The sequence below is a fragment of the Mustelus asterias genome, chromosome 26 (genome assembly GCF_964213995.1).
Source record: "Mustelus asterias chromosome 26, sMusAst1.hap1.1, whole genome shotgun sequence".
In the NCBI taxonomy this organism is placed as follows: domain Eukaryota; kingdom Metazoa; phylum Chordata; class Chondrichthyes; order Carcharhiniformes; family Triakidae; genus Mustelus; species Mustelus asterias.
Genome location: NC_135826.1, coordinates 4610369 through 4682457, shown reverse-complemented (window position 1 = coordinate 4682457; position 72089 = coordinate 4610369). Strand labels below are relative to the sequence as shown.

Sequence of the window (72089 nt, the reverse complement as noted above, 5' to 3'; positions counted from 1 at the left end):
ATAATATTCTTACAAATGCAATATTTTTTTCTCCTGTACAGCATACAGGCTATTCCAGCCATGAAAATTACAGCTTTGGTTCTAATGTTATAAAGGGGATGTTGATTCCCTCTCTAAGAACTAACTAACCACTCAAAAAGGAGTACCTCGCCTCATAATCTGTTAAAAGTGTGTGAAAAGTATTATGATCTGCTTTTCAGCAACTTTTAGTCATTAAATCAAAAATAACTACCTGAGTTTTCAAATCAAGAAGTAACACTTTATCTAACTAACAGTGAACAGGTTAACTAAACTATTAACAAACCGAATATAAAAGTTAAAGTCTATTTGTTAGTGTCACAAGTCGGCTTACATTTACACTGCAATGAAGTTACTGTGAAAATCCCTTAGCCGCCACACTCAGGCGCCTGTTCGGGTACACTGAGGGAGAATTTAGCATGGCCAATGTACCTAACCTGCACATCTTTGGACTGTGGGAGGAAACCGGAGCACCCAGCGGAAACCCACGCAGACACAGGGAGAACATGCAACCTCCACACAGACAGTGACCCAAGCTAAGAATTGAACCCGGGTTCCTGGCGCTGAGGGGCAGCAGTGCTAACCACTTTGCCACTGTGAATAAAACACTATTCTAATGGAATGCTGTTTAGATAAATACAATTCCCACTTATTAACAACAAAGTAGAATTTTTAATCACTCTCTAAATTACAACCAGGTTTTATCTTCCGGAATATTCTGTCTTCTTTGCTGATTTCTTCCGTCTGGAATCTCTGTCTTCTTTTCCTATCTTCACTGTTGAGATGAGGCTTTCTTTTAAGATATAAATGAGCTTTGGCAGAGAGCAGTTGCTGGCTGTCTCTCTCGCTCTCTTTAAAGCTGTGAGCTGTGGCAGGTGCTCTTCTCCAGTTTGTGCCACTGGCCCCCATCTCTTATACCCCTGATGATATACCAACATCCCCACAATAGAATTGGTTTCCAGGTTACCAAAAGATCAAATTTAAATCTAATAGGCTGCTGTTATCCAAGTGCCTAATTTAAATTGATTGGGCAAAATTCAAAAACAGACTGTTGTCTTGGCAACACTACTGTTTGGCCTTTGATACAATGTTTCAGTCTGTGTACTGCATGTGCACCTGCATCTTTTAAAAACTTTTAAAAAAAACTCTAAGCACAGAAAAAACACCTTTTAAAGGAAATCATAGAAATCATAGAAACCCTACAGTGCAGAAGGAGGCCATTCGGCCCATCGAGTCTGCACCGACCACAATCCCACCCAGGCCCTACCCCCACATATTTACCCGCTAATCCCTCTAACCTACGCATCTCAGGGGCAATTTTAACCTGGCCAATCAACCTAACCCGCACATCTTTGGACTGTGGGAGGAAACCGGAGCACCCGGAGGAAACCCACGCAAACACGAGGAGAATGTGCAAACTCCACACAGACAGTGACCCGAGCCCGGAATCGAACCCGGGACCCTGGAGCTGTGAAGCAGCAGTGCTAACCACTGTGCTACCGTGCTGCCCATGCAGTATTTTCACCTCTTAGCATATTACAAATTTAAAATAATTTTACAGATACCAAATTCCAACATTCTACTCAACTTCGTAACATTAAGCTGTTGCAGGGTATGAGAGACTAATATTAATATTTTATGTGCTGAAAGATTTCTCTGTTACACTGTCAGTCATGATGCATTTTGCAGATTTATTTAAACATAAAAAGTTGTTAGGACTATTTAAGCATCTCCAGTGATGTTGGTCCAGGAGCAGGAGTTAACCATTGTGTTATTATGTAAATTTGATATTTTGTCCACACTGTCAGAGAAGAAATGGTTGCTGAGGGACTTCAAGCAATCAGTTAATTCTGCTCATCCAAGGAACTGGCTTTTTTAACTGTTGACCCAATAATTTTAGTTCATTTATTTTGCCAAAGTGGGAGGAGAAAAACAGTGGCTGGAAACCTCCGACCTCATCCACTACTGGGATTCTCCAGTGCCGCTGCAGTGAATGAAAGAGTTTTGGCTCAGTGCCAAATTCTCCATTCTCACTGGCAATAGGGCAGGAACGGACAGGATCAGATAATCTGCCCAGTATCTGTACTGAAATGAACTGATTACCCAGAAGAAAACCTTTTCATATTGGTTCTCCCCATTAATATTATCTTACTGCTCTGTTACACGTACAATATGAAATTCATCGTGTTGATAAACAGTACCAAAGTTGCAGTGGGGATGATAATGAGGGCAATTAGTCAATCATTTAATGACTATTGGCTGTATAGTTGTTAGTGTGGGAGCAATTTGCCCTGGCAGCTGCACAAAATGGCTCAGTTTAGGGGAAAAATCAATTAACATGCAGCCTCAGAAGCTTTTTCTATATTACTGATATAACAATTTTCCACATGAATGAAGCACGGACCCTGTTATAAATTTCAGATTTACCTTAGGTATTCAATTTTCACATCTCAGCTTATTTGCTGCTGAAACTCCCATCCGTGCCTTCCTTTTATCTTGACCATTTCAACAGATTCCTCAGTGATAACCACAATTCTACCTTCCATAAATCTGAGGCCATCGAAATTTCTGCTGCCCATGTCACAGCACACAGCAGGTCCTGCCCCCTTATTACCTCCCTGCTTGCTAATCTAAACTGGCTTCCAATCAAGCAACGTCTTGATTTTGAAATTCTCATCCCTGTATTCAAATTCCTCATTTTATCCCTCCCTATCTCCGTAATCTCTTCTAATCCCAAAACCCTCTTGAGATATCTGTGCTCCTTTAATTATGTCCTCTGTGCCCTCCCAATCATAATGACTCCACCATTGGTGGCTGTGCCTTCAGTTGCTATGGGATTCCCTCTCTACACTCCACCACCTCTCTACCTTATTTTCTCCATTTCTTAAAATCTACCTCTTTGACCAAGATCTTAGTCATCAGATACAATGGCACGGGAATCGGAGTGGGCGAGGGGCAGACAATGGAAAGGTCCGTTGACAACGGGCGGGATTTTATGGTTTCGAGACAAGCAAGGTCGTAAAATCCCACCCAACGTATACTTATGTGGCTCGTGCCACACGTCAATTTTATAATGTTCCTGTGAAGTGCTTTGGGATGTTTCATTATCTTTAAAGCGTTATATAAATTCTTGTTGGTCCCATAAGTGATCATGCCTCCCTCAATGTCAGAAGTTTACTGCCACTACCTAATATCTGCAATTTCAAGAACATTACACATGCTGTATCAATGAGACCCTCTTGATGCAAGAACAGAAGATCATGATCCTCATACAGGTCCTTGTGTGTGTCTCTCCAATCACTGAAAAACCAAATGTGTCAGTTTTAGTGAGATAAGGCCATTATAAATTATTTTTATACTTATCCTTTCATAGGATGTAGGTGTCAATGATAAGGCTAGAATTTGTTGCCCATCCCTGATTGCCCTTGAACTGTGTGGCTTCCTAGGCAATTTCAGAGAGCAGTTAAGAGTCAACCACATTACTGTGGAGTCACATGTAAGTCAGACTGGATAAGGATAACAGATTTCCTTCCCTTAAGGCCATTAGTGAACCAGCTGAATGTTATGACTATTTTATGACAATCAATGATAGTAGCCAGTAACCACTCAACCTCCAATTCCTACCCTTCCAAGAATTTGTTGGTAGAATTTCTAATGAAACTAGTTTGCCACCCCTTTGGGTCGAGGCTCACCAACCACTTCATGTGTATCCATGACTTCAGATCCTCACAAACTCTTATCTAAATGCAAACTGGGAGCTATGCGTAACAATGAAGCTTGTATTTTTAAAAAACTTACACTATAACTGAGGTTTATCGATGAAACACAGGTTACTTCATGAAGTTCAGGACATTGTGGGAGATACAGAATTGAGTTTATGCAGAAGCATCGCACAAGTCCTATTGTAGATGATCATGATATGAGTGAACTCACTGAGTGAACTCACTGAGTGAACCCACTTTAGTTGCACTATCTTAGAGTAATTTTAAGTTTATTTTTTTAAATTGTGTTTTTATTCCGTGAAAGTAGTGGCAAACATGCCATTTATGAAACCCTAAAATTGAAGAACACAATAGAAGAATCACAGGATGAAATACAAAGTTAATTTTTGTAAATGACAGCAATTGTGGTAGAAATTATCAAGTGGCACATCAAAATGCATGCATGTGCATTATAAAACTGCAATAAAAATGTTAACTCATAGCCATATCCTAATAATAACTCAATTATAGCTTTCACCAGTGTTGTCTTTTTCAGTTTTTGAAAATGGAAAACACATAAGGGCCATATTTGCTGGATCTCTCACATTAAGTTCCTATTATGGAATTGCAAACGACAGGTAATTTGAGTATTGACTCATAACTCTGTCAAATATTATGCAGCTTCCATTAAAGCAACTTTCCTGCCTGCTTCTGCTTCAGCTGTAATTAGGAGCTGCTGAAATTAGTGCATCCATTTAAAGTAATTAATAGAACAGTGGTGTCCATTATCATATACCTTTCCAAAGGATACAAGACTGTTTGGGCTAGAGCTCCATGATTCTACAGTGCAGTGGGAATTCCTAGGGCACATGGAGTTTTAAATTATATCCATAGAGCCCATTAGGCAGCTATTTGAGATTTGAGGAAGTGCCCCCTTGCTGAACAAGAAAGGCTTTATTCCATTAACACCGAGCTGGTTTGATCATTGGTAAACTGCTTTGCTTGGGATTTCATCTCTTTTTTTTAGATGAGAAACAGGTTCGCAGAAATTGAAAAGCACCCCCATGTTACTTCCTTTTCCTGTCCTCTCAACTCAGACAATTTACTAGAGGATGAAGGATAACTGTTTGTCCTTCATTTGTGGGCCAACATAGTGAGCAGACTGTTGAATCACAGAAGGAATCACCACCGAATCTAATCCTGTCCTTGCCCAACTTTCTCCTCTTTAATATGGATATGTGCTGCAAGTGGATTTCAGATTGCCTGACAATCGGCATTCTTCGCTTGAAGCTTGTCTGAGTGCTGCTCCTACAACTGTTTTATCCCTATCAGCTCAAATTTTAGGTCTCGGTAATCATAGCCTTCAGCCAATCTGTACAGCTTGTTACTGAAGGAATTGACAGCTTCTCCAGGGCATGTTTATTAAATTTAGCCCTTTCAAGGATTTTGTTACCTCTGAAGTTAAAATAAGCATTAAATGATTTTAAAATCTCATCAAATCTTGCAGGTAATTTGTTGATTCCTTGTCTAGCTCTTGGTATTATTGTTTACCAGGATCCAAATAAAGCAGTGTGTTAACTTGTTCAGCTTCTGCTTCAGGTCTGAATAAAAAAACAATCATATATCGAAGCAATCTCTCTCTTCAAAGTCTTCAATTTTGTGATAGATATGGGCCTGCGTAAGTTGAAATTGATCTAGAAGGGTGATTTCTGATCCATAGTTAAATTTTTTAAATTGTAGATTCGGCTTTGCGTTTTCCAAAACTCCAAAATGCCACTGTTGTACGCTTCTACATAAAGAGTTTTCCCAAACTTGCTGGTTTTAGCAAACTCTTTGCAATCATGGCATTTTTGATCTCTGCATTTAAATTTTAATAATCGCTGCTTGGACCAACTGGTTAGTCTTCCCTGCTTTAATGTAATGTTGATGATGTGGAGATGCCGGCGTTGGACTGGGGTAAACACAGTAAGAGTTTTAACAACACCAGGTTAAAGTCCAACAGGTTTATTTGGTAGCAAATGCCATTAGCTTTCGGAGCGCTGCTCCTTCGTCAGATGGAGTGGAAATCTGCTCTCAAACAGGGCACACAGAGACACTCAAGTCTTGGAAGCATCAAACTCAGCTTTTGACTGGTTTTTTAAGCTGCCTACTCAGTTGCGATTAATTTTTAATTTTTCTTTCTTTGGAGTGAGCTTAGGCGCCATGTGATATGGCACTCACTCTGAATCCGGCTGGCCTCAGTGCTTTCAGAAATGCTTTGCATTTTAAAGGAGTAAAAAAAACATTTTAAAACTAGTTCTGGCCAAGAACTTAATTTTTTAACTCACCCCTTCTAGGCCTTTGAGTCTGCAATCAGTGGTTATTCAAACTGGACTTCCACATGATCGTGGGAGTCCTCAGTTGCACATTGGAGTTTGTTACTTCTGCCCTCTGATTCCAAATCTGCTATGGAGTTTTCCTCAGATGATCTCTCTGTCTTCACTTCAGATGCTTTTATTCAGGTCAGAATACTGTTTCTTTAATTATCAATGCCTTTACTTTCTCAGGAGGCTAAGGAAATCTGGCATGTCCGCTAAGACTCTCACCAACTTTTGCAGATGCACCATAGAAAGCATCCTTTCTAGATGTATCACAGCTTGGTATGGCGCCTGCTCTGACCAGGGCCTCAAGAAACTACAAAGGGTTCAGAACGAAGTCCAGTGCAGCATGCAAACCAGCCCCCCATCCATTGACTCTGTCTACATTTCCCACTGCTGAGGAAAAGCAGCCAGTATAATCAAGGACCCCACGCACCTCAGACATACTCTCTTCCACCTTCTTCCATCGGGAAAAAGATACAAACATTTGAGGTCACTTACTAACTGACTCAAGAACAGCTTTTTCCCTGTTGCCGTCAGACTTTTGAATGGACCTACCTTATATTAATTTGATCTTTTGCTACATCCTAGCTATGACTTAACGCTACATTCTGCACCCTTTCCTTTCCTTCTCTATGAACAGTATGCTTGTCTGGATAGCGTATAAGAAAATACTTTTCACTGTATACCAATAAATGTGACAATAATAAATCAAATCAAAAGCTTTTGAATTTCTGCTCCAGCTTCTGAGGTTTTGGGTTTTTCCAAGGGCTGCCACCATGTTGTAAGATGTTGGCGTAGTTTAGTAGGCCTTATTAAAGTATTCATAACCTTGGGTAGTTCAATAGTGAGTATTTACTAAACATTATGGCTGGATTCTCTGATTTCATTCACCCTGCTCCTGCTGCCAGCTAGAATGGAGAATTTGGCGCTCAGCTAAAATTCCATTCACTGCAGTGGCATCGGAGAATCTCAGAAGATTGAGGGGGAAGTCTCATAGAAACCTAGAAAATCCTAACAGGACTAGACAGAGTAGATGCAGAAAGGATGTTCTGATGGTGTGGGTGTCCAGAACCAAGGCTCACAGTCTGAGGATACGGGATAGATTGTTTAGGACGGAGATGAGGAGAAATTTCTTCACCCGGAGAGTGAATGTGTGGAATTCACTACCATAGAAAGCAGTTGAGGCCAAAATATTGAATGTTTTCAAGAAGCAGTTAGATATAGCTCTTGAGGTAAAGTGATCAAGGGATATGGGGGGAGATGGTGGGATCAAATTACTGAGTTGGATGATCAACCATAATCATAATGAATGGTGATGCAGGCTCAAGGGCCATATAGCCTCCTCCTGCTCCTATTTTCTATGTTTCGGCCAAGGATAAGGTGGCATATATACATACAACTTAAAAGATCCAACTTAGGAACTGTGTCCACATTTGTTTTTACACAGAGCTCTGTCAAACGCTACACTTACCTCTAAATGTAGGTCATGTGTTCTCTTACATTACTGTGGTTGGTACTGTACTCAGTCCCACATAACCTTTATGTGCCAGACCCTTGTACTACAATGTCAATGCCCATTTAAATTTTGTACTACATTTCCATTTACATCAGGTCATGAGATCAGACACGAATATACTTCACACTTAATGATATTGTCCATTTAAAACCCTCAGGAAAGACAAAACAACATTAAAGGGGTGCTTACTTTGAAGTTTATTTGCTGAGAATATTTCCCTTTGTTGATACATCTGAAGGTCAGCATCTGAAGCATTCACCAAGACACGATCAATAGCAGCACCACAAATAGAAAATTCCCCTCAATGTAAAGCAATTCTATTTCCAATCAAGTCACTACAGAAAATTAACAATTCAAGTGGGAGAAATAGTCAACTGGAATTAGCACATTCTGGAAATTATTTCATTAATTTTGCTGCTGTAAAACTGTTTATTATAATGCTCACTGGAGTAAAACTACACAGAAATGTACATTGCAGAGTGTCTGCACTTTGCTGCCATTTTGTCATCATGAATGTGAAAGACCCAGAAATACTCAGTAAACATCACAAGACTGAAAACAACACCGTTTCTGTTTGTGAAACAGTCCCATTTCCTCTCCTGCATCCTCACTGCCCTGATGTCATGTCCTCCTGACATGTTGTGATCCTCATTGTTTATTTAAATTTTTCCAGCAGATTTATTCTGTACTTTGTCAAATGCCTTTTGAAAGTCCGTCTACACATCAATCACACTACTCATCTGCTCCCTCCATAAATTTCAACATCTACACATCAGTCACACTACTCCTCATCTGCTCCTTCAGAATCTATTGCGCTGGAAATATGCAGTTTGCATTTTCCATCTGAAATGAGCTTACCTCTGATAGAATTAAATCATAAAAACCAGCATGCAATGAGGGACCAGCTAACTTTAATATGGATAAGGCATAACACAGCATTTCACTGAATTTACCCAACAGGCTATTGCAAGAACGCATTTAAACCTTTTTTATTCAAACCATCTGTTTTATTAGCTATTTGAAGGCAGAAAATACAATATCTGTGTACTTTCAGTTTTAAAATTAAAACATGTTGATAATTTATAATTAAAATAAAGTCTGTATGTTTTGTCTGTACAGTGCACAAGAATCAATACTTTTCATTGTATCCGAATACATTTTAAAATTTATTTATTAGCATCACAAGTAGGCTTACATTAACACTGCAATGAAGTTACTGTGAAAATCCCCTAATTGCCACACCTGTTCGGGTACACTGAGGGAGAATTTAGCATGGCCAATGCACCAACCAGCACGTCTTTCGGATAGTGGGAGGAAACCGAAGCACCTGGAGGAAACCCACGCAGACACGGGGAAAATGTGCAGACTCCGCACAGACAGTGACCCAAACTGGGAATCAAACCCAGGTCCCTGTCACTGTGAGACAGCAATGCTAAACACTGCCACCATGCCGCCCCATGTGACAATAATAAATCAAATTAAAAGGCACAAGATACTATCTAAGAAATGGCTTTTTACTTTCCACACTAAACAGTAGATATTTAAATAGTAATCTACAGAATATCTATGGCTCCAATTTCTTTGTAATTTTATTTTCATTTATACAGTGTCTCTATGAAACATTCAATTAGCATGCTCTGTCATTTGTGTACTCTGTTTAAAACAACTGAAGTTTTTAAAATTAGAAAACATGATTAGTCTCTCTCCCAAAAATTTAAGCCTCTATTTTCCACCATAAAGATATCTGAAAACTCGATATTCTCTTGCAATTATTTCTGAAATAGAGGCCATCTACACTGAGAAAGAAAACCTGTGATTTTTTAAAAATTCAGTAATCTTCTGCCATCTTTCTAAATTTGCAGACACTTGGTGGATATGGTTCCCTGAGCTCTGATGGCCCTCTGGCATTGCTACCATAGCAACTCTAATCACATTTACTTAGAAAGGAAATGGTATTTAATTTTTCTTACATAAGTTACCACCCCATCGGTCTACTCCCAATCATCAGTAAAGTGATGGAAGGAGTCATCAGCAATGCTAATCAAGCAACACTTGCTTAGCAATAATCTGCTCACTTACGTGCAGTTTGTGTTCCGCCAGGATCATTCAGCCCCTGGCCTCATTATAGCCTTAGTTCAAACATAGACAAAATATCTGAACTCCAGAGGTGAGGAACTACCCTTGACATCAAGGCAGCATTTAGCAGAGCAGGCTTGAGGAGGCGAACGGCCTACTCCTGTTCCTATACACCATATAACCAGTGAATTGTTACTGTTTACCTGTAAAGATGTCTTACCTGTAAAGAGCTCTTGATTTGCAGGACATGGGCCATGAGTATCTTTTTAAGTGAACAGTGAGCAGATGGCAGACAACATGATCATATTTCTTACCCTATGTCCTCAGCAACAAATTCAAACATTTTAATGTCTGGGCTACATGTACATTTCACAGCAGGTGCTTACCAAGCATTAACAAGTAACTTGCTAATTGCACAAGGGGAGTAATCGGGCAGTTCCAAAGCCAAGTGTTCGGCGTTAATGGTGTGGAGTTGGGGCAGGGGTTAGGGCCAAAAGGTGGGAGTGTTTTGTCGGCTGGATATGTTCCTGCCCCCATAATAATCAATTAAACAAGATATTTTGGATGAAAGGGCAGCTGGCAAGACAGCTCTACAGCTAGTACCAATGGACAGAGTAATGGGAAAACCTACTGGTGCCTCAAAATACATCAGAGGAACCTGACTGGCAGATCAATTAGATTCTTGCCTGAAACAGCTATGTTCCTGGGCTACTGAAAGAAGAACCCAACGAAAATGTCCACAGGCAGATCAATATCTGAAATGCAGTAGTATTTCAGCTGTATGATTTTGGGAACACTGCCACCCCGTTCAGCTCATAAAGACCACGAAAATCAGCCATTATAAATTCAAAACTCACTTAGAGATTTAACATGTTCTGTCTGGCCCTCCAGTGCAATACTGAGAGAGGATTTTCCCTGTCAATAGTGTAGTTGATGAATGTTAAGAGTTTGTTCCCATGTAATATGGTACTGCCTGGCCATGCCCCTGACCATCCGGCGGCTTCAATGGCCACTGATTTCCCCCCAGCATGACCATGGCGCCTGGTCTACACTACTCAGAGCAGTCGTGATTCTCACTGGTGTGACATCTCGCAGATGAGGGGGGAAGCAGCCCTGTGGGCAGAAGCAGCCATCCCGAACATGCTAATTACATTTAAATAAAGTAATTGTATTCTCACTGGCAAAACAGGACCAGGAAGATGGCAAACTGGTTCGCGCCTGATGCGACTTGGACATTTGGCCTCACCCGATCGATCGGCATGGCGAGCTGAAAACATTGGGCACACTAGGGGCGATTTTCCCCCAAAAATTCAATGTGTCAAATTTGTGTGGAAACTGGAGTTTTTCAGTGGGAGTTTAGAGAAGAATCTCCCACACTCTGGTGCCTCAGTGTAAGTGGTATTAAAAATCAGGGGGTAGGACCTATCCCTGCTGGAGAGGCCGGCAGCATAATGCTGAGTGGGCCACTGTGCATGCGGCGATCTGTCAGCACCGAGATCGGCGCCTGCACAGTGGCCCGTCTGCCGGCCTCCTGATTGCTGGCCAGCTCGACGGCTATCCAGCCCCGCGACCCCACATCACTGGCCCTCTGAGCCCTCCACTGCCCAATTGCTGGCCTCCCAAGCATGCCTGAGCCCAGCCTCGCATCTCCCCCCTCCCAGCAGCCCTGATCTACCCCCCCCCCCCGACAACCAGCAGTCGCAACCACCCATGCGCAGTGCCAAACCTCCCTCCTGCAGCCCTGACCTCATCCCCCTCCGATGGCCAGCACCGATCGTGGCCTTCCTCCCTCGTCAGAGCTGGTGAAGGGTCATCTAGACTCAAAATGTTGGCTCTATTATCTCCCTACAGATGCTGTCAGACCAGCTGAGACTTTCCAGCATTTTCTGTTTTTGTTTTGGACGACACAAAGGCTGGTGGATTTGCGGATAGCGTTGAGGACCATCAGAGGATACAGCAGGATATAGATCAGTTGGAGACTTGGGCGGAGAGATGCCAGATGGAGTTTAATCTGGACAAATGTGAGGTAATGCATTTTGGAAGGTCTAATGCAGATCGGAAATATACAGAAAATGGCTGAACCCTTAAGAGTATTGATAGGCAAAGGGATCTGGGTGTAGAGGTACACAGATCACTGGAAGTGGCAATGCAGGTGGAGAAGGTAGTCAAGAAGGCATACGGCATGCTTGCCTTCATCGGCATTGAGTTTAAAAATTGGCAAGTCATGTTGCAGCTTTATAGAACCTTAGTTAGGCCGCACTTGGAATATAATGTTCAATTCTGGTCACCACACTACCAGAAGGATGTGGAGGCTTTGGAGAGGGTATAGAAAAGATTTACCAGGATGTTGCCTGGTATGGAGGGTATTAGCTATGAGGAGAGGTTGGAGAAACTTGGTTTGTTCTACTGGAACGACGGAGGTTGAGGGGCGACCTGATAGAAGTCTACAAGATTATGAGAGGCATGGACAGAGTGGATAGTCAGAAGCTTTTTCCCAGGGTAGAAGAGTCAATTACTAAGGGGCATAGGTTTAAGGTGCTAGGGGCAAGGTTTAAAGGAGATGTACGAGGGGTGGGGGGGGTTTGGGGGGGGTGGGTGTGTCTGGGGGGGGGTGACTGGGAGGGGTTCTGGGTGGGGGGGGTCTGGGGGGGGGTTTGGGGAGGGGGGTTTGGGGGGGCTTTGGGGGGGTGTCTCTGGGGGGGTGGGTGTGTCTGGGGGGGGTGGGTGTGTCTGGGGGGGGAGGGGTCTGGGGGTGGGGTGGGGTGTTTGGGGGGGGTGTTTGTGGGGGGGGGTTTGGGGGGGGGGGGGTTGGGGGGGGGGGGGGGGTGGGCGCGCTCGCGCTCTTGGTCTCACGGAACCAGACATGTGATGTGCGCTTGCCCTTCGAGTGCCTGCACTTTGGATGTGAGGGAGCGAGGCGCGCCTGCGCTCTGGGTGAGGAGAAACCAGGCGCGCCTGCGCTCTGAGTGTGAGGAGAAACCAGGCGCGCCTGCGCTCTGAGTGTGAGGAGAAACCAGGCGCGCCTGCGCTCTGAGTGCGAGGGATTGGGCATTCTGGGTATGAGCGGGCCCGGGTGCGCATGCGCTCTGGGTGCGTGTGAAGGGGGGCCGGGCGGACAGTGGCCGGGAGCAGTAAACATGGACGTTGCGTACGTCTGTGAGTGGGAGAAGCGGCCGAAGAGTAACTACTGCCCGTCTGTACCGCTGGTGTGCGCTTGGTCTTGCAGAAACCTTGTTGCCTTCAGCACGGACCTGAAGAACGAGGAGGAGCAAGGTGGGGTTTTGGGTCTGGTCTGTCTCGCCTTTCCATTGTACTGGCTCAGTGATGGGAAAGTTCTGGAAGTCTAAAATTAACCGCAGTCTGTTGTAAGAGTCCCACATTTCTCTAATAGGTGGAATTATTTCGAAGAGCTTCACGTGCAGTGTGTGACTGTTATCTGGAATGAAATGCCAACCTATTTACACAGAACAAGATCTCATAACAACGAATCAAAATGACAAACTTATTTTTAGTGATTTTGGTTAAGTAATAAGTTGAATACATGTTATGTTATACAATGGACAGTGCTCTTCTCAGTCAGATGGTGTGTCTTCAGTCCTCATTTAAGGACTCGAATACAAATCTAGGCTGACGTTTCAGTGAGTGTAATGCTGAGGGAATGCAACACTAAAGGTGCTACCTTTGGGTGAGTTGTTAAATTGAGGCCCTCTGAAGTGGATGTTAAAGATGCCAATGCACTATTAAAGGAGAGCATGGAAATTCTTGCTGATGTCCTGATTAATATTTATCTCTCAACTAATGTATTGTTGTTTGTGGGACTTTGCTCCACACAAATTGGCTTCAGCTGTGCTTCAGTACAGTGGTGGCTGTACTGAAAAAAGTACATTGACTGTAAAGTGTTTTGAGATATCCCACAATTATGAAAGGTGCTACATTGATATTTAACCTGGTGCCATGAAGTCTTATGGCATCAGGTCAAACATGGACAGGGAAACTGCTCATTGTCATGTACCATGGGCCTTACCTCCTCAGCTGATGAATCAGTACTCCTCCATGTTCAACACCACTTGGAGGAAGCACGGAGGGTGGCAAGGGCACAGAATGTACCAAATGTAGCAAAATCTGGACTATATCCAGGCTTGGGCTGACAAGTGACAAGTAACATTTGTGGCACACAAATGCCAAACAATAACCATCTCCAAAAGAAGAGGATCAACCATCACCCCTTAACATTTAGTGGCATTGCCATCACTGAATTCCCCAATATCAACATGCTGTGAGAACAGAAACTCAACTGGACTAGCCATATAAATATTGTGGCTACCAGAGCAGGTCAAAGGCTCAGTCAGAATCCTGTGGTGAGTAACTCTCCACCTGACTCGCCAAAGCCTGTTCACCATCTAAAGGCACAATAATGTAATGGAACACTCCACTTGTCTGGATGAGTGCAACTCCTGATGTGGAGATGCCGGCGTTGGACTGGGGTAAACACAGTAAGAAGTTTAACAACACCAGGTTAAAGTCCAACAGGTTTATTTGGTAGCAAAAGCCACACAAGCTTTCGAGGCTCTGAGCCCCTTCTTCAGGTGACTCACCTGAAGAAGGGGCTCAGAGCCTCGAAAGCTTGTGTGGCTTTTGCTACCAAATAAACCTGTTGGACTTTAACCTGGTGTTGTTAAACTTCTTACTGAGTGCAACTCCAACAACACTAAAACTTGACACTGAAGACAAACAGCTTGATTGCTGCCCCTTCCACAAACATTCAATCCCTTCACCACTGATGAACAGTGGCAGCAGTGTGTACCATCTGAAAGATACACTGCAGGAACTCACCAAGGTTCCTTAGGCAGCACCTTCGGAACCCAGAATCACTACCATCTAGAAGGGCAAGAGCAGTAGATACCTGGGAATAACGACCACCTGGAGGTTCCCTTCCATGTCACTCACGATCCTGACTTTGAAATATATTGCTATTCCTTTACTGTTGATGGGTCAGAATCCCTAACAGCACTATGAGTGTATCTTCACCTCAGGGACTGCAGCGGTTCAAGAAGGCAGCTCACCACCACCTTCTCAATGGCAACTGGGATAGGTAATAAATGCTGATCTAGCCAGTGAAACTCCCTTCCCATAAATGAATAACAAAAAAATGTAATTTTTTCCTTGCACTTATGTGTTTTGGGCTTGACAGTATGAATCAATTCGCTTTTAATGCAAAGTCCAGTTTTACGGAGTTTTAGGAAGATATTTTCTTTTGTTGGATTTACAGTACGTATCAAATGGGACAGGATGTGTTCAGTGCCATCAGCAGGAAGAGGAGTAACTGGCTGAGTTATTTACAAAATTAAAATTTATTAAATTAAATCCCAACCCTAAGTAAATTCTTTATACTGTATCTGGGAATAAAGAAGATTCTTTCAAATATATTTAAGTAACACAAAATACAGGCATAGTGATTAGCACAGGACCAGAGATCCGGGTTTGACTCTGGCCCTGGGTGACTGGAGTTACACGTTCTCCCAGTGTCTGTGTGGATTTCCTCCGGGTGCCCCAGTTTCCTCCCATGGTTGTATGATGTGCAGGTTAGGGGGATTAGCCATGGTAAGGGATTACAGGGATAGGGTAGGGACATTCCTGGGTAAGGTGAGTGGCACGGTGGCACAGTGGGTTCAATTCCAGCCTCGGGTCACTGTCTGTGTGGAATTTGCACTTTCTCTCTGTATCTGCGTGGGTTTCCTCCGGGTGCTCCGGTTGCCTCCCACAGTCCAAAGGTGTGCAGGTTAGGTTGATTGGCCAGACTAAATTGACCCTAGTGTCAGGGGGATTAGCAGGGTAAATGAGGATTACGGGAATAGGGCCTGGATGGGGTTGTGGTCATTACAGACTTGATGGGCCGAATGGCCTCCTACTGTACTGTAGGGATTCTGTGATTCTAAGATGCTCTTTCGGAGAGTTGGTGCAGACTCAATGAGCCGAATGGTGGCCTCCTACACTAAGGATTCCATGGGTACATGTTATTATGAAATCAGTGGTGCCACATCTACAATGGTAGCACCTAAATGAGGAGTTGGTAAAGAGATTGCAGTCAGAAAATCCTTAACATGTGAGAGTACTGCAGTAAAATAAAAATATCCGCGGTACCAATTGTGTGTTGTGGCCACACAATAGTTGGCATAATTTGCTATGATATGGATTTTAAAGATATTTCCCCAAACTCTGCCTCTGGCTGAATTTGAACTTGTCACAAGCTGTCAACGAGAGGTGAATGTCACCAATTGAACCATGCCAATGTAGTGCATTTAACACAAGGAAAGGAATTTTCGCTGTATTGGGTTTTACTGGGCTATCATTGCTTTGTACTGATGAATTCTGTCAGGCTGAAAACTTTATCATTTCATAACTTTTGTATTCTTGTTCAATTTAAGTGGGGTCAGATTTTTATTGAATGCTGATGAATCCACCTAAAACAGACATTTGTTTCTTTTTCATATGCTCCCTGACCCTCTATGTTCTAAGCATTAACTGTCTTTTGTTTTAAACCTAACCACCCTATTCCCAGTATTGTTTTACATTAGATTATTGTTGATTAAGTTGAAAATCTTTTAAGACAGTGAGACTGAACAGTGTTCCTAAACAGTCCTTCTCTTTCTTACAGAACTTACTTATATGATTCACATTTTGGACACTGAGCATCCCTGGGATGTTTATTCCATCAACTCAGGACACCATGAAGTGATTACATCTCTGGAATGGGATCAATCTGGTAAGTCTTTTGTTTTGGTTAACCTATAAATGTGATACAGTGCTGCCCCAGTATTACCAGATTCGAACATAAAATGATAAGGCCAGTATAGGTATACTAGAGCACTAGAAATATGATTAACAAATAACTCTGCATAATACATTACACAAATAATTAAATTATAATATATGCAGATCATTTAACCCCTCTGTACTTGGCAGTGCCCAATGACACTGAAGGCCTCAAGCTGAAGATCTGAACTGTTAAATGTTTCTCCCTATTATCCATCCATTCACTAAAAGGTGTGCTGGGAGATAACACTTTTTAAGCACCTGAGAATCTTAAGGGAATTATGCTTAATGATGTATGTCGTAAAGCTATAAAACTCTATGAAGCATGTTCTTGATTTTACTACATGATGCAGATGAACTCTTCCCAGTGTGGCGGCACAGTGGTTAGCACAGCTGCCTCACAGCGCCAGGGACCCAAGTTCGATTCCCAACTTTATCACTGTGCGGAATCTTCGCATTCTCCCATGTCTCTGTGCTCCAAGTGCTCTGGTTTCCCTCTCAGTCCGAAAGATGTGCTGGTTAGGTGTATTGGTCATGCTGAATTCTCCCTCAGTTACCTGAACAGGCGCCGGAGTGTGGTGACTAGGGGATTTTCACAGTAAGTTTATCGCAGTGTTGATGTAAGCCTATTTGTGACACTAATAAATAAACTTTAAACTTAAAACAATGAGTTTGCACAATGTGATGGTTTTTCTTCTTATTTCTTTCATATATTTCTTCTTTTGGATAGCCACAATTATGTTGACTGATTGATTTATCTTCTGGTTTTACATTTAATGTAATCACGTAAGGAAACATTAGTTCGGAACTGAATCTTTCCGTAAGCACTGAAATGTATCTTTATGAATTGAGATGTTGTTTCAAACTGTAATTTTCTTCCACATCTGTCTCCTTGAAAGGTTCCCGCCTATTATCTGCTGATGCTGATGGTCGAGTGAAATGCTGGAGTATGACTGATCACCTCGTAAACGGTTGGGATAACATCGTTGGGAGTTCAGTGGATGGGGACCCTATTGTAGCCTTGTCATGGTTACACAATGGTGTCAAGTTGGCCTTGCATGTAGAAAAGGTTTGTGCTATAGTCAAAATCTTGAGTATTGTTTTAATTATCTGACAACATCCAAAGTTTTTGTTAGTTAAATCTGATACCTCTATTCTACTGATGGGACCACAACAATAGTCAAATAATCATCTCTTGCTGAATAGGAAATAGTGCTTAATTGGACAAGGGCCAATTACATCCAAATTAGACAGGAACTGAGGAATGTGGATTAGGAGCAGCTATTTGAGGTCAAATCCACGTCCGGCATATGGGAGGCTTTTAAAGGTCAGTTGATTGAAGTGCAGCACAGGCATGTCCCCGCAAAAATGAAGGATAGAAATGGCAGGATTCGGGAACCATAGATGGAAAGGGAAATTGTAAGCTGAGTCAAAAGGAAAAAAGCATACACTAGGTCTAGTTATCTAAAAACTGACGAAGCCTTTGAGGAATATAATGAAAATAGGAAGGAACTTAAATGTGGAATTAGGAGGGCTAAAAGGGGCAAACAGGGTCAAGGAGAATCCCAAGGCTTTTTGCGCATATGTTAGGAGCAAGAGGGCAGCAAGAGAAAGAATAGCCCCACTCAAGGAAAAAGGAGGGAAGTTATGTGTGGAGCCACAGGAAGTGGGTGAGATACTTAATGAGTAGTCTGTATCGTTATTCACCAAGGAGAAGGACATGATGGATGTTGAGGTCAGGGATAGGTTTGTGAACGCTCTAGAGAATGTCAATGTATCGAAGGAGGAAGTGTTGAGTATCTTAAATTGCATTTAAGGTAGACAAGTCCCCGGGGCCGGATGGGATTTATCCCAGGTTACAGTGGGAGGTAAGGGAAGAAATAGCTGGGGCCTTAATAGATATCTTCACACCCTCTTTGACCACAGGCGAGGTTCCAGAGGACTGGAGAATAGCCAATGTTGTTCCTTTGTTTAGGAAAGGAAGCAGGGATAATCCAGGAAATTATAGACTGGCGAGCCTGGCGTCAGTGGTGGGGAAGCTTTTGGAGAAGATACTGAGGGACAGGAATTATGCACATTTGGAAGAAAGTGGACTAGTTCGTGACAGGCAGCATGGTTTTGTACAGAGAAGTTCATGTCTCACCAACTTGATTGAGTTTTTTGAAGCAGTGACAAAGATAATTGAGGGAAGGGTTGTGGATGTAGTTTTATATGGACTTTAGTAAGGCATTTGGCAAGGTCCTACATGGCAGACTGGTACAAAAACTAAAATCACATGGGATTCAGGGTGGACTGGCTAGATGGATACAGAACTGACTGAGTTTTAGAAGATAGAGACTGGTGGTGCAAGTGTGTTTTTTGGAGATCTGTAGCTAGTGGTGTACCACAGGGATCAGTGCTGGGACCTCTGTTGTTTGCAGTGTATATAAATGATCTGGAGGAAAATGTAGGGGGCCTGATTAGTAAATTTGCCAATGACACGAAGATTGGTGGAGTTGCTGATAGTGCCGGGGATTGTCAGAGGATACAACAGGATATAGATTGGGGATTTGGCACAGAAATGGCAGATGGCTTTTAATCCAGACAAATTATGCATTTTTGTAGTATCAAATTTAGGTGCGAATTATACTGCAAATGTCAGAACCCTTAAGAACCTTAACATACAGAGGGATCTGGGTGTGCAGGCCCACAGTTCCCTAAAAGTGGCAATACAGGTGGCCAAGGTGATTAAGAAGGCATATGGCATGCTTGCCTTCATCAGCCAGGGCATTGAGTACAACAGGTGGGAAATCATGTTGCAGCTATATAAAACCTTGATTAGGATGCATTTGGAGTATTGCATGCAATTCTGGTCACCACACAGAAGGACGAGGAAGCTTTGGAGAGAGTGCAAAGAAGGTTCTCCAGGATGCTGCCTGGTCTCGAGGGTGTTGACTATGAGGAGAGGTTGAATAAACTAGCATTGTTTTCGCTGGAAAAACGGAGGCTGAGGAGAGAGCTGATAGAGGTCTCCAAAATTACCGTTCGACAGGGTGGATAATCGGAGGCCTTTTCCTAGGTGGAAGTGTTAATTACAATTGAGGTGAGAGGGTGACGGTTTAAGGGAGATGTGTGGGGAAAGTTTTTCACTTCAGAGAGTGGTGGGTGCCTGGAATGAGCTGCCAGAGGAGTTGGTAGAAGTAGGCATGTTAACAACATTTAAGAGGCACCTGGATGGGTAAATGAATAAGGAGGGAATCGAGGGATACGGACCAAGTAAGAGCAGAAGATTATTTTTAGTTTAGTTAGGGCATCATGATTGGCACAGGCTTGGAGGGCCAAAGGGCCTGTCCCTGTACTGCACTTTTCTTTCTTTGAAATGCATTTACCTGTGACATATATGGTCTGTGGACTCAATTATTTTGGCCCTTAAGTTAGTTTTAGGTCACAAATTAAAGTCATGCTTGCTTACTTCATATAATAATGGACCAGAAAGCTGATCAGCAACAAATTAGCACATTGTAGTTTTGTTTATGCTGTTGCCAAATGGTTATACTTCATTTCTGGGACAGGCATGGCATTACTGTTTAAAAACCTGGGAAGGATTCTAATGCCATTGTAGAATGTGTCAGATTTGGAATAACTGTTAACAAGAGGAGTACAAATCTGATGTTTATTTCTGACGTCACCCATTTGCCTAAATATTAATAATCCGTTATTGTGCAAAACATGTGACCAGCCAACGTTATTGACAATATTTACCAACATTATGAAGCAGGTGAAATGTCAGATGTTGTGCTAAGGTTTAAGGCAAGTTCATTTGATGTACCCAAGCTGTTCTACAGTATTTTTACTGCTCTTGTGTCTGAAACAAAATCCATTGCCTGATTGATCTTGCCACGTGGCTGAATGCAGCAGAGAACTGTTTTTTTATGTTGAATCTGTGAGCTATGACAAATCTGCATTATTCTACAGAATTTTCTTAAGTTATTTATTTTTAAAGTAGTTTTAAGATGACTTTTTTTCTTTTTCATCTCTCTGCCCATCAGTCTGGTGCATCAAATTTTGGTGAGAAGTTTTCCCGTGTGAAATTCAGCCCTTCCTTGACTCTGTTTGGCGGGAAGCCGATGGAAGGTTGGATTGCTGTAACAATCAGTGGTCTAGTGACTGTGTCGTTACTGAAACCCAGCGGACAGGTCCTCACTGCTACAGAGAGTTTATCACGGTTGCGAAGCAGAGTTGCCCTGGCAGACATTGCATTCACTGGAGGTGGGAACATTGTGGTGACAACGTCAGATGGCAGCAGCTCCTCTCCTGTCCAATTTTATAAAGTCTGCGTCAGTGTTGTAAACGAGAAATGCAAAATTGACACTGAGCTGCTTCCATCACTATTCATGCGTTGTACAACGGACACTGCTCGAAAGGAGAAGTATCCAGCTGTCACTCACCTGAAGTTTTTAACAAGAGAGACATCTGAACAGGTAACACGATTCTTTCCTTATCCCCACTTCATAGCTCTGCTGTTACCCCCGCCATGCAAAGATGGGTTTAGACTGGATTCCGCTATCTTCTGAGGTCAACATGTAATAAGTCTGTTATCATAATGTTGTTACTTTTAATGTAAATGTATAAAAACACAACCAATTTCATTTTAAGACCAACATTTTGGATGGTGGCTTGGTTGCCCTTAAAACTATATCTTGTGTTCCTTTTTTGGCCTTAAAGCGAGGATTGGTATTATTTCCCCCGTTACATAAATGCTGTCATGATTGGGTGGCACGGTCACACAGTGGTCAGCACTGCTGCCTCACAGCTCCAGGGACCTGGGTTCAATTCCAGTCTCCGGTTGCTGTCTGTGTGGAGTTTGCACATTCTCCCCATGTCTGCGTGGGTTTTCTCTGGGCGCTCCGGTTTCCTCCCACCGTCGAAAGATGTGGAGGTTAGGTTGATTGGCCATGCTAAATTGCCCCTTAGTGTCATGGGAATTTGCAGAATAAATACGTGGGGTTAAGAGGATAAGGCCTGGGTGGGATTGTTGCTGGAATAGGTTCGATGGGCCGAATGACAGCCTCCTCCACTGTAGGGATTCTATGATGATTGATGGGGTAGAATCTAAGATATGACTGTTTATGTTGATTTATCGAAAAAAAAGTTCAGTGAGGTGATAATGCAAAAATGCCATTTCTGAAGCCAATCTGATTAGCAGCTGCTCTGCTATAACCATGGAAATAAATATGATGACCTATTTAATACTGTAAGCCAGTAGGGACTGGAAATGCTCAGCAGTTCACACAGCATCTATGGAGAGAAAAACAGAGTTAATGTTCCAGGACTGAGCTGAATTGCTGAACTATTTCTCCACGTTGTCAAACCACCTGAGCATATTCAGAGTTTCCTGTCTTTATTTCAGATTTGTAGCATCCACAATATTTTGATTCTGTATCAAAAGAGACAGCCAGGTTACCAGTCGTGTTATATTGTCGCATTGTTTCACCTTCTGCTTAGTCAGTTAGTTTCCTGTTAAATATAGTGACATCTCTCATGGAATCATAGAATGATTCAACGCAGAATGAGGCTATTCAACTCATCGTGTCCATGCTGGCCCTCTGCAAGATAAATTCACCTAGTTCCGCTCTCCTGCATTTTTCCCTTAGTCTGCATGTTTTTCCTTTTCAGATAATGATCCAGTTCCCTTTTGAATGCCATGAATGAATGTGAATTCACCACACACTTGGCAGTGCATTCCAGATCCTAACCACTTGTAAAAAAGCTTTTCTTCATGCCTCCATTGCTGCTTTTGTCAATTACCTTGGATCTGTGCCCCTTTGTTCTCAATCCTTCCGCCAATGGGAACAGTTTCTCCCTATCTACTCCGTCCAATCCCTTCATGACTTTGATTGCCTCTATCAAATCTCCTCAACTTTCTATTTTGTAAGGAAAATGATCCTAGCTCCTCCAATCTATTCACTCACTACCTGAAGTTCCACATCCCTGGGACTATTCTTGTGAATCTTTTCTGCACCCTGTCTAATGCCTTCACATCCTTTCTAAATAGTGGTGCCCAGAATTGGACATTTTGGCCCATAATCTTCTGATTCCCCAGTGTCACATTTAGTAGGTATCCCAATGATGTGCTGGGGAATCCCTCTAGGAACTCGGCAACTGTCCAGAAATGCTCATTTACCCTGGACAATTGCGCTGGGCTAGGAGACATCGGACAGAAGTGATTTAAATCACTAACTTTGGATTGTTCTGCCAGTTTTATCCTGATAGAAGGAAAGTTCAAAGGAAAAAAAATCACTTCTAGCTCCAGAGTAACAATTTAAACACCCAGACCAAGCCTCCCATAGTACACCAGAGATTGCCACTCTGAGGAAGTTATGGACCAATACTTCAGTTGAAGCCGAATGAGTATATGGTAATGATTTTCAGTGCAAGGAATAGAAAACTCCAGGGAATCATGCACGCAGGAAAATCCAAATAAGACTAGACTATTGCAACTGCTTGACCATAATTTAGTCTTACTTTGTAACCGCTTATATATGGTTTCTATAGGGGCCTGCTTTTAACTTTGTTAGTGAATAGGTTTGGAGGGAGTTAAAATGGGCCCATATATATGCCTAAATAGCTGCTTGTGATAGTTTTCAATTAGTTTGAGCTACAGCAGCTTATGGTAGGCTTTTGGATTTTCACTCTTAATTATTCATTAGGGAGACAGTTATAAAGCCATGGGCAGGATTTTCCATGCGTGCTTCTGAGTCCTATTGTCCGGCTCAAATGTGGGTCAGAAGTCCGCAATCTATGGGAAACAGTCAGTCAGTGTGATTTTTCCTGGGGCGGTCAGTTAATGGCCAGAGGTTGGGCTTGCCATCTACTTAAGGATGGTGGACAGGATTTCAAAGTTGGAGGAACAAGCCGAGATCTGTCAGCTTGAAAGTTGTGTCGATGGTAGTCATGGTGTGGAGATGCTGGCGTTGGACTGGGGTAAACACGGTAAGAAGTTTAACAACACCAGGTTAAAGTCCAACAGGTTTATTTGGTAGCAAACGCCACACAAGCTTTCGGAGCCTTAAGCCCCTTCTTCAGGTGAGTGGGAATTCTGTTCACAAACAGGTCATATAAAGACACAAACTCAATTTACATGAATAATGGTTGGAATGCGAATACTTACAGCTAATCAAGTCTTTAAGATACAAACAATGTGAGTGGAGAGAGCATCAAGACAGGCTAAAGAGATGTGTGTTGTCTCCAGACAGGACAGCCAGTGAGACTCTGCAGGTCCAGGCAAGCTGTGGAGATTATAAATAGTGTGACATGAACCCAACATCCCGGTTGCGGCCATCCTCATGTGTGCGGAACTTGGCTATCAGTTTCTGCTCAGCGACTCTGCGCCGTCGTGTGTCATGAAGGCCGCCTCGGAGAACGCTTACCCAAATATCAGAGGCCGAATGCCCGTGACCGCTGAAGTGCTCCCCCACAGGAAGAGAACAGTCTTGCCTGGTGATTGTCGAGCGGTGTTCATTCATCCGTTGTCGCAGCATCTGCATAGTTTCCCCAATGTACTATGCCTCGGGACATCCTTTTCTGCAGCGTATCAGGTAGACAACGTTGGCCGAGTTGCAAGAGTATGTACTGTGTACCTGGTGGATGGTGTTCTCACGTGAGATGATGGCATCTGTGTCGATGATCCGGCACGTCTTGCAGAGGTTGCTGTGGCAGGGTTGTGTGGTGTCGTGGTCACTGTTCTCTTGAAGGCTGGGTAGTTTGCTGCGGACAATGGTCTGTTTGAGGTTGTGTGGTTGTTTGAAGGCAAGAAGTGGGGGTGTGGGGATGGCCTCGGCAAGATGTTAGTCTTCATCAATGACATGTTGAAGGCTCCGGAGGAGATGCCGTAGCTCCTCCGCTCCGGGGAAGTACTGGACAACGAAGGGTACTCTGTCCACCGTGTCCCAGGTTTGTCTTCTGAGGCGGTCGGTGCGGTTTTTCGCTGTTGTGCGTCGGAACTGTCGATCGATGAGTCGAGCGCCATATCCTGTTCTTATGAGGGCATCTTTCAGCGTCTGGAGGTGTCTGTTGCGATCCTCCTCATCCGAGCAGATCCTGTGTATTCGGAGGGCTTGTCTGTAGGGGATGACTTCTTTAACGTGTTTAGGGTGGAAGCTGGAGAAGTGGAGCATCGTGAGGTTATCCGTGGGCATGAGGTGCTGAGGTGACCGTGTGCGTGTGTCCAAGAATGCAACCGATTCCGGAGAGTAGTCCATGGTGAGTCTGATGGTGGGATGGAACTTGTTGATGTCATCATAGAGCTGTTTCAGTGATTGTCCACCATGAGTCCAAAGGAAGAAAATGTCATCGATATATCTAGTGTATAGCATCGGTTGAAGGTCCTGTGTGGTGAAGAAGTCTTGTTCGAAACTGTGCATAAAGATGTTGGCATATTGAGGTGCGAATTTGGTCCCCATGGCTGTTCCGTGTGTCTGGATGAAGAGCTGGTTGTTGAAGGTGAAGATATTGTGGTCCAGGATGAAGCGGATGAGTTGTAAAATTGCATCTGGAGCACTTCAGCGGTCACAGGCATTCGGCCTCTGTTATTCGGGTAAGCGTTCTCCAAGGCAGCCTTCACGACACACAACGGCGCAGAGTCGCTGAGCGGAAACTGATAGCCAAGTTCCGCGCACATGAGGACGGCCTCAACCGGGATGTTGGGTTCATGTCACACTATTTATAATCTCCACAGCCTGCCTGGACCTGCAGAGTCTCACTGGCTGTCCTGTCTGGAGACAATACACATCTCTTTAGCCTGTCTTGATGCTCTCTCCACTCACATTGTTTGTATCTTAAAGACTTGATTAGCTGTAAGTATTCGCATTCCAACCATTATTCATGTAAATTGAGCTTGTGTCTTTATATGCTCTGTTTGTGAACAGAATTCCCACTCACCTGAAGAAGGGGCTTAAGGCTTCGAAAGCTTGTGTGGCTTTTGCTACCAAATAAACCTGTTGGACTTTAACCTGGTGTTGTTAAACTTCTTACTGAGCTTGAAAGCTGTGCAGACTGTGAGCGAGAAGGCATTTCAAATGGAGGCATCCTTTATCCAGCATTTTTAAACTTTAAATTTAAAAAGAGTTTTGTAGCCAGGCCGCAGTAAGGAGCACAGAGTTAGAAGTATTTATCCTACGTGGGGCATGGCACATGAGATGGGAACCGTTAAATAGAGTATTGGGAAGAAATTGGGATAAGTATTATGGCTGTGAACCATTTCAGGAGAGAAGAATATATATTTAGATTCAGGTTTGTGGATATTAACATAAAAACTAAGGTGTCAAGATAACGTGACAGTTTTTGTCTCCTGCAGGTGTTGCTGTGTGCTTCCAGTCTGACTGGAAGCATTGTAGAATGTTGGTCATTACGGAAGGAAGGGTTACCTGTGAATAATATTTTTCAGCCAATTTCTCCTGTGGGTGAGTATGGAAATTACTACTCTGAACAGGGTTCTTGGGACTTAACCTTGCTATTTCAGAAAGGCTGCATGCAAGCAGTAAATTACAGAAATTATAGAAACCCTACAGTACAGAAAGAGGCCATTCGGCCCATCGAGTCTGCACCGACCACAATCCCACCCAGGCCCTACCCCCATATCCCTACATATTTAACCCGCTAATCCCTCTAATCTACGGATCCCAGGACACTAAGGGGCAATTTTAGCATGGCCAATCAACCTAACCCACACATCTTTGGACTGTGGGAGGAAACCGGAGCACCCGGAGGAAACCCATGCAGACACGATGTATATTTTTTAGTAATCTGGTTGCCTTCAGTGATTCAGGTTGGGTCTGCTTCCACTGTTTGATGCATCCCCAATTAACTAAATTTGCTGTGCTCTTCACGAGCAGGTTCTGAATGGAAACCTGAGGTCAGCTCCTTTGTTGATAAATCAGCTTCACAGCAGCTGTACTACTCCTCTGCATGTTTCTAATTTGTTGTCTAAATGTGTGTTAACTAAACATTTTGTGCTACTCCTATTGGACAGACACAGATAAGTGTGTTATTCTTCACCCCGTTAAAATAGCTTCTTAAAGTTTCATCAGAATTGAGTGAAATCTTGGCCTTGGAAAGGAGTTAGACAGTGGAGTAAGGAGGGAAGTTTCAATATCTTAAAGTTTCAGAGAACCGGAGAAGGCAAAAGATTAATGAAGGATTGTAGACGAAGGGTTTAAAGCAGTTGGTAAATTGCATTATCTTTTGCTTGGCAGCTCTGGTAAAATTAGTTGTTAAAGAATAGAATCATCCAGCACAGAAATAGACCGCTTGCCCTATTGTGTCTGTGCTGATTTTTTGAAGGAGCTAGATTCCTTGTGCAGGCATTGTTGATAAGTGAAGTTTTCTAGCCCTTTGTGTTGTGCTACAGGACAGAGATGGGAGGAGTGCGCAGTTAATTCTAGCCACCCTACTCCCCAGGTCGCATCGTAAATATAAAAGTTTAATTTACTCACCAAAATGGCCAGTTGGTGTATGTGATTTTTCTTTGAAAAGACCTGAATTATTAAAATTGATATGCCTCTTTGTATGAGGAAAATGATCAGGTTTGTTACACCAATAAGGCAGGGTTTTAAGAACCATTTGTATCATATATTTAATTCCTAATGAGTCATTTAAAAATTTTGTGGTAATTTTTAATTGTGTTGTACTGGGTGGGAATAGAACTTTCATTTGGTGCTGAGAGTTTACCCAAACTCCATCTCTCACCTGCACTGACCTAAAGTTGGCAACAAATAAAAAGTGTTTTAAGTGCTGAGCTAATGTTCCTAATGTTATTACCCAGGAAGGCATTCAGGGTCGCATTAACTGAACTGTTTTTCTCTAGCCCTGTACATCCCTATGTAAGATGGTCTGTGAACTCGATGTATCTGATCCATTCTGCTGCCTATATCCTGTTGAAATGTAATGGGCCTTTCATTAATGGTGGTTAACTACTATGATTCCTGATCTGATTTTTGCCAGGTGATAAACAGCCAAGCATCCTGAAGTGGAGGATTCTATCTGCAACCAATGATATGGATCGTGTAACAGCTGTGGGTTTACCCAAGCTTCCAATTTCACTGACCAGTACTGACCTAAAGGTGGCCACAGACACCAAATTCTTCCCAGGGCTTGGTTAGTATTAGCCTTCAAGTCCAAAATTAAAACTTTGTTAATGTTTTCCCCATTGTCTAGTGACATGTGGCTTTATAAATCATTAAGTCTGAACTCCTTGAGGACTTAGTTTTCTGTTTGAAGATCTTTGGTTATGTCATGCTGAAATTTAGAAATTGGTTAAATAAATTGCCTCCTGTAGAATACCCGCATAAGGGGACCATGTAAATTATAGTTTTTTGTAGAAAGCTACTATGGTAACTGAACAGGATGGCTTTCAGCTCATCAAATCCAACTGTGGGGAGCTCAAGAAGAGCATTTGAGTTGCTGTGTTTGGAATGGATTAGCGAGAGAAACAGCTGAAGTCTTGTCTATATGTCTTCTGTTTGCTGAAATCATACTGGCATTGTTTTCAGGCCTGTTTGACTGTACTTACCTTCACTTGATATTCTGATCTAGAAAATTCTCCTGAAACCCTTTCTTCTTTGTCCTTTACACTATTACTATGCCAGTCTATAAATGGGCAAAATTATGTTCGACAGTGTCACTACTCTATGCACCTTTCTGTAATTTCCTTGCAGAGTTGCCCTCCTATATCTAGCCAGTTGGTGGCCTACAGAATACATTCTATGGTGTAATGGTATCTCTATGATTTCACTAACCAAACATATCCCTTCTCTCCTGCACTAATATTCTCCTTAATCATTATATCTACATCATCGCTTCTTTTTCCTTCCCTATCTTTCTTGAACACCCTGTATCCAGGCATATTTGATACTCAGTCCTGCCCTTTTTTGAGCCAAGTCTCCCTTGTGCCTATTTGCACCTGCAGCTCACAATCATATTTGCTGTGTTTTGTGTGTTTACATATGTGCACTGTTAACATAATTTAGACCATATTGCATCAACTGTTAGTTTGACCCCACTTAATTCCTATTTCTCAAGGTCCTCCAACTGATGACACTCCTTGTATGGTTCACCAGCACTTAAGTCTGTCCTGGAATTCCCATATGGAACAGGACGTGTTGCACTCCATGGGACTTGGGTGCCCTGCTATATTTCTTTTTGATACTAACTAAACTAGGCAAACTTGACAGAAATTAAAGACATATTTAAAATGGGTTTACCTTTCATTATATTTTCATAACTATGGCATTTTGATCAGGTAATTCTTTGTTGAACTAGTGACATGATGGCTTTTTGGTCCAAACATTGATTTAAATATTCTATGTGAACGAATAGGAGCTGCATTGATAATCCCTGGGCTTCAGGTCTGAATTTGCATCTGATGTTCTTCAACTAAATTCTAATCTTTCTTCCTCTGTCTAGGCCTTGCATTAGCATTCCATGATGGAACTATTCACATTGTTCACAGGCTTTCACTGCAAACTATGGGAGTTTTCTACAGCACTCCTTCTCAGCGACCAACAGATGACCAAGCCATTAAACGGCAGCGTACAACTGCATCTTCTGTACATTTCAAAGCATTGCAGTTGTCCTGGACTTCATTGGCGCTGGTTGGAATAGACAACCATGGAAAGGTAAGAACAAAGTTAAACTAATTAGAAACATAGAAACCCTACAGTGCAGAAGGAGGTCATTCGGCCCATCGAGTCTGCACTGACAGCAATTCCACCCAGGCCCTATCCCCTCTTGGTTACCCTGCTAATCCCTCTAACCTATCACATCCCAGGACACTAAGAGTTAATTTAGCATGTCTAATCAACCTAACCCGCACATCTTTGGACAGAGAGGAAACCGGAGCACCCGGGAGAAACCCACGCAAACACGGGGAGAATGTGCAAACTCTGCACAGACAGTGACCCAAGTCAAGAATTAAATCCAGGTCCCTGGAGCTGTGAGGCAGCAGTGCTAACCACTGCCACCGTGCCACCCCTACTTAGTGCGTACATGCAATAATGTAAAACATATTAACAAAATTAAGCAGTCATTTCAAATTTTGAACTTCACCATTGCAGAAAATTGCAATATATTGCAGAAATATTTACCCCCCCACTCTCTGCACCCTTGCTATTTGTGGACTACTTAAATGAGTTTGAAGTTTATTTCACTACTGTGGTTGATCTACCAACACACCAACCAACTCAAGAACAACTTCTTCCCTGCTGACGCTAGACCTTTGACTAGACCTACCTTATATTAAGTTGATCTTTCTCTACACCCTAGCTATGACTACCACTACATTCTGCACCCTCTCCTTCTCTACGAACTGTAAAACCCAAGAAGCAGTACTTTTCAGTCTATGAACACATCACTGCGCCACTGTGACAAATTAAATCAAAAAAACTGTTTTAATCACAAAGGCTGAATATGTCTTGGGATCCTCTTCATAGAGCTGGAAAAATGAGGTAAATCTTGATTCCCTTGCAGTGTCTGTGTGCAACTTTGTGATCCTCTGCCCTTTATCTTCCCTGATAATAGTATAAGCAAACTACAAGGAACATTTATAGCAGTTGATTTTGGAGCATTTGTTGTGGTTTGAAAATTGATTTTTGTTCATAAAATGGTAGAAACGAACATCAAGGGTATTCAGCTCTTATGTCCCATGTCCAGGCTTTTTTTTTAAGAATTAGTAATTATTCGTGGTGCAATTTTACATTGTCGTCTTTCATGAAATTTTGAAGGCTACTTTGTTATCTTGTTCCCTCACAGTTGAGTATGCTGAGGATCTCCCCTTCGATGGGTCACACATTAGATATGAACACATCACTGCGCCACCTGCTTTTCCTACTGGAGTACTGCATGGTGACGGGTTACGATTGGTGGGACATCCTCTTGCATGTGCAGCCTAACATGGTGCAAAACCTAGTGGAGAAATTGCACGAGGAATATACACGCCAGAATCAGGCTTTGCAGCAGGTAAGGGATTAATGGAGTGTCAGTGTGTTCATGTTATAAACTTGTCCTTGTAATACTCATTCGTTTCTGGATTGATTATAGTTATTAAATCTGTAAGTACAAAATAAAGACTCTATGTATAGAATTCTCCCAACGTGCTTGTGGCGAGTTTAGTGGCAGGCTGGCACAGAGAATCTGACAGAGCCAAATGTCAGAAACATGCTGGCTTAAAATTACATTGCAGTTGTCCCAATGACAGGTCAGTCTTCCTGCTAACAGGTGGTATAAATGCCATATGCATCTCATGAATGCTCATTAAAACATTCCATCAGACCTTTCAATCTTGCATCACGGCAGCGGGATATGATGTCAGCATCAGACCCAATTGTTAATGAGTGACGTGCGCAAGGCAATCCTCGGTTCACCAGAGACTTGGGGTGAGTGCAATGCCAGAACAACTTATGTAAGGCTAAGGAGGTGGGTGAGGATGATGAACAACAGCAGGCAGAGGAAAGACCTAGGGGAGGGAAGCTGGTCCCTAACATGGCTGCATGAAAATCTCACCAAAGGGACATCATGTCATCTACTGGATTGGGGTGCACAAAGATTCCAGGTGCATTGGGCAGAGGTCCAATTAGGGCATGAACGCCTTGCAGATGATGGGCTCAGAGCGGGTGGGGGTGTTGGTTGAATCAAGGAACATACTTAAAGATGCTGGCCTTTTACTTTGGGGTTGCTGACATCCTACACAATCTGGTGTAGGCAGAAGGGCTGGAGCGAGTGATATGAGTGTGCTGGACTGGTATTTAAATATAGTGCTGGGAGCTTCAAACCTGCCAGTTGATAGAGGGTAGATGAATAAGCTGCCGGTCAACCAGGTGATTAAAAAAAGGGAATGCGCTTGTGCATGATCAATGAAGTTCCAAGCACGGGATCCCACTAGTCTGATTGGTGAAACGGGAGCTACCCACGACCGCACTTAGTCTCAAAATGGGAGTATTCCTCCCTACTTTGCTGACAGTGTGAGATCATGGAGAACATTGCTCAATCTGGCATGCGGCTAAAGGATAGAATTAAGGATGAGTTTAGCAGTTCTGCAACTTCCTGTAGCAATGATAAATCAGTTGATTTTTGCCTGTTTTGAATCTTATATGGAATCATTGAATCCCTACAGTGCAGAAGGAGTCCATTCAGCCCATTTAGTCTGTACCAACTCTCCTAAAGAGCATCTTGCCCAAGCCTACCCGTCTCGCCGTATCACTAAGCCTGCACATTTACCATGTCTTATCCACCTAACCTACAGATCTTTGGACATTAAGGGGCAATTTAGCTTGGCCAATCCCCCTAACCTGCATATCTTTGGACTGTGGGAGGAAACCGGAGCATCTGGAGGAAAGCGAGACAGACATGGGGAGTACATGCAAACTCCACATAGACCCAAAGCTGGAATCAAACCTGGGTGCCTGGCGCTGTGAAGCAGCAGTGGTAACAACAGTGCCACCATGCTGCCCTTGCGTTTGTGTGCCCTTGTGTTTGCTAATCTTCTCAGAGGTGCTGATTAATATTTAATTGTCTTATTTAGAAGGGGAACATTGGGAGGGATTTAATCGAGAAAATGCTATATATTGTCACGGTTAAGGTCAGAACCTCCAATGTGTCGTATGGAGCCTGCCTGAATCCATAAGTTTTGCTCTTGAATTTGGCCAGGATAAGCATGATAGGTTTCACCTCAGGTATGATTCAAATGATCCACTAGGGAGCTTTTGTCAAACAAAGTTTATTTAAGAATATAGTTAACATGTATAGTAAGAAAATTAGCCAGAACTTTTATTAGTTCCAAACAAGAAACCAAAACGACCACAATAGTGTAATAACCCTTAACAAATATATCTAGTGTGTTCCAACAAAACCAAAACCTTCCATAGACAAACCCTTTAAATAAGTTCAACCCAGCAAAGACTTATGCTCACGTGATACTGGAAATTGAGTCCTTTGGTTGAAATCTACAGTTTTCTGGATTCACTCAGAACAGTTTGAAGTCAAAACAGCTTCTCAGAACCCCAGGGAGAGACTCTGGCCAAGTCGCCAACTGCAGAATCTTTGCTGCAGGAAGAGAAGACATTTCTTTCTGATAACCAGCAGAATTTCCAGAACAACAGGGAGAGAGGGAAAACACTTCCTTTTAGCTTGCTAAAACAAAACTGTAGCTCAGAACTGGAAATGAAAGAACTTCTGTCACCTGGCCTGCCAAGCATTTTTTTCCCTCTTAACAATGCAGAGCTATAAAAATCCCAAAGTAAAAACACACAACTCCCATCCAACCCACTTGAGGAGCAATAAAAGGACATCTGTTAGCCCACCCAGCAACAATAATGACATCAGCTGAGGCTGTGAGCTGCAGAATTTTAAAAAAAACCTTTCTTAAAGATACACTAAGGTCACACCTCCGCCCTTAAGAAAAAATGAACCATCAATATTCAAAGATGGTTTCATTTTTCAAAGCCTTTCAGTTTCACATTACTAGTACTCTACAATAAATATACATACATTTTACAAAATCAAAACATGCAAACATAACAGTAATGTAATCCACTCCAGTCCTTGTCCAATCGAACATTCCTCCTTTTATCACATTCATGACAAAGCATCATCAATCACATTCTCCTTTCCAGCCACGTGCATAATTTTTAAATTAAATGGCTGCAATAATAGACTCCATCGAAACAGTCTGGCATTTTTAGTCTTAAATTTCTCCAAAAATGTCAATGGATTATGATCAATATACACAATTGTCTCAGAGGAATTATTGGCAACATAAATATTAAAATGTTGCAACGCCAGCACCAAACTCAGTGTTTTTTTTCCAATCGTTGAATATTTTTTCTGGTGATCATTCAATTTTTTGGAAAAATACCCAATAGGCCAGTCTATTCCTTTGTCGTCGTCTTGTAAGAGCACAGCACCTACGCCCACATCACTCACATCGATAGCCACTTTGAATGGTTTTATATAATTTGGTGTGGCCAACACAGGAGCAGTGGTTAACAAGCCTTTAGGCTGTCAAATGCCTGTTGACACTCCACCGTCCACTGAAATTTGCTACGCTTCTTTAGCAAAACAGTCAGTGGAGTAACCACGCTGCTAAAATTCAGCACAAATTTACGGTAAAAACCACCCAGAAATCTCATTATTTCCCTTCTTGTCGACAGCATTGGGAACTCCCCAATAACTTTTGTTTTCATATCCTGTGGGGCCATCTGCCCATGTCCAATTGTATAGCTCAGGAATGTGACTTGGTTTTTTGCAAACTCACTCTTTAGCCGGCTTACCACCAAACCTGCCTCCTGAAGTTGATCAAATAATTCTGCCACGTGCTTCAAATGTTCTTTCCATGTCTGACTAAAAAAATCACTAGATCGTCTATGTACACCGCACAGTAGGATAAATCTGTTGGTTAATCAATGAAATGTGGCTGGGGTGTTTTTCATTCCAAATGGCATAACTTTAAACTTGTATAAACCATTTGGTGTCGCGAAAGCTGAAATCTCCTTTGCCCTTTCGGCTAAAACTTTTTTTCCAATCGTTTGTAACTTGTTTGCCAGTAACTTTTGAGTAAATCCAGTTTGGAGATAGAAATTGATTGTTCCACCTTCTCAATGCAGTTCTCCAACTGTGGAATTGGATAAGAGTCTGATTTTGTAACTGCATTAACTTTTCTATAGTCCCCACACATTTGTTGGGTACCGTCCGGTTTTGGTACCATCACTATGGGTGAGCTCCGCTCGCTGCGGCTCACTTCAATTATGTCATTCTTAAGCATACTTTCGATTTCCTTTTGAACCTGTGCCAATTTTCGAATGTTAAGTCTATAAGGATGTTGTTTATTTGGAACAGCATTTCCCACATCTACATCATTTATAACCATTCTAGTACTTCCCAACTTATTCCCACATACTTGTCCATTTGATATTAACAACTCTTTCAGGTCAATTCAATTATCCTCTGGAAGGTAACTCAACAATTTATCCCAATTTTTAATAATGTCCTCGTTATCCAATTTAATTTGAGCCATGTCAAATTCAGAGTCATCTGGATTTGGTTCTTCACTCTGAGTTATAACCGCTAAAACATCCTCCTTTTGCTTTTCTTCCCGATCAAAATACCTTTTAAGCATATCCACATGACACTGAGTTTCTCTTCTATCTAGCGTTCTTATCAAATAATTCACCTCACTCAATTTCCTTTCATTTTGATAAGGCCCACTAAACCTTGCTTTCAATGGTTCACCTACCAATGGTAGCAATACTAAGACCTTATCCTCACTAGCAAAACTACAAATTTTTGATTTCTTATCTGCTTCCTGTTTCATCACATGCTGTGCCACTTATAAATGTTGTCTAGCTAATTCACCTGCTTTATTCAACCTTTCCCTAAAATTTGATACAGTCCAATAATGTAGTCTCAAAACACCAACTCACCAATTTCTCCTTAATCAATTTAAATGGTTCCGTTATCTCCTGACCAAAAACCAATTCAAATGGACTGAATTTGGTTGACTCGTTGGGTGCAACCCTAATTGCAAAGAGTACAAATGGGATTCCTTTATCCCAATCCTTTGGATAATCTTAACAATAAGTCTTGTCCTTGCCTTCCACCTCACCAGCCTCAAAATTTAACAGATCATCCTCTTTTCTTTTTCATTACAAATGTTGCATCCTCCCATCCCTCTGCTTTCAGTATTGCGAAGGGATCATCCCTCCCTCTGTGACACCATGGTGCACTCCTCATGCCCCTAACCACCTCTCCATGCAAGTGCAGGAAACGCAACACTGCCCTTTTACCTCCTTACTGAAAATGATTTGCTTGTACTTTGCATATACCTCTGCTCAGCCTGCAAGTGTAACTTAAACTTCTGGTCACCTGACATTTTAATTCGCCACCTTGCCTCCCACTCTGATGTTTCTACCCATGGGCTCCAGCAATTTTCTAGTGAAACACAACATCAGCTTAGAACAGCACTTCATTTTTCAAATAGATACTCTACAGCCTTCTGGACTCAGCATGAGTTCAGCAATTTTGGATCATAACTTCTGCTGTCATGTTGTCTTTCTCCTTGCTGCTTTTGTATTTTTTTTACATAGGAACATAGTAATTAGGAGCAGAAGTAGGCAAATTCAGCCCTTCAAGCCTGCTCTGCCATTCAATCAGATCATGGCTGATCTCTCCCTGGTCTCAAATCCACCTCCCCACCTGTTCCCCATATCATAAGTTCATAAGATAGAGGAGCAGAATTAGACCATTCGGTCCTTCAAGTGCGCTCCGCCATTCTATCATGGCTGATATGCTGCTCATCCTCATTTTCCTGCCTTCTCCTCATAACCCTTCAACCCATTACCAATTAAAAATCAGTCTAACTCAAATTTACTCTCAGTCCCAGCATCTACCGCACTTTGGGGTAGCGAATTCCACAGATTCATAACCCTTTGGGAGAAGTAGTTTCTCCTCAACTCTGCTTTAAATTTGCTATTCACTTATCCCTTTTTTTTATTAGAAATACATCCATCTCTTTCTTGAAACCATTCAATGATTCAGATTCCACCACTCTCTATGCGGCAGCATGTTCCACAAATTCATCACCCTCTGCGAGAAGTAATTCCTCCTCACCTCAGTTTTAAATCAACCGCCTCTCAACCTATACCTGTGACCTCTTGTTCAAGATTGCCCCATAACAGGAAACATTTGGTCTGTATGTACTTTATCATCCCTTTTAAAATTTTATGTACCTCGATCAGATCCCCTCTCATCCTTCTAAACTGCAGTGAGTATAAATCCAAACTGTTTAATCTCACCTCATACGTCAACCCTTTCATCCCCGGAATCAATCTGATGAACCTCTTCTGAACTGCCTCCAATGCCACCACATCCTTCCTCAAATAGGGAGACCAAAACTGGACACAATACTCCAGATGTGGTCTCACCAACACCCAATGCAATTGCAACAACACTTCCCTACTTTTATACTTCAGAACTTTTGCAATAAATGCCAACATCCCATTTGCCTTTTTTATTACATGCTGACTTTCTGCGAATCATGAACATAGACGCCTAGATCCCTCTGCTCGATGCATTTTGAATCTGCTTTCCATTTGGATAATAATTTGCCCATTTTCTGCCAAAATGGATAGCCCCTCACTTATCCACATTAAACTCCATCTGCCAAGTTTTGGCCCAATCTCTTAGCCTATCTACATCCATCTGTAAAATCTTTATACCCTCTTCACTGCCTGCTTTCCTACCTATTTTAGTATCATCCACAAATTTTACTATGTTACACTCTGTCCCTGCTTGCAGCTCATTTATATAGATTGTAAACGGTTGAGGTCTGAGGACTGATCCCTGCGGCAGCCTGCAAGTTACATTTTGCCAGCCAGAGAGAGATTCATTTATCCCGACCCTCTGCTGTCTGTCAGTCAGCCAATCCTCAATCCAATCTAGTACTCTACTCCCAATCCCCTGTGATCTCACTTTCTGGATCAGTCTTTTATGCGGCACCTTGTCAAACGCCTTCTGGAAGTTTAGATGTACCACATTCACAGGTTCCCCACTATTCATCTTGTTAGTTGTGTCCTCGAAGAACAGGTTTGTCAAGCATGACTTACTTTTCATAAAACCATGCTGAGAATGGTGGACTGAGCTTTGTCTTTCCAATTGCTCAGTCATCTCCTCAATGATTGATTCCAGCAACTTCCCCACCGCAGAGGTCAAGCTAACCGGCCTATAGTTTCCTACTTTTTGCCCCTCTCCCTTTTTTGATTAGGAGGGTCACATTAGCGTATTTCCAATCCACCAGGACCTTACCAGAATCCAAGGAATTTTGAAATATCACAACCAATACATCCACTAGCTCTGCTGCCACCTCCTTTAATACCCTAAGGTGCAGTTCATCAGGTCCTGGAGACTTACCTGCTTTTAATCCCATTAGTTTATTCAATGTCTTCTCCCTAGTGATGGTTATTGCACCGAGTTCCTCTGCATTAACTACTGTTTTTGGAAAGTCTTCATTGTTTTCTACTGTGAAGACAGAGGCAAAATATTGGTTTAGTGCCTCCGCCACCTCTGTGTTCCCCATTAATACCTCATCAGTATCATCCTCTAAAGGGTCAACATTCACTTTAGCTATTCTCTTCCTCTTCATATGCTTATAGAAGGTTTTGGTATCTGTGTTTATGTTTTCTGCTAGTTTCCTTTCGTAGTTCTTCATAGCTCTTTTGATTCTATTTTTAGTAGCCTTTTGCTGAACCCTAAAGTTCTCCCAATCCTCCAGCTTATCACTAACTTTTGCAGTTTGGTATGCCCTAGTTTTTGCCTTTATGTCCTCTTTGACATCCTTGTCTAGCCATGGACATTTTCCCTCCTTTTTACGATTCCTCTTCCTCTCAGAAAGATACTTTATTTCTTGAACCTTTTTGTCATTTAATAGTTTTTGCCCTCCACCATCTCACAAACCTTCCCTTTTGTTTTTTTCTCCCACTCTTATCACTTGCTCAAAATCAATAGCATCTCTCACTCTTCCCATTCCTGATGAATTCTTGTCCTGAAATGTTAACTATTTCTTGCTCTACAGATGCTGGCAAACATTTCCAGCATTTTCCATGCATTTGCCATGCATATGCTCACTCACTCACTCAGTCAGTCCAAATCATACTGAAGGAGGATGCAGAGATGCTTCAGTGTGATTTGAACGGGCTGAGTGAGTGTGCATATGCATGGCAGATGCAGTATAATGTGGATAAATGTGAGGTTATCCACTTCGGTAGCAATAATAGGGAGGCAGATTATTACTTATTATTTGAATGGGTGTAAATTGAGACAGATGAATACTCAGCTAGTCCTGATGTGCATCAGTTGCTGAAAGTAAGCACACAGGTACAGCAGGCAGTAAAAAAGACAAATGGTATGTTGGCCTTCATAACAATAGGACTTGAGTATAGGAATAAGGATGTTTCACTGCAGTTATACAAGGCGTTGTTGAGGCCTCACCTGAGTATTATGTGCAGTTTTGGTGTTCTTATCTGAGGAAAGATGTTCTTGCTATAAGAGGGAATGCAGCAAAGGTTTACCAGACTGGTTCCTGGGAGGCAGATCTGTCCTATGAGGAGATGACTAAGTCGGTTAGGATTCTATTCACTGGAGTTTAGAAGAGTGAGAGGAGATCTCATAGGAACTTATAAAATTCTAACAGGGTTAGACAAAGTAGATTCAGAATGTTCCCTATGGTGGAAGAGTCCAGTGCTAAGGGGGTCATCGTTTGAGGATAAAGGGTAAGTAAACCTTTTAGGACTGATGTGAGGAGAAATTTCTTCACCCAGAGTGGTGAATCTGTGAAATTCACTATCACAAAGTATTTGCGGTCAAAACATTGTGTGATTTCAAGAAGAAATTAGACATGGCTCTTGAGGCTAAAGGGATCAAGAGATATGGGGGGAAAGCAGGATCAGGATATTGCATTTGATGTTCAGCCATGATGAAAAATGGCAGAACAGGCTCGAATGGCCTACTCGTACTTCTACTTTCTGTGTTTCTATATTTTCCAGTTTTATACCCAAACTGATTTCCTGGTCATTTGTCTCATTGCAATTTGAGAGTTTTATTTATTCTTTCATGGGATATGAGCATTACTGCCAAGGTCTAAATTTGTTGCCCACCCCTAATTGCTCTTGAACTGAGTGGCTTCCTAGGCCATTTCAGAGGGCAGTTAAGAGTCAATCACATTGCTGTGGGTCTGGAGTCACATGTAGGCCAGACCAGGTAAGGCTGGCAGATTTCTTTCTCTAACAGACATCAATGAATCAGATAGGTTTGCACCATTATTAGCTTTCAGTTTCAGATTTTAGTAATGGAATTTAAAATCTGCCAGCTGCCATGGCGTGATTTGGACATATGTCCCCTTACCATCTAGATTTAGTCCAACGACATTACCACTATGTCACCGTCTTTCCTTACAAATTGACTGTCATGTTTCCTCCATTACAGCAATGACTATATTTCAAAAATACTTAATTGGCTATAAAGTATTTTGGGATTAGGTTGTGAAAGGCACTTTTGGGTTTTGCAGCTTATTAAAAAGTTGCTTCAATTTTTCAGATTGATCTGAGAAATTAATATCTGAAATCCTTTTGATTTGATTTATTATTGTCACATGTATTAGTATACATTGAAAAGTATTGTTGCTTGCATGCTATACAGACAAAGCATACTTTACATAGAGAAGGAAAGGAGAGACTGCAGAATGTAGTGTTACAGTCATAGCTAGGGTAAAGAGAAAGATCAGCTTAGTGCAAGGTAGGTCCATTCAAAACTCTGATGGCAGCAGGAAAGGAGCTGTTCTTAGGTCGAGTGACCTCAGACTTTTGTATCTTTTTCCTGACGGAAGAAGGTGGAAGAGCGTATGTCCGGGGTGCGTGGGGTCTATAATTATGCTAGCTGCTTTTCCGAGGGTGGGGGCGTTGTTGGGTTTTCTTAACTGTAGTGTCGGCATGGGGGGACTAGGACAGGTTGTTGGTGATCTGGACACCTAAAATCTTGAAGCTCTCGACCATTTCTACTTCATCCCCATTGATTTAGTCAGGGGCTTCCTGAAGTCGATGACTATCTCCTTCGTTTTGTTGACATTGAGGGAGAGATTATTGTCGTTGCACCCAGTTCACCAGATTCTCTATCCCATTCCTGTACTCCATCTTGTCATTGTTTGAGATCTGACCCACCACAGTGGTCTCATCAGTAAACTTGAAAATCGAGTTGGAGGGGAATTTGGCCACACGGTTGTAGGTGCATAAGGAGTATAGTAGGGTGCTGAGGACACAGCCATGTGGTGCACCCGTGTTGAGGATGATCGTGGAGGAGATGTTGTTGCCTATCCTTACTGATTGCAGTCTGTGGATTAGGAAGTTTAGGATCCAGTCGCAAAGGGAGGAGCCAAGCTCCAGGCCATTTATATGCCAAATACCTTTCTGCACATCATTTGCTGAGAATGAGAATTGAGAATGCAGCTGCACCCTAGTAGCTGACTATCATTTTTTCATGATTTTCTATAGCATTCTGTCTATATGCTCTTGTCATCCAGCTTTCCTTAAATGATGTTTTGGGAGAGCAGTTAGTTTTGCTCAATTTATTGTGTTTCCTCCCTTGGTGACTTTCTTTCTGTGCATACATTTAAATTGCTTTATTTGCTTTGATAAGGTTCTGTCTACTCGAATTGTTGCCATGAAAGCATCTTTGTGCAAGCTGTCAACAAATACATTGGCAAGAGCCTGTGATTTCCATGCAAAACTGCTGTTGATTGCAATTGGTTCCACACTTAAATCACTCCTTCGACCACACCTACTCAACACACCAGACAAGAGCCCAGGAGAGCGACTAACTGAGATCTGCTGTAAAAACACCGACAGTGGTATGTGACTGACTTGCGTATGTGGTGTAAGTAATGCAAACACAACAAATGACTGGTATTAAAGCTTCCGATTCTTCAATTTAGGCACTACTGCAAATGTTTTCAAGTTTGAACTTTCGACTGCAAATGTTTGTAAATGCAAGAATAGTTGTCAAATTCTGACCTTTATTGTTCCAGCTATTTTTAAAGTGCAAATGCCACCTTTAATTTCCCAAATCCAGGTAAGGGCAGAGCTGGGATCATTGCTTAAATCTGTTTATGCTTCATTACTGGTGAATATCTTAACACTAATTTCCTCTTCATAAGATAGTGCTGCATAGTTTGTAGACAAATTAGAAAAGTATCACTGTAACCCAGCACATTGCTGCAGGAGTTCATCAGGGTAGTATTCTAGGTCTAGTCATCTTCACCAGCTTCATCAGTGGACTTCGCTCCATCATATGGGCAGAAGTGGGGATGTTCAATATCATTCGCAACTCAGATACAGAAGCAGTTCATGTAACAAGACCTAGGCATTGTTCAGGCTTGGGGTGATAAGTGGCAAGTGACATTCATGCCACCCATCTTCAACAAGAGAGGATCTAACCATCTGTCTATGACATTCATTGTTATTACCATTGCTGAATCCCCAGTCTCAACATCCTGGGAGGGGGAGGGGGGGGGGGGGGGGGAGTGGTGGTAACCATTGACCAGAAACTGAACTGGATCAACCATATAAATGCTGTGGCTACAACCACAGGTCAGAGGCTGGGAATTCTGAGTAACTCACCTCCTGCCACCTTCCTAAAGCCTATCTATTATCTACAAGGCAGTCAGGACTGATGGAATACTCTGCACTTGCCTGAATGAATGCAGCTTCAACAACACTTGAGAAGCTCAATGCATTCAAGACAAAACAGACTGCTTGATTGGCACCCCATCTACCAACCTAAAGATTCATTCCTTTCACCACCAACATATAGTGGCAGCGATGCGTGCAAGATAGACTGCAGCAACTCCCCAAGATTCCTTTAACAGCACCTACCAAATCTTTAACCTTTACGATCCAAAAGGACAGATGCATGGGAACACCACCAGCTGCAGTTTCACTCCAAGCCACAGAACATGTTAACTTGCTGTTTCCTCATCGTTGCTGGATCTAAATCCTGGAGCCCCCTTCCTAACAGCACTACTGGTGTTCCTACACCAAATGGATTCTAGCGGTTCAAGAAGGTGGGTCATCACCATCTTGAGAGGAGTCAGGGATGGGCACCAAATGCTGGCCTTGACAGTGAAGCCAACATCCAATGAAAGATTTTTTTAAATGCTAGGATGTTACTAAGTGATGAAGAGATTGCAGAAGCTGTAATTGTTGGTACAAAAAATAATGGGCAAGTGATTCCAACCAAATCAGTGTGTATGAATAATGTTTCACTATTTTGTACTCTGTCTTGTTACATATTGAATCCTATCAACTCATATGAAAGGTTTTATTTTGTTGCTAAAAGTCAATTGATCTTGTGTTGTACTTCTCTTTGAAAAAGTGGACAAGAAAATTATCAATAGTGGCCTGCATTTTTGTGATGAAGCACCAATACGTCCTAGAAATGTAATATTTATTTAGGCATTCCTAAAAAACATAAGGGCAGGAGAAGTGGAGTCACATGACAAGTAACCAAATGTCTAGAAAACTGCCTACAAAACAGAATAGGTGATGAAAATGATGGACAGAATATCAATGGATATTATTTATAAGGAGTTCCAGAAGTCATTTGATAAAATCCACCATAAGAGACTGTTAGCTGGAGCTGAAACCCATGGAATTAGAGACAAAGTATAGACCTTATTAGAAAATAGGCTGTGGCAAGGAACTGAATATAGGGATAAATGGGCAGGTAATTGGCAAAAACCAATTTAACAAATTAGATAGATTAGAAAGCCACATATCCAAAATTGCCAATGACACAAAGATAGGCAGCATTATAAGCAATATAGATGGAAGTATATTGATAAATTAATTGAGTAAAACTAGCAAATGAACTTTGATGCAGGCACATGTGAAGTCAATCCACTTTGAACCTTAAAAGGATACAACAGAAATGGAGAAAATTTAGAAACAGTGGCAATCCAAAGAGACTGTAGGGGACGTGGGGCAGTCCAAGTCTGCAGATCATTAAAATATCATGAAGAATTACATAAAATAATCAAAGGCTAGTGGAATGCTAGAAGCCTGAATACAAAGACTTAGAAGTCACACTTCAACTATAAAGAGCCTCGATTATATCACACCTGGATTCCTATGAGCAGTTCTGGGCACCACACCTTAGTCACCTTGGGGGGAGTGGAATTTAGCTGTATTAGATGATATCTGGACTCCAAAGGTTAAATTAGGAGAGATTATGCAAACTAGGATTGTATTCCCTGGAATTTAGAAGTTAAAGGACAAAGCAGCACTTGACTGGTAGCCCATCGACCACCTCATTCAGCATGGTCAAGTCAGAAATCAGTAGATTTCTGGATACTATGAGGACACGATGCGATAGCACAGGAAAGTAGCATTGAGATAGACGATAAGCCATGATCTAACTGAATGGCGGAGCAGGTTCAACAGGCCGAATTGCTTATTTATGGTCCAATGTTCAAGCCGTCACTCCCCACAACTAGCGCACAGTGACTGCAGTGTGCATCATCTATTGTACTCATTATGGCAACTCACCAAGGTTTCTCCGACAGCATCCTCCAAACCTGTGTCCTCTACCTAGAAGAACAAGTTCAGAAGGCATATAGGAACAATAACAACTGCAAATTTCCTCCAACTTATTGAGTGCTATTAGAGATGGCCAATAAATGCTGGCCCTGTCTGTGACATCTACATTCTATACATAAACACAATGTACTTAATGATTCTATTCTGCAAGTGATCAGTTATTAAAAGAGTCTTAACTGATGCTTTCTTTCAGATATTGACAAAGTTATGATAAATCTGAAAACTGAAGAGTTTGTCCTGGATGCTTGGGTGTTACAGTCACTTCAGCAACTCATACAATGGGTTGGAGACTTTGTGCTATACCTTCTGGCTAGCTTGCCCAATCAGGTGAGTATACCCCTAATATAGAGCTGTGCATCTCAAAATATATTTTTATTAAAAAAAGACTTTGTGCCAAGAGAAATCTTATCCAATTTTTTTAGAAATCTTCATTATGTCCAAAACATTAAACTTAAAAAATACTGATCAGTCTACAAATACTTCTTGAATATTTGGAATTGTATAACATAGTTCCACTGACAAGTTACTGTGGTCTGCTTCAGCTTTACTATGTTTCTTTGGAGATTTAGGAAGAAATTTATAAGTTTTTCCTACTTTTTTTCCCTCATTCCAGGAGTTTCTATGGTTTGGGGAGAGCAGGTTACATAGACTTGGATGGAATGTACGTCACAAACCATGCAGCCAGCTGATCCATGTTGGTTTTTATGCTAAACACGAGCCTCCCAACCTTATGTGTAACCGTTGATTCCTTTCTCCCTCCTGTTTATCTTGCTTCCCCTTAAATTCATCTATCCCATTTGCCTCAATTCTTGAAGGTGAATGAGGCTGACCAGGTTTGAATAGAATGGATTTGATGGACCAAATAGACTTTTCCCATCATTCTCATTTTCAAATGTATATTGTTGTTCTTTTGGCAATCAGTCACTAATGAGTATGAATATCCACTTCAGAAACTCCATGTTACTGATTATGGGTTCTGTGGATCTTTGCGTGGCTCATGAGCCCAATCCTAGAGCTGCATCTTCAACCTCACACTTGGCAGGTGTTTCCAGGATGTGGGTTCATTCCTTGGCCTCTAGATCACTGGTATTCCTTTCTCAGGCTCCTTTTCCAGGCTTCCTCTTGCCATCAGGTGTTGTGAAAGAATTGTGTTCCTTCAATCAGGGGGTTTCACCAAGTAGGTCTCTTTTGAACAAAGATCTCCCAAGTGTCGATGTCTCTGTTGCATTTCTTGTGGTAAGCCTTCAGGGTGTCTTTGAAACACTTTCTTTGTCCTTCTCTTGTTCGGGAACCTTCCTTGAGCTGGGCAAAGAAGATTTGCTTTGGCAGTCAGGATTATGACATCCTAAGCACATGGCCAGCCCAGTGGAGTTGGTTTTAAGTAATCATGGCTTCGATGCTGGTACTTTTGGCTCCTTCAAGGATGCTGATGATAGTACATCTGTCCTCCCAGCTGATGCGGAGAATCTGTCTCAGACAGATTTGATCAAATAAAAAAAAATCAGACAGTGTTGACGATACCTCTCCAGAGCCTTGAGGTGGCGTCTGTACGTAGTCCAGGTTTCTGAGCCGCATAAAGTTGGGAGGATGTCTGTCGTTTGTGGTTTTAAGTTTGTGGTTTTCCACCAGGCAAGGTGTGTGTGAGCATTCATATTGTAATTAAAATAAATATTCAGGCTTATTATTTGGCTAACTATGCTGTTAACTGAGTAATGCTTATAGCAAATCTGCAAAACATACACTGGAACTATAGCATTGCAGGACATATGCAACAGGATGTATTAAGCCAGTCTTTATTTAAACAACCTATGAAACTATAGCAACTTTCTGGATTAAAATGCAGAAAGATTTCCTCAAATGGATTCCCTTGCTAAATACTAATACTGTACTAATACTAGTAATGTCTAATACTAAATTTTATTCAAGATAATGGAGGGTGACCTTTATCTAATATTTACAGATGATCACCTCTACCCCCGCACAATCTTATACAAATAATACACATAACTTGCTTCTCACCCAGTCAGAAACAGATTGAATAAACATGGATGAGTATGCCAGGCAAAGGAATTGAACTTACAGCAGAGCCAGAGTTTGGTGAGCAGTCGGAAGAGCAGGGACGAGGATTGTCATATGTCATATAAACATATGTCCTGCAATGCTATAGTTCCAGTGTATGTTTTGCAGATTTGCTATAAGCATTACTCAGTTAACAGGCAAGGATTTTGGTGTCAGCACGAATGTCATGGTCATCGAAGGCCTTCGTCCTTGGGTATCTAAAGGTGGTGCTCGCAGATTGGATATGATGTTGGATCTCCACATTGATGTCTGCCTTTGATGAGAGGTGGCTCCCCAGTAGGGGAAACGTTCCACGTTTGGGAGGGTTTCTCTGTGATCTTGATGGGAGGGAGAGACCAGATCTTGCCCTGGGGTGGGTTGGTGAAGGACTTGAATCTTGTTGAGGCTGAGACTGATTCTTCAGTATGCTTCCGTGAACATGTCAAGCATGGCTTTGAGATTCTCTCCTGAGAGAGTGGAGATGACATGTCATCCACATACATGGGGAATGTCAGTGTTGTTTTATTCTTGGATTTCAACCGGTTTTCCATCCATCCAGTAGATGATGTCCACTGGGAAGCTTGTTCTTGATGTGGAGATGCCGGCGTTGGACTGGGGTAAACACAGTAAGAAGTGTCTCAAAAGCTACCAAATAAACCTGTTGGACTTTAACCTGGTGTTGCAAGCTTGTTCTTGACAAGGTGATGGTGATGATGAAGATGGAGAAAAGGATAGGGGCAATGACTCAACACTGCTTGACTCCAGTCTTGACCTCAAAGGTTTCTGTCTGATTTCCGTCAGTGAGGACTGTTGCCGACATCTTGACATGGAGGAATTGGAGGATGTTGATGAATTTCTCTGGACAGCTGGTCTTTGACACGGTCTTCCATAGCTTTCCCGATTGACTGAGTCAAGACCTTGGTGAGATCAATAAAAGTCACGTAGTTGATGTTGCTCCTGACATTTCTCTTGCAGTTGTTGAGCAGTGAAAATCATGTCTACTATTCCACGGTTTGGTCGGAAGACACACCGGCTTTCTGGAAGGATTACTTTAGAGACTGGGAGAATGTATATTTTGTTCAAATTGCACCCACTTGTTATACAAAGAAAATGATACGCTTATTGAGCATTTTTTCATTTTTTGATCATCAATTTTAGCAATCACTTGGAGGCTTTTGAACTGTTCGAGTGACCTCAGTTACAGAGGACACGTGCAACCTCTGCGGAACCCTGCTATCATTGAGAATTAAGATTTCCCAGATGATAACATCCTGAGACCCAGTTGCTCTGGAGCAGCTTTTGAAATCACAATTCTCTATTTCCAGTAGAGACAGTGTGAATCTGGGGTGGAGTTTGTTGTTTCCCTATACAATGTCATCAGACCAGTCCAGCAAGGAAAAAAAGAATATGCAAAGATCACCAATGCAACACTTTACTCTATAAAAATAAACTGTAGCAACAAAATAGCGGACAAAAATATATTTTGAACGACCTGTCCTCCCTCCATACCGTGTCTTTTAACACCAATGTGTAGGTTAGCATATTACTGATCTGAATCTGTATTTTCAGGGTTCTCCAGTTCGCCCAGGATTTAGTTTCCTCAGAGATGGTACCTCACTTGGCATGCTCAGAGAGCTCATGGTGGTGATTCGAATATGGGGTCTTCTTAAACCTGGCTGTCTGCCAATATACACTGCTACTTCAGACACCCAGGATAGCATGTCCCTGCTCTTCCGACTGCTCACCAAACTCTGGCTCTGCTGTAAGTTCAAATCCTTTGCCTGGCATACTCATCCATGTTTATTCAATCTGTTTCTGACTGGGTGAGAAGCAAGTTATGTGTATTATTTGTATAAGATTGTGCGGGGGTAGAGGTGATCATCTGTAAATATTAGATAAAGGTCACCCTCCGTTATCTTGAATAAAATTTAGTATTAGACATTACTAGTATTAGTACAGTATTAGTATTTAGCAAGGGAATCCAATTGAGGAAATCTTTCTGCAATTTTAATCCAGAAAGTTGCTATAGTTTCATAGGTTGTTTAAATAAAGACTGGCTTAATACATCCTGTTGCATATGTCCTGCAATGCTATAGTTCCAGTGTAGTTTTGCAGATTTGCTATAAGCATTACTCAGTTAACAGCATAGTTAGCCAAATAATAAGCCTGAATATTTATTTTAATTACAATATGAATGCTCACACACACCTTGCCTGGTGGAAAACCACAAACTTAATTGTGGTATATTGTGTTTCCTCAAGTGGATATTAATTAGCAGTCCTGGCAATTGAAATAATTGAGACTGTAACTTAATGCTGAAATGAGATCTGTTCATTCAGTAATAAAGGAATGCTTCCTGTCAAGGTCTTACAATGGCTTTAACCTTTTGAATGTTTTGTGAAATATGCCCTGCAGCTTAAAATTTACAGTTCTGAAGTTTGAGTGAGACAGCACAGTGAATTTGGAGTGATTTGGTATCGTACTTTGGCATTATTGATTGTACGTCCTTAATTTGATATCAGACTGATGTGATGAAGGGTTGTAAGGGTGCAATTTGAGCTGGATCAGTACCTCTCCTGAGCATTGGTCCACAGCATGTGACAGCAGGAAAACATTGGTGTGGACCAAGGGAAAGTTGACAGTAGATGGAGAATGGTCTTCTGAAGTTGAGATGAAGTCCGATTGGGTACAATCAAAGCATCTAGCCATGATATACTTAAATTTGAAGTATTCCTTTAAACACGAGCAGGTTAACTATTTTGGAACTTTGTGAAAGTTTCAACTTCCCAGTTGGATACATGTATGTACACTCATTGTTTCACTAGTCAAAAGGAAAATTCTCTTGCCTCGAAGCTTATGCTGCCTTCCAGTCAGTCAGCTACAGTTTTGAATCCCAGCGTTGTATGTCACTCAGATTCCCCTGTCACTATTTATAGATTCTTGGAGAGGCTTCTCAGTGGGAGCACATAACTGGTTAATGCTCAATCTTTAACAAAGGAAGATTGTGACTATCGTGACTAAAACTGAAGTCTGCTGTGCAGCAACCCAGCAGGAGTGGTTTGCTTGGCTAATTAGAAGAGAAAAATAAGAGTTTTTCATTGTCTTTTGATTATGACTCTCTGGCACCAAGTTTACAGTGCAGCTGATACTAAACACTTCAAATGCACAAATAAACCTCCATTTGTGGCTTAAGGAATTCATACAAAGTTTTTAGCCTTTTGCAAAGTTTAACATTTTTCATATAACACCTTTTTTCCAGGTAGAGATGAAAACCACATGACTGAACCTGATGACAATCTGATTGATGAATGTTGTCTGCTTCCCAGCCAGCTGCTTGTTCCTAGCATGGACTGGCTACCGGTGAATGATGGCATTATTGGCAAGTTACAGAGCAAACAGCTATTAAAACTGCAATTTGGAAAGCCAGTCAGTATACCAAGCCACTTTGCAACCTCTCAGCTTGATATTTTTGCAAGGTAATTGTCCTGTTTTGCTTGTTAAGGCACTCTGGTTCTTCTGACCATTTATTTTAGTGCCCTTTGCAATGGAACTATATTCATAATACATGTTTATAAGCTCTAATAAGTGTCATAAGTATTTTGGGTGACTATATTTATACTTTCAACTTCACATTATGTGCAGATCGCCAGGTTATCAGAAAATGGACAACTTAAGGAGACTTAATTTAGGAGTATGCCCAACAGAAGAAACAAAATCCTGTACCAGGTAAGCAACAAATAAATGAGAAAATAAAACAATTATGTAAGAGTTCAATTTGATCATCCATTCAATTGCAAGGTACCTGTGCAATTGAGCACCCTTTAATATGTGCATCACTGCGCTTGATGCATTTTTATTTGTACAGGATGACTGTTTCCATTGTCCTTTTGTGACATGTCATTCTTGACATTGTAATAAAGTAGAATTACTACATGTTGCGTAGCCCATAAGATCGCTCCATATTGTTCTAACCATGAATGTTTATCCTGGATTTTGGTGTCTCAGGATTAGATTGTGATAACTGAAACTTACTTTCTTTTAAACAGATGTGGGTGCAACACCATGCTGAAATCGCCAAACAAGTCAACTGCAGTTAAACAATGGGAGCAGCGGTGGATTAAGAACTGTCTGTGTGGGGGGTTATGGCGCAAAGTACCCATTAGTTTATCCTAAATAATCTTTGTTACAGGGACAAATAAAGAAATATTAATTTTTAAGATATCAGTTGGAAAATTATCAACAGTCATGGATTCAAAAGATCAACTTTGTATATTGCCTGTAATTCTCTTGGTTTTGAACATTTTCTAAGAATTTTAATGGGATTTCTATTATAATAAATTGATTTTTTAATTCAAGACTTTTGTTTGGCTATTTCCCCTCCCCCATAAGATTAACAACTTCACTGGGTTACCTGTTTATGGGTGTCAGTTGGCTTCTGGTAAGATACCCAAGTCTCTATATTGATAAATATCCTATATAATGACTGTGACAGGTTATTTTCCTGTAGCAACATTGCAGTGAAGTCAAATACCTCATTCGTACTTTCTTTGTCAGGTGGTGGTTTAAGGGGACTCTTGTGATTGCTTTGTTTTTAGGAGCAGGAGTCCTAGAATCCTGGAAAGTGTTTCCTTTTCTAACCTGGAGACTATTTTTAAAGGAAAATGGATTCCAGCCAGGTAAATGTGGAAACGTTTGAGATTTTGAAGTTTTGCTCCATTTTTGTTTGTAAAACTTTGAAAGGTTCAGGTCTCAAAGGAATTAAAATTCTGTCGTGCATCTTTATGAATGTTTAGAGAAAAACCCCATGCAGTTTACATAACTGTTCTTAGTTCTTGAGAAACATGAGGGTTCTTGAGAAACATGAGGATTATAATGTTTGGACATGCCTGATATGGGAACACAGATGATCTAGGTTAATGATTGCTATTGCTGCTGTATTTCATTTGATCTGTACTGGTTTCCTGTCTTAGTCAAGCTGCTCTTCCCATGAACCGAGCCCTGAACTAACACACAACTATCTCTCACAAGCTAGTCATTAGTTTCCAGTTGGATATCAGGCTTTTTCAAGCCATTCACTAAACACTAATTGATGCCCATTATTAGGAAAAGATCAACATTTCTATTTATAAGATGCTTTTTTAAGTCATGCCAAAGCTGTGGAACGATAAATCATTCAGGTACTTTATGATTTTCACCAGTCTAAGCAACACAATTTAAAAAAAAATTCACAGCAGGAAGTCTTAAATGTTTTGATATTTATGTGCACGGTTTTTTCTCTCTGAAAATCAACTGGTAATTGCACCACCTGTTCAGTTTTTTTTCACTCCTGTCTAATTGTTTGTTAAAGGGCAAAATATGTATTGGAGAATAATATATTGGCAGTAAAAATTTGAAGCTAGTTTTAGATAGGAATTGTATGAACTACTGCACACATTAGGAAACGCGCACATTGCTGAGTTCTGATATTCAATGCAGTTTTACAGGATAGAGTTTTATTTTCAAAACACGTCCCCTTTCCCACCAAAAAGTTATACATAACCACAAATTAGGTATGTTTTCAAATACATTCAGAATTGTACAAGTTGTTTGAAATTACCTGAGTTTTGAGGCTTCTGTGAATGCAAGTCCAAAGACTTGAGAAACTACTGCAAAACAACTATAAAGTCAAATTTTTGTCTGTCTCATCACCTTGACAATCTTTCTTCAAATGTACGGCAAGAATTAAACCATATTACTCTGCAATGTTACTATGACAATGTAAAAGACAAAGGTATTAATAAGATAAACATTTCATCTACTTGTGAGATTGAAAACCTAACAGTAGTCTGACTAGAAGGCAGAGTTTTAGGGATTAATTAAAATTTGTTGAGGTGTTACCAATTAAGTTTACTTCAGGTGCAAACTAAAATGATCACATTCCAGACCCTAGTTGATAGTCCAGTCTCAGCATCACTCATCTGTTAAGCATACAATGCTGTTGTGACCATGCCCACACTGTAAAGTTGTAATGCCATCAGCCTATTGCTCCTGCTCGACTTAATCATCACCGAAGCAATGTCTTCTAGTAATGAACAAATGGCTTATGACAAACATTGATCCTTTCTGATTTGTTTGCTCTGTTAAACTGTAATATTGGTTAATTTTTCTTCAGATTTCTGGATTTGTTTTCCTATCTTACTAAATTAGTTTTCTGTGTAAAACTGTGGCTCCAAATTCTTCAAAGTCTTGGCGAGATATGCACATCTGGTGGAAGTTAGAAAGACCAGATAAAATGGCTGCTCCTTTCCATGAAAGGTAGTTCCTGTTGGGAGGTGCAAGAACCTTCACCTGTTGAATGAGAAAAAAACTTCTGATAAAAGGAAAATAAAATCTAATTAAACCAGAAAGGAATTTGACAATCATTGAATTAAAAAAAATCAACTTTCAAATTTTGTATCTGTGCCATAATTTAATCTGACTTGTGCAAATTTTGCTAAGTTAATATCTATTCAAGAAAGGGTGCACTGGATTTCTCAGTAACTACTAGCCAGTAAATGTTTTGAAAAAATAAACAGGATTTGAGAGGTTTCAGTTAATTAAGCAGAATCAGCAGTCTTTTGTAAAAGGCAGATAAAGTCTGACATTGCATTTTTTAATGAATTAATACAGAACATTGATGAAGGGAAATCTTTGGACTGTGGGGGGAAACTGGAGCACCCAGAGGAAACCCACATAGACACGGGGAGACTGTGCAAACTCCACAGTCACCTACAGGCTGGAATTGAACCCAGGTCCCTAACACTGAGGCAGCAGTACTTGCTGCTGTGCTGCCACGATTTTAAAACATCTGGCAAAGTACTGGTTAACAAAATTGAGGTTCATTGAATAGCAGAGTCAGTGTCAGTTTAGATTTAAAAGAAAAACTGGCTCGGACTAGTACTTTTTAAACTTGTATATTGGAATACAGTGACATTTTGAATTTTGCCCATATCAATCTTGGAGGCATGGTAGACAGCAAGGATATCAACTGTAAAAGCACATCGATAAGCTAGCACATTTGGCAGGTGGACTTTAGAGACATGAGGTGATACATTTTGGCAGAAGGATGGGGGAGAGGCAGTATAGACTTAATGGTTTGTGATATAGAGATTATGCAGAGACAGACATTTGTTCAAGTGCATAGATCTTTGAAGACTGCAGAACATATAAAGGTAATTAAAACATGAGATCTCAGGCTTTACAAATAGAAGGATACAAAATCAGGCAAGTTCTGGTCACTATGCTTTTGGAAGGGTGTGAAGGTGCAGAAGATACTTACAGGAATGGTTGCCGGGATGAGGAATTTTAGCTATTAAGTTAGAGAAGGTGAGGTCATGCTCCTGGCGGGAAGGAGATGGAGGGAAGATTTGATATAATTGAGCAAGATTATGACAGTTTTAGACAAGGTAGACCAAAAGAAGCTGTTCCCATTAGCTGACATACAAAGACTTTGTCCCACATGGGACCGGAGGAACTGAGTCTATGGACAGCAAAGCTCATCCACTGGCTCTGGTACATTGCAGTATCTTTCGCTGCAGTGCAGGTGGTATCCTGCTCTCAAATGTACTTTGCCAGGTCTTTTTCCACCAGATGGTGTCAATTCTGCTGCCACTCTGGCAGGGCATACAGCTAGGAGGTGAAATGTGGCCTGCCAATATCAGGCCTCTCTCCATCAAGATATCCGCAGCACTTCTGACCACTTCTCTGTAGCAGTTCTTCGCCCAGTGATATTGTCTTTTCATTATATTGCCCGGGATCTTATGTAGGTAATGTTGGTGAAAGATGCCTAATTTATGTGACAACTTTGTCTCTCTGTCTTGCTGGCATAAATTGCAGTTGGTACCACTGTGGACGTATAGGGTGGTAGCTTTATTGCTATGTTGATGGATGCCCAGTACAATGAGAATGCAATATATAGTTATGGTTTTGGACAAGAGCTGCAACGGAGATGAGGAAGAACTTTCTTTAAGCAGCGAGGAACATGGAAATGGGAAGCATAGGTCCTCAATGATTTCATAAGTAAATTAGATAGACCCTCGAGGGAAATAAACACACAGGGCATGAAATGTGGCAATGAACATAAGAACATAAGAAATAGGAGCAGGAGTAGGCCATCTAGCCCCTCGAGCCTGCCCCGCCATTCAATAAGATCATGGCTGATCTGACGTGGATCAGTACCACTTACCCGCTTGATCCCCATAACCCTTAATTCCCATTCCGATCGGGAATCCATCCATCCGCGCTTTAAACATATTCAGCGAGGTAGCCTCCACCACCTCAGTGGGCAGAGAATTCCAGAGATTCACCACCCTCTGGGAGAAGAAGTTCCTCCTCAACTCTGTCTTAAACCGACCCCCCTTTATTTTGAGGCTGTGTCCTCTAGTTTTAACTTCCTTACTAAGTGGAAAGAATCTCTCCGCCTCCACCCTATCCAGCCCCCGCATTATCTTATAATGGACCTGAATGGATTGCCCTGCAGAGCACTGGCATGGATTCAATAGCTTTCTTTGGTGCCATAGTTAATTTTCAAAAATCTTTTAAGAGTTATCAGAGAATGGATTATGCCTGCTCAATGGAGTGGATGGCCTTTTCTAACGCTCTGTTTTAAGCTCACTTTGTTCAGCTATAGTCCCTAAACCAGGTTGGCTGGAATTTTCTGAACAAAAATTGACAATTCCAACTTGCACAACAACACAAACAGTCCATACCATTTCTACTCTCAAGTAATGAAAAACCAAAAAACACATTCAGCCAAATTAAACAAAGGCCCATACCATTTATGTTGAGCCAAGAAACCAGGAATCAGTTAAATGCTTGGCTGGAGCAAGAAGGGATGGGGAGCATGTGGAAACCTCAGTTGGTGAGCTGCAATTTTTGCCAGCGTTTGCTCTACAGCAGAGATAAAGGAAAAGATTTGTTCAAATCATGTGGCCTTTTTAATGGTAACATCTCTTCTAACTCCATAAATTTGTATAATATAAATTTTAAAAGAAAGTAACTTTACTGGAAATTGTGTGAATGTCAAATGATTGTAGGAAATGGCTAGGATGTGACCAATAGCCTACAATCACTTGCTGTCCAGGCATATACTGAACAAATAACAATGTAGATGAGATTCTCAAGGGCTACTTGCAGCCAAAGAATCATTTTTGGCAAAAGTGAACATACCTTCTGGAGAGGAAGTTAGAAAGTATAGGAAAAATACCTTTATCCCTGTTTTTGCAAGATTTGTCATCTCCTGTTGTAATCGTTCTTCCATGTTTCTAAACATACTATTACCACCAGCTAGTACAATGTTGGCATACATGTCACTGCGGGTCTCCTCACTGCACCTCTCAATCACTGAATGTGCCAAGGTAGGCAGGTTCAGTATGTCTTTGCCTGAAATACAAGTGAGCTGGTTCAACAACATGCAGTTGTGCCAAAGCAGAATACTTTTCAAAAAGTGTTACTCCTCCCCCGCACAACTTGTGCTATTCCCAGCATTTATTTTGATGACTTGAGCAGATAGAGTTCTATTTCATCACTAAATAATTCTTCAGAATTATCTAAATGAAAAACATGAGCCACATGTACAACAAAGCTAAGTATTAGTTAAACAGTGTACAGTCAGGAGACATATCAAGAAGGAGATCTCTTGCACAGAAACATTATTCTACTGTCAATTTTCTACAAGCGGGGAAAGAGGATAAATTGTGGTCAAATGCCTTGAATAGTTACCTAATATAAATGGCTTAAAGATGACTTCAGGGCAGATGAATTTCTGGTTTGTGATTACCATATTTTGCCCGTCTGGGAGCTCATACTCTTCCTTTAGTTCTTCTGGGTTGTTCTTGAAGTTTTCGAGTTCTGCTTCAAAATTAAGGGCAACGTAGCAAAATTTCTCCTTGATATTTCTGATAATATCTAACCCAGCTGGAAAATTACACAAAATACTGTTCAAAATGTGAGGAGTATGTCATATAGACTCCATAAATAGTACATTTTGAGATTTTCCAGAGGCTTTAAGATACATTTGGAGTCTAGTTGTTGGGACTGTGCTCTTTTAGCAGGTATACTCTCCATATCAGCAATTGATCCCTATTAGTTAATAGGCAATATGGTTATATGGAGAGGGAGGAGGCTTGTCAGGGAAAAATCTCAAGCACAGACTGGTTATGCGAAATGGCTTGATTCTGCATGGTAAATTCTACATTACAATACAAGAAACTCCAAATGGAACAAGCTGCCCGTGCTGAATGAACTTATTCATCATTTATGCCTCAGTTAATTATTTGTTGCTACTCTGCTCGACTATTTCTGCCCTTGTTTTTAGGAGGCAGAATAACACTGAACATCAGGAGAAAAAAATATCATTGAAGTACTGTTATATCATTGCTTCTTTTTACATTACAATAGGGCTGTCATTTTTCAGCTTGATATTTGATCAGATCTGGCATAGGGTACACATTGACCAATGTTTCACAGTGATGTTTGGTCTTAACTAGTCAATGATTATATGTTAAAATATTGCGGCAGTCCAAAGAATAGACAATTAATCCTAATGTAATGAAGAGGGATAATGAAAAATTTAGCTAGATTGACTTTGATTTTTCTTTTTTAAACCATATGCAACTAATTTATCTTTGCTTGTTTGATAGGTTTAGCTACAAATAAACGCTAGCCCTAGCAGTGAAGCTCACAGCCCAAGAATAAAAAAAGAATAAGGCAGGCAGCATTTCCATAGTTTTAGGGCATCAGAAATAAATGGTGCCTTAAATGGCTATATTGAGTAACGTGGTGTGTTATGAATATTACCTTTGGAAGTGAAGGACCAGCTATTGTTTTCAGCCAAAGATCTCATCATGTACTCTGTCAGGTCCTGCCCTCCCAGGTACACACGTTGGCTGATGTTCTCCAAAGCACCTCCTTCAAAAATGGGAACCACATGTGTCACTGCTGATCCTGCAAGCAGTAAGATGAGGAAGTAAATTTATTTTGTAAAATAATTGATTCATTTGGGGTAGGAGCAAGGCATTAGCTACAGATGGTAACAGTTTAGCAAAATCCTTTCAATGCAAAGAAGTATCTTTACGTTTTACAGATGGTTTATGATGGACTAACTATTTGAATTTTGAAATCCAAGAGCAAATCAGCAACAGAAGAATTAAACACGATGAAATGTGAGCTTTTCAATTTTGATCAGTTCAATTTGTGATTAGTTCAAAATCATTTCTACAAAAGATTGTTATATTGTCACCTGTGGTACCTAATACACCACCAGCCTTTGAATGTAATGGACATTTACTCAAATGGTTCTGAGATCACTTATGGAGAAAATGATGTTACCTGAATCAATGACAGTTCCTGTAACTTTACCAGTGGAATGTAGTGCCAGCACTGCCTGAATCCCCAGAAAGAGAGAAGGAACTTGGAATTCTTCAAAAAGAATCTACATTGGATAAAGCAAACAAAATAGGGTGTATGTTACAAAATTTGGATGAAATGAACTCAAAATGACTGCAGTGTTTCTAACTTGTCAGTTTAGGATTTTCACTTTTTGTGTGGAATGTATTATCAATTTGATCTGAGGTGGGATTTGGGTTGATTTGTGAATTTACCCTGAAGAAGGTAGATAATCTTGCCTGTGGCTTTGGCAGAGAGAGGCAAACCTTCACCTATAAAGATGGGAAGAACAAGTCCCTTTCTGGTGCAGTTTTCTGATATAGTTTCAGTAATGCTGGATGCAGAAATAGAAAATTATATACCCAAGCTTGCAGATAGCATTTGGTAGCATAATAGGGAAGAAACTGAACCAGAGGTCTAGAGACACGAGTTCAAATTCCATTTCAGCAGTGTGGGTAATTTAAACTAAGTTAAATAAATAAAATATGGAATATGACGTTTGTATCAGTAACAATGATTATGCAACTATCTTATTTTTGTAAAATTTCACCTGGTTCACTTTTGTGTTTTAGGGAAGGGAATTTGTCATCCTTACCCAGTCCAGCCTATATTTTACAGCAATCCTTAGCAATATGGTTGACCTCTGAAATGGCTAGCAAGCCACTCACCATCATCTCAAGGACAGTTAAAGGGTAATAAATGCTGGCCTTGCCAGTGATACCCACATCCCATGAGTGAATAAAAAACTCGATCAATTTGAAGTGTGTGAAAATGAGAATATCTACTTATATTTTCTGAATGGTAAATGTGGAAAAATCATAGAAATTTATGGCACAGGGGGCTGTCCTGTTTGGGCAGCTTGAAAAATTTGCCCATGCTCATGCCACTTTCTTAGTCTTGGTCCATAGCCCTTTAGGTTTTGGTACATCAAGTGTACACCCAAGTACTTTTTAATTATTATGAGGATTTCAACCTCAATTACCCTCTCAGGCTTCGAATCCAAGATCCCCACCACGCACTTGGTGAAACAAATTACATAGAAACATAGAAAAACTACAGCACAAACAGGCCCTTTGACCCCACAAGTTGTGTCGAACATATCCCTACCTTCTAGGCCTACCTATAAACCTCCATCCTATTAAGTCCCATGTACTCATCCAGGAGTCTCTTAAAAGTCCCTATTGAGTTTGCCTCCACCATCACTGACGGCAGCCGATTCCACTCGCCCACCACCCTCTGTGTGAAAAACTTCCCCCTAACATTTCCCCTGTACCTACCCCCCAGCATCTTAAACCTGTGTCCTCTCGTAGCAGACATTTCCACCCTGGGAAAAAGCCTCTGAGAGTCCACCCGATCTATGCCTCTCAACATCTTATATACCTCTATTAGGTCTCCTCTCATCCTACGTCTCTTCAAGGAGAAAAGACCGAGCTCCCTCAGCCTATCCTCATAAGGCATGCCACTCAATCCAGGCAACATCCTTGTAAATCTCCTCTGCACCCTTTCAATCATTTCCACATCCTTCCTGTAATGAGGCGACCAGAACTGAGCACAGTACTCCAAGTGGGGTCTGACAAGGGTCTTATATAGCTGCATCATTATCCCCGGACTCCTAAACTCAATCCCTCGATTGATAAAGGCCAGCACACCATACGCCGCCTTAACCACCTCCTCCACCTGCGGGGCCGATTTTAGAGTCCTATAGACCCGGACCCCAAGGTTCTTCTGATCCTCTACAGTACTAAGAGTCTTTCCCTTAATATTGTGCTCCTTCATCCCATTTGACCTGCCAAAATGGACCACGATGCATTTATCTGGGTTGGAGTCCATCTGCCACTTCTCCGCCCAGTCTTGCATCCTATCTAATGTCCCTCTGTAACTTCTGACATCCCTCCAGACTATCCACAACCCCACCAACCTTCGTGTCGTCGGCAAACCTACCAACCCATCCCTCCACTTCCTCATCCAGGTCATTTATGAAAGTGACAAACAGCAAGGGTCCCAGAACAGATCCCTGGGGCACATCACTGGTGACCGACCTCCATTTAGAAAAAGACCCATCTATACCCACTCTCTGCCTCCTTTGGGCAAGCCAGTTCTGGATCCACAGGGCAGCAGCACCTTGTTTCCCATGCCCTCTCTCTTTTTCTAGAAGCCTTGCATGAGGGACCTTATCAAACGCCTTGCTAAAATCCATATAAACCACATCTACCACTTTCCCTTCGTCAATGTATTTAGTCACATTTTCGAAGAGCTCTCCTCTAATATTCAACCGACCAATTACTTTCGTATAAGCAGGTGACAATTGTGCCTATATTCCAAAATGTATTTGGTTAGAGAGAATGTTTTTACCCAGACTCTTCTGAATGGTTCCTAGTTTGTTACCTCAGTTGTTTTCTCCCTGTTCTGCTGGGGGTTGTTTGGTGGTTCTGTCAGAACAATTGGGTGCTCCTGAATGTCAACACGCAATTCATTTTCAAACGTATGTCTCCAGAGCACTTCCATTTCCGTCCAGTTTGCAATCAATCCATGCTGAATTGGATACTACGATTAAACACAACTCAATCAAACATCTGAATAGGTACCTGCCAATCAGCACAGGAACAACAAGAAGGTAGATGAGGGCAGTGCAGTTGATGTTGTCTATATGGACTTTATCAAGGCTTTTTGATAAGGTACTGCATGGTAGGTTGTTGCATAAGGTTAAATCTCACGGGATCCAGGGTGAGGTAGCTAAACGGATACAAAATTGGCTTGATGACAGAAGCCAGAGGGTGATTGTAGAAGGTTGTTTTCCAAACCGGAGACCTGTGACCAGCGGTGTGCCTCAGGGATCGGTGCTGGGTCCACTGTTATTTGTCATTTATATTAATGATTTGGATGAGAATATAGGAGGCATGGTTATTAAGTTTGCAGATGACACCAAGATTAGTGGCATAGTGGACAGTGAAGAAGGTTATCTAGGATTGCAACGGGATCTTGATCAATTGGGCCAGTGGGCTGACAAATAGCAGATGGAGTTTAATTTAGATAAATGCGAGGTGATGCATTTTGGTAGATTGAACCAGTGCAGGACTTACTCAGTTAATGGTAGGGCGTTGGGGAGAACAAAGAGATCTAGGGTACAGGTTCATAGCTCCTTGAAAGTGGAGTCACAGGTGGACAGAGTGGTGAAGGTGGCATTCAGCATGCTTGGTTTCATTGGTCAGAACATTAAATATAGGAGTTGGGACATCTTGTTGAAGTTGTACAAGACATTGGTAAGGCCACACTTGGAATACTGTGTACAGTTCTGGTCACCCTATTATAAAAAGGATATTGAACTAGAAAGAGTGCAGAAAAGATTTACTAGGATGCTACCGGGACTTGATAGTTTGAGTTACAAGGAGAGGCTGGATAGACTGGGACTTTTTTCTCTTGGAGCGTAGAAGGCTGAGGGATGATATTATAGAGGCTTATAAAATAATGAGGGGTATTGATCAGCTAGATGGTCAATATCTTTTCCCAAAGGTAGGGAAGTCTAAAACTAGAGAGCATAGGTTTAAGGTGAGAAGGAAGAGATATAAAAGAGTCCAGAGGGGCAATTGTTTCACACAGAGGGCGGTGAGTGTCTGGAACAAGCTGCCAGTGGTAGTAGTAGAGGCGGGTACAATTTTGTCTTTTAAAAAACGTTTAGACAGTTACATGGGTAAGATGGGTATAGAAGGATATGGGCCAAATGCGGGCAATTAGGACTAGCTTAGGGGTTTAAAAAAAAGGGCGACATGGACAAGTTGGGCCAAAGTTGTGCTGTAAACCTCTATGACTCTATAACACAATTCCCCAAAGCAGCTGAAGTCAGCCCTTGCATTGACTTGATTTTCTGAAATGCCGATCTCAACATTTTTGCTGGACATTTGGTAAACAAATAGCAGGGTTGAGAAATCAAACCTTCCTCATGATTTTCATCCAGCAGCAAACATTTCCTGTCATCATGGATGAGATACAGTTATTTCTAATTCTTTCCCCCATAATTCAGGGAAAGCTCATTCATACTTCTGCACCCACTCTGCCCTCAATCCTACGTTAGTTTCCCAGTCAAATCATCCTGGTTGATTGAAATTACAATGTGCCCAATTAAGATGGAAGAAGAGCTGTTTAAGGATACAGCGCATTCTGCAGCATGGAAGTGGGCAGATTGATACTGAATGGCTAAAAATGTGTACCTGATTTTGGTACAAAAGCATTTTACTTACAATCAAATGAAGAATGCTGCGTTTTCTTTGGGCTTCCTCTCCAACATAAGTGCATCTTTCTGATAATCCGTAAACATTCAAAGTTGAGTTTCTTGGTCTTCCAACCACGCTCGGAAAAACATATGTTGGAGAATGATTTCCTGATAGTCCGGCCTTTATCAGTCCACTGCCATTATCAATTACAACTGGGGGGCACAGATCACTGGGAAAGCTGGAAGAGGAGTCGGTCACCCTAGAAAATGAACTGTCTGGCAAAGAATTTAGATTGATGAAAGAATAATTAAAGTCAGAAGTAGTTATGACTGTTCATTGAAAAATAGTCTAGATAAAAGCTCACTCAACCCAACCAGAACTGATCTAAAGCTTAAAATTCCATTATGCTCATTGTATTATGCCTAGATTATAGAAAGATATGTACAAATATAAACAAGCAATATGTAAAAGTGATTGCCTTTGGCTAAATAGGGGAGAAAATAATTAGCATGTTTCAGGTTGCCATATTAGCAAGTGTTACAATCTCCTTAGAGACCGATAATTTGATCTTCCAGTTAACAGCTGAAAAATTACACATCAAGATTTCATATTTTAATACTCATACTGGACAAATGGCTAAATATTATCTTTTTGTCGACAACTTGTACTTTAAACTATCAATTCCCCATTTAACTTCAACATAACAAAAATTTCCTACTACAGTAATACATTACACAGCCCCTCATCCTCCAAAAATCAGTCTAAAATTATTCTCAGCTCCAGATGGCTTGCTTCCTTTTTACTTTTTCAGACAGGTAACTTCTAATCCCAGAAGTGACTTTCACTAAGGGTTACACTGTGGATTATTTCCCTCAAACTAAACTAGGCAAATTTTCCACCTCCTTTTAATATACACAAAACTCAGTCACCTCAATCTGAGTGCAAGATCCCACTTGCATTCTCTGTATTGAACAATAGGGCCAGCATTTTCTCTGCTTCAGGTGCAGGACTGACTGTCTTTATCTTTTGCTTTCTAACTCTCAGATGGCTGTAGATCACATCAAAAACTGCTTTTGTTCTATGATACTCATGAATTTATGGGGAAGCCTGATCTCACAAATGGCTTCCTCTGCTCTCTTTCCCATGTAACATGAAAAACTAGCTTTGTATCTAGGTAGAGTTGCTAATTAGCTATCTTTGATCCCAACTGTCATCTTAAAGTAAAGGCACAACCTTTTACAACCCAACACGTATAACCTTTTTTGGAACTTTGGGAGACCCGTGGTATATGTTCATGGTATACTCAGAGACTGCTGCCATTGTCTGTAAGCATAAATATGTTGCACCCGCTCCTCAATAAAACAATCCAAGCTTTCCTTTGCTCCATAACAATTAAACCACCTGGGCTTACTGCAAAACAGATCACGAGATCACTTTCATTTACCCTAAATTTAAAGCTATAGTCCCAAAATATAATAATCGTATAAACCTCGTAATTTTAACACTGTGGACAGCAATTGAGAACAGCATTAGACCTGGCTATGTTGCTTCCATGAGTATTCTGGAAGCACTCATTGTGCTCATGTGCGAACATTAGCTACTTAAGTGAGGTGCTGGAGAACACCAGATAACTGAAACAAAATCCAGCAAGAGTTAACACCTTCAGCAGAGGAGGTGGGAAATTGGAAAAAAAAAGAAACTGTAGGCATGTCAATGAGGTGGTAAAATAATGAACATGTTTCTTACCATCGTGTCTCATCAGCAGGTCCCCCTCGCAATGTAACATCATGTTATGGAAACCAACACCTGGGGTCTTGGCAACTTCTGAATGTGTTGGGTCATTTTCACCACCCTGAACATACACACTGACCTTGCTGACAGTCTGGCCCTGATCCTCAGAAACTGAATTGATAATGTCTTTCAAAACACGCTGCTGCTCTACCAGAGTCCTTTCATTACTCTTGTTGATTCTCTTCACAGTAATGGAACCGGTCAAATCTAAAAATAAAGAATTTGATATGACTGCTAACAAAAGGGAACTGAGAGATGCCAATAGCAAACTCCTTGATTAAGATTCTTTATAATCCAAAATGGATCAGAAGCTCAAACTTTACCAACTGAACTCTTTATTTTCAGCTTTCCTTGGCTGGAGTTATTTACCTCAACTCGGTTGCTTAAACTGATGCATTATGACATATTGATTACTATTAGGTTCTTATGATAGGAATGGCTTATAATGAGGTGTCTAGTTTGACTATCTTTCTAATACCCTCCTGAAGTGCAGATTGTTGTGCTGTGCACCATGGTCTGGGACTCATGGTTGCAACCACACTTCAGGTCATCCCTTAGATTCCGCTTACTGATTGTTAAAGGAATAGCTTTAAATTACATATTTAGATTGATATTAAATATTGACACTCAACTGTGCCTCTCCCAAATTCTTGAATGGACAGTTGCAGTTATTTTGGTTCTGCCAATTCACGCTACATGCTAAGAGGAAAAAAAGAAATTGGGTTGTATTTATGTGACTGGTGATGAACATAGAAATATTGGAATTAGGAGCAGGAGTAGGGTTATTCAGCCCTTCGAACTTGCTCCACCATTCGATAAGGTCATGGCTGATCTGGTTATGGTCCCAACTCCACCTTTCTAACTTGCCCTGATAACTCCTGACTCCTAAGTTTCCACTTATATGCCATACTCGCAAAAATCATACCTATCAGCTTCAGTCCCAGATTTCTCCATCATTATCCCTATGCAGGTCCTGAGATGCCAGTGCACAGAGTTTGGAGTGAGATCAGTTACAAGGTTTTCTAGATAACCATTTACGTGTTTTAATTTGAACAGGCTGTCTCTCTTTTCATTAAATAGTGCTCCCCTTCTAGGGGTTATTTGTAGTTGTTCTGGTTGCCCATTGTCATTTTATTAGTCTTGTGTGGGGGTGGGGCATGGCACTACATTTCACCTCTGTGATGAGTGCACATTACTTGTTTCTCTAATATTTTTTTCCAAATTATCTTTAACTTTGAATCCATGCATTTTCAGTTTGGATAAGTTGTCCAAGTGCTGTCAGGGCTTTCCCTCTGAATCATCATCTGATGACCCCTTCTGAAGGTGTATATATGAACACAAGGTGTGGACAGGATCAGACTTAACTTCTTATGATTGAATATCTTGTGAACACAAGTTGGGCCGGTTCATACTTGAAAGAAGACTACTTGGCAATTGTTGGGGTTGACCTCTACACCAAAAATTGTGACATTTTAATAAAAGATTCCATCTTTTTCTATATTTTTACATTTCAATATAACATAGGCACAATTAGGCATATATTAGCACTTTTGCATCAATTCATATTTTGTTCAGATTCCTGGAAATCAATGTCTGTGAGTCAAACCTATAATTACGCTATTATATCCAGCTTCCTTTTCCTAATGGAAAAATTGGGTCTGTAATTCTACAGCAGGCCAAGAGAGCTGGATTTAGTAGGTAAACACCTTTTGTCAGGACCAAAACTGAAAGGAGAGAAGGGATGCAGGTTCAATCATGTGCTTCCATTCCAATGTATTCATCACTGCAGGTGATGAATATTCATTGAAACATTAATAAGTAATGAATAAACATCATAAAATTAAGTGAAAAAGGGCTTTATTTTAAACTGACATCCAATTTAACTTCTAAACCTGCCTGTGTAGAATTCTCTTGTGTGAATAGCAACTGCAATGGGTAAGCTCCTACACCATTCAAGACATGTGAATACAGTGAACCCTTATTACCCATAAATAAGGTCATAGCCATATTTAGCCTTGACAGTCCCAGCTTATTCCCTTCTACCTAATTGTTTTACCTGGACTTTAGCTGTCACTTGATTTTTCCATTTTAATGTGGATTTAATCTTTGACTTGTGACATTATGGATGTGGATAACTTTGAAAAAAGGCAATTGTTGGTTGTTAGTGAATACCAACAGTATGAATATAAAAAAGCAAAGCAAAGTACTTCAGACATAGAGAATTACAGACTGTATAATCAGTGATTGAACACTGAATGTGTATCACTATCAAAAGTTTTAAATCTTAACCATATTCATACTATAGAAACAGTACATAGAACATAGAACAGTACAGCACAGTACAGGCCCTTCGGCCCTCGATGTTGTGCCGAGCTTTGTCCGAAACCAAGATCAAGCTATCCCACTTCCTATCATTCTGGTATGCTCCATGTGCCTATCCAATAAGCTTGAAAGCTCCTAAAGTGTCCGACTCCACTATCACAGCAGGCAGTCCATTCCACACCCCAACCACTCTCTGAGTAAAGAACCTACCTCGGACATCCCTCCTATATCTCCCACCATGAACCTTATAGTTATGCCCCCTTGTAACAGCTACATTCACCCGAGGAAATAGTCTCTGAACGTCCACTCTATCTATCCCCCTTATCAGCTTATAAACCTCTATTAAGTCACCTCTCATCCTCCTCCGCTCTAAAGAGAAAAGCCCTAGCTCCCTCAACCTTTCCTCATAAGACCTACCCTCTAAACCAGGCAGCATCCTGGTATATCTCCTCTGCACTCTCTCCAATGCTTCCACATCCTTCTTATAGTGAGGTGACCAGAACTGCACACAATATTCTAAATGTGGTCTCACCAAGGTCCTGTACAGTTGCAACATAACCCCACGGCTCTTAAACTCAAACCCCCTGTTAATAAATGCCAACACACTATAGGCCTTCTTCACGGCTCTATCCACTTGAGTGGCAACCTTCAGAGATCTGTGGATATGAACCCCAAGATCTCTCTGTTCCTCCACATTCCTCAGAACCCTGCCGTTGACCCTGTAATCCGCATTCAAATTTGTCCTACCAAAATGAATCACCTCGCACTTATCAGTGTTAAAATCCATCTGCCATTTTTTGCCCAGCTCTGCATCCTATCAATGTCTTTTTGCCGCCTACAACAGCCCTCCACCTCATCCACTACTCCACCAATCTTGGTGTCATCAGCAAATTTACTGACCCATCCTTCAGCCCCCCTCCTCCAAGTCATTGATAAAAATCACAAAAAGCAGAGGACCCAGCACTGATCCCTGTGGTACACCGCAGGTAACTGATCTCCAGTCTGAAAATTTTCCAACCACCACCACCCTCTGTCTTCTTTGAGATAGCCAGTTACTTATCCAATCGGCCAAATTTCCCTCTATCCCACACCTCCTTACTTTCTTCATGAGCCTACCATGGGGAACCTTATCAAACGCCTTACTAAAATCCATGTATACGACATCAACTGCTCTACCTTCATCTACACACTTAGTTACCTCCTCAAAGAATTCGATCAAATTTGTGAGGCAAGACTTACCCTTCACGAATCCGTGCTGACTATCACGGATTAAGCTGCATCTTTCCAAATGGTCATAAATCCTATCCCTCAAGACCTTTTCCATTAACTTACTGACCACCGAAGAAAGACTAACCGACCTATAATTACCAGGGTCATTCCTATTTCCTTTCTTGAACAGAGGAACAACATTCGCCACTCTCTAGTCCTCTGGCACTATCCCCGTGGACAGTGAGGACCCAAAGATCAAAGCCAAAGACTCTGCAATCTCATCCCTTGCCTCCCAAAGAATCCTAGGATATATCCCATCTGGCCAAGGGGACTTATCAACTCTCAGGTTTTTCAAAATTGCTAATACACCTTCCCTCAGAACATCTACCTCCTCCAGCCTATATCTCACACTCATCCTCAAAAACATGGCCCCTCTCCTTGGTGAACACTGAAGAAAAGTATTCATTCATTGCCTCCCCTATCTCTTCGGACTCCATGCGCAAGTTCCCACTACTATCCTTGACCAGCCCTAACCTCACCCTGGTCATTCTTTTATTTCTCACATAAGAGTAAAAAGCCTTGGGGTTTTCCTTGATCCGACCCACCAAGGACTTCTCATGCCCCCTCCGAGCTCTCCTAAGCCCTTTTTTAAAGCTCATTCCTTGCTACCTTGAAACCCTCAAGCGACCCAAGTGATCCTTGTTTTCTCATCCTTACATACACTTCCTTTTTCCTCTAGACAAGACATTCAACTATTTTGTGAACCATGGTTCCCTCACTCGGCCATTTCCTCCCTGCCTGACAGGGACATGCCTATCAAGGACACGCAGTATTTGTTCCTTGAACAAGCTCCATTTTTCATTTGTGTCTTTCCCCGACAGTTTCTGTTCCCATCTTATGCTCCCTAATTCTTGCCTAATCGCATCATAATTACCCCTCCCCCAATTATAAACCTTGCCCTGCCGTAAGGCCCTATCCCTCTCCATTGCAATAATGAAAAACACCGAATTATGGTCACTATCTCCAAAGTGCCCTCACACAACCAAATCTAACACTTGGCCCGGTTCATTACCCTGTACCAAGTCCAATGTGGCCCCACCTCTTGTCGGCCTATCCACATATTGTGTCAGGAAACCCTCCTGCACACACTGTACAAAAACTGCCCCATCCAAACTATTCGACCTATAAAGGTTCCAATCAATGTTTGGGAAGTTCAAGTCACCCATGACAACTACCCTGTGACCTCCACACCTATCCATAATCTGCTTTGCAATTTCTTCCTCCACATCTCTATTACTATTTGGGGGCCTACAGAAAACCCCCAACAACGTGTCCGCTCCTTTCCTATTTCTAACTTCAGCCCATATTACCTCAGTAGGCAGATCCCCCTCGAACTGCCTTTCTGCAGCCGTTAAACTATCCTTGATTAACAATGCTACTCCTCCACCTCTTTTACCACCTTCCCTACTCTTACTGAAATATCTAGTACGATTCACAAGAACAACTATGGCACATTAAGAAATTGCTGCTCAGCAGTAATGGACACAGTCTGGGTATTTTCCAGGGAGTTCAACTAATTATTACTGTAAACCATATTTATTCTTCATTATCTAGCAACATAGCTCCACAATTGCACTGATTCCATTTTCAAAGTTGTGTTTAAGAGTAATATTTGTAGGAATTGATTAATAGGCCTAAGAATATTGATCTATTCCTTTTTACCTTCTAAAATGAGTTTCTACATTTCAAACTAAATTTTATGTTTTGAAACACTTTGTAAAATGTCTGTGAGAAGTGATATAAATACACTTTTGCATCATGCCCCTCAGATCCCTTTCTAAATGTTTTTCTGACTGGTAACAAAAGTCTGAGGTCAGATACCAACCGACCCAAGAACAGCTTCTTCCCTGCTGCTGTCAGACTTTTGAATGGACTTACTTTGCATTAAGTTGATCTTTCTCTACACCCTAGCTATGACTGTAACACTACATTCTGCACTCTCTCATTTCCTTCTCTATGAACGGTATGTTTTGTCTGTATAGCGTGCAAGAAACAATACTTTTCACTGTATGTTAATACATGTGACAATAATAAATCAAATCAAAACTTAGATGATTCACTTTACCTCATCTTTCAGCTGATTTCCCAATTTTTATCTCAAGACCCTTTGATATTCCTGAGGTTAGTGACCAGTTTCAAATAAGTTGGACATTAATAATTCCTTTCATAAAACTGAAAACTCCAGTTTAAGTTATCTCCACTTTTTTCCCAAAATCAGTGTATATATTTAAATAGCGTCTTATGTCCTCAAAACATTCCAGACCAATTCATTATATTTGAAGTGCTGTGTTGAGTAGGCAAATATAGCAGCAAGTGTGCACAGAGGTCCCACAAAGAGCAAATGAACCGGTGATCCAAGAACATATTTTGGGTGGTGTGGATTGAAGGGAGAATACTAGCTAAGATGTTAGCTCTTTGAATAGTGCCTCTTCAAAGAGTGATGAATCTTTGGAACTCTTTCAAGGCTAAGGCAGATAGGTTTTTAATCAATAGGGAAATTAAGAATTATGGAGATAAGGCAGGGAAGTGGACTTAGTGGGTATTAGATCTGCCATGACCTTATTAAGGGACGGAGCAAGCTCGAAGGGCCGAATGGCCTACTCCCGTTCCTATCTCTTATGGTCTTTTGTATGCACGTGCAGAGCCTTGGTTTTATTGTTTCATTTAATAGATAGCACTTTGAATAATACAACATTTCCTCAGTACTGCATCAAAAAGTTGGACGCTTTTTTTTTAGAACAATGGCATTCATTGCATGTCCCAGAACACAGACGCCTCAGTGCTTCCGTTCATTAGAAAAATGTTCCTGGATTTTGTGGGTGAGTGTCCATCTGGTCTGGGGCTGAGGCGTACAGAATAAAGATTCTGAGTTCCATTCCCAACCTACACTGGGAGCCAGTCCCAAACAGCATTGACTCTTAGAGTAGACAGGGACAAAACCAGCGGGACAGGGACAAAACCAGCGGGGTCCTGCTCCTGAAGGTTATAGTCATCTCCAACAGTTAGAAACATCTGTAGACTATGCAGGAGCCCTGGATTCCAACTATTCATAGATTGTTCTCTATACTCAGATTGTATATGGATAGAACGCCTTTTTGAGTTGATTATAAATCAACTGTTTCAGGAACTTCTTTACAGAACAGTTTTAGTTCTTAAATAAGTGGTCTTTTAAAAAAACTTTATTGCAGGTACTCGCCATTAGGACTGGTATCAGCAGCTCTCTGGTTGAAGTGTGCCCAGGGTTGACACAACAGTTCTCCGGTCTCCTGGTCTGCTTTCTCGCAGTCTACGGCCAAACTGAGATCGCTCTCCGGGGGCCGGCTGCGATCGGATGGATCCAAGCGGTCGATAACAGTGAGCGTTTCCTGGATGAATGATTGTGGTTGGGGATCTCCCACGGACGAAGCTGGTTGAGTTGTCTTCACACTGGAGGCACAGCCCATGGCGACCGCTTCTCTCCGTTCTTCCCGGGATTCAAGCGTCTGCGCGATCAAAAGTTTTCGTTTCCCAATCCCAGGGCCCTCAGTTGAAGCATTAATGCCGCTTTTGGGGCAAGTTGAAGCATTAATGTGCTGCCAATTCCTCAGTTGCACATCTCCACAAGGCGAAAAAATTCCCAGTTTGTAAGGCAGAGGCTTCAGCGTTGCTAAGCTACACGGTATTGACATTCACTATTGTTGGAGCATTATATTCAAGCCAAGAACTATTTAAAGGGACAATGCTCATTAATAATATCAGTGCCGTTTTGCATAAGAACCACACTCACGCAGTGTAGCGAAATAATCATTTGTGTAATTATGAGACTACATTTAATTTTATATCGATAAACTGGACTGAAAACTCCAGAAAAATTCAGTTGGTGGGGCTGTAACTATCTCTCCATGCTGGCTGTCCCCTACTAAACTGTACAACTTCTAACTTCTACAAGTTAGAATGAATTTAGTCTTCGATGATGGTGTCCAGTAGTTTCCTCCACTGAGTTGGCTTATTCTTGCCTCCTTTTTCAAATGGGTGTGAAACATTTGAAATTCTTAAGTCTTCTCACACCATTCCAATATAGAAGAAGAATTGAAATATTGTAGTCAGAGCTTCTGTTACCTCCAGTCCAACGTCTCTCAACATCTCAGGTTGTATCCCATCTGCACTGGGTCATTTGATAACTTGTAAGAGATGCCAACCCTTATAGCACCTTTTTCCAATTTATATCCCATCCAATATATTTACTTCCACTAACTTTCTTTTTTGAAAACAGATTCAAAAGGCTTAATATGCATCTCCATCATTTTATCTCCACAAGATGATTTCATTTTTGTCCCTAATTGACTTTTTATATGTTTATAAAAGATGTCACCTGTTAATCTTTTTTCATAACTTTGCCATTCTCAATATTGTGACAGAAAGTAAAACCACTTGTAGTAAAACAAACTCTCTTTCAGAAGAGAGCTCGAGATTTAAATGTTCACATCAATGGACTTGTTATATCATGAGGATGTGCATTAAAAAAAATCAAATTCTAATTTTTCTTCTTTTGCACTGAATTAAAAAACTGTAATCCTATTAAAACAATGGAGGTGTGCCAGCTATACAATTTGCATTCCAGCTAAGTGGGATGAAAAGGAAACAGACATTCAAGCCCCCTGAAGAGTGTGAAAAATCATGATGTGCAGATGCCGGCGTTGGACTGGGGTAAACACAGTAAGAAGTCTAACAACACCAGGTTAAAGTCCAACAGGTTTATTTGGTAGCAAACGCCACTAGCTTTCGGAGTGCTGCTCCTTCGTCAGGTGGAGTGGGAGATCTGCTCACAAACAGGGCATACAGTATGCCCTGTTTGTGAGCAGATCTCCCACTCCACCTGACGAAGGAGCAGCATGCTCTGAAAGCTAGTGGCGTTTGCGACGAAATAAACCTGTTGGACTTTAACCAAGTGTGAAAAGGCCCAACTCCTGTTGGCTTTCACACTCTCCCTGAAACTTTTTAAAAGCTTCTAAGATGAGACATTAATATTCAATTACCTGTGCTACAAAAAAGTGACTTTAGCAGATATGGCTATGGAATTCCTCTGGAATATACAGCCAGCAGAGCTTTTAAGAACTGTTTTACTAAGCTGCAGAGAACACATGAGAGATCAGAATGCTATACTGAAAAGCTGCAAGGAAGCCATTTCTCTCTCTTGAAAGTTGATTGTCAAAATTTGCAAACTATCAATCCTGGGAAGATAAATCAACTGCAAACTGAGATCTTTGGGAAACAAATGTGGAACAACTACATCCAGGAAGATAATTGGCTCAAATAGCTCCAGCTTAGAATCACCGCATCAAGACCAGCCAAAGTACAATTAACCATATATTCCTTGGATTTCTTATCTTCTTCTCAAATTGTAAACA

The 72089-nt window shown here is 41.4% G+C and overlaps 2 protein-coding genes across 4 annotated transcripts; one reads left to right on the top strand and one right to left on the bottom strand.

Moving 5' to 3' along the window:
• The first annotated feature begins 12756 nt into the window (after positions 1–12756).
• On the top strand, positions 12757–50062 carry med16 (mediator complex subunit 16). Of its 3 annotated transcripts, none has more exons than XM_078198083.1 (14): positions 12757–12944; positions 16327–16434; positions 17384–17553; positions 20513–20944; positions 25819–25924; positions 27465–27617; positions 28926–29137; positions 30270–30476; positions 40695–40905; positions 43845–43978; positions 47279–47471; positions 48969–49185; positions 49352–49435; positions 49756–50062. In XM_078198083.1, the coding sequence occupies exons 1-14, from the start codon at positions 12809–12811 to the stop codon at positions 49880–49882; spliced, it is 2490 nt and encodes an 829-aa protein (XP_078054209.1). In that variant the 5' UTR covers positions 12757–12808; the 3' UTR covers positions 49883–50062. The 3 variants fall into 3 exon arrangements, with proteins under 3 accessions (XP_078054209.1, XP_078054213.1, XP_078054210.1); XM_078198084.1 differs by having other exon boundaries at positions 12939–13036; XM_078198087.1 differs by lacking the exon at positions 27465–27617.
• Positions 50063–51886: 1824 nt separating this feature from the next.
• LOC144479430 (uncharacterized) lies at positions 51887–70145 on the bottom strand. Its single transcript, XM_078198082.1, has 9 exons — positions 69895–70145; positions 63067–63278; positions 61348–61595; positions 59498–59656; positions 57056–57158; positions 56525–56671; positions 55448–55642; positions 54933–55108; positions 51887–52036 (listed from the first exon to the last, which is right to left on the bottom strand). Exons 1-9 carry the CDS (start codon positions 70143–70145, stop codon positions 51887–51889), a joined length of 1641 nt encoding a protein of 546 aa, XP_078054208.1.
• Positions 70146–72089: the final 1944 nt, after the last annotated feature.

Excerpts from the sequence above, each read along its gene's own strand:
- med16 (XM_078198083.1), top strand. The coding sequence starts at position 12,809 with ATGGACGTTGCGTACGTCTGTGAGTGGGAGAAGCGGCCGAAGAGTAAC. Across the intron at positions 47,472-48,968 it reads CACCAAACTCTGGCTCTGCT|GTAGAGATGAAAACCACATG; the intron begins GTAAGTTCAAAT and ends CCTTTTTTCCAG. Across the intron at positions 49,186-49,351 it reads CAGCTTGATATTTTTGCAAG|ATCGCCAGGTTATCAGAAAA; the intron begins GTAATTGTCCTG and ends CATTATGTGCAG.
- LOC144479430 (XM_078198082.1), bottom strand. The coding sequence starts at position 70,145 with ATGGGCTGTGCCTCCAGTGTGAAGACAACTCAACCAGCTTCGTCCGTG. Across the intron at positions 61,596-63,066 it reads CCTGCTGATGAGACACGATG|ACAGTTCATTTTCTAGGGTG; the intron begins GTAAGAAACATG and ends ATTCTTTGCCAG. Across the intron at positions 57,159-59,497 it reads ACAGGGAGAAAACAACTGAG|ATTCTTTTTGAAGAATTCCA; the intron begins GTAACAAACTAG and ends TATCCAATGTAG.